The sequence below is a fragment of the Stenella coeruleoalba genome, assembly GCF_951394435.1.
Source record: "Stenella coeruleoalba genome assembly, chromosome: 7".
Classification (NCBI taxonomy): domain Eukaryota; kingdom Metazoa; phylum Chordata; class Mammalia; order Artiodactyla; family Delphinidae; genus Stenella; species Stenella coeruleoalba.
In genome coordinates, this window is record NC_137153.1 from 23,107,312 (window position 1) to 23,179,400 (window position 72,089).

At 42.8% G+C, this 72,089-nt stretch overlaps 1 protein-coding gene and 1 long non-coding RNA gene across 2 annotated transcripts; one reads left to right on the forward strand and one right to left on the reverse strand.

The window, feature by feature from the left end:
* Positions 1–5,035: 5,035 nt before the first annotated feature.
* On the reverse strand, positions 5,036–45,349 carry LOC307188483. Its single transcript, XR_013828953.1, has 3 exons — positions 45,222–45,349; positions 41,064–41,209; positions 5,036–6,286 (listed from the first exon to the last, which is right to left on the reverse strand). It is a non-coding gene; the product is annotated as an uncharacterized lncRNA (long non-coding RNA).
* Positions 45,350–50,089: 4,740 nt separating this feature from the next.
* Positions 50,090–55,657, forward strand: LOC307189586 (NUT family member 2G-like; the record flags this gene model as incomplete). Its single annotated transcript, XM_079927765.1, has 6 exons — positions 50,090–50,775; positions 51,728–51,856; positions 52,899–53,071; positions 53,524–53,819; positions 54,240–54,356; positions 54,866–55,657. 6 exons carry the CDS (start codon positions 50,090–50,092, stop codon positions 55,655–55,657), a joined length of 2,193 nt encoding a protein of 730 aa, XP_079783891.1.
* Positions 55,658–72,089: the final 16,432 nt, after the last annotated feature.

Genomic DNA, 72,089 nt, shown 5'->3' on the forward strand with positions numbered 1-72,089 from the left:
ATGCCAATCTTTCTGAAACTCTTGCTTACTCCATTTGGGATACTCTAACAAAATACCACTGACTGAGTAGCTTATAAATAACAGCTCACCATTCTGGAGGCCGGAAGTCTGACATTATGGCATCATCACACTTGGATGAGACTATTCTTTCTGACCCATAGTTGGTACCTTCTCTCTGTGTTCTCACATCATGAAAGGGGCTAGAGGTATCTTTGGAGCCTTTTATTAAAAAAAAAAATAAGGGCACTAATCCCATTTATGAGTGCTCTGCCCTCATGACCTAAGCAACTCCCAAAGGCCCCACCTACTCTTACTATCACATCAGGCATTAGGTTTTTAACATATGAAATTTGGAAGGACATATTCAAACCATAGCAAGCTCTTGCTAAATACTGAAAAACGGTGAACTCTTCCAAACTAATTTTACAAGTCCAGCATTACCCTGATATCAAAACCAGATAAAGACACTACAAGAAAAGATAAAATATCCCTGATGCACACAGATGTTACAAACCTCATCAAGATACTAGCAAACCAAATTAAACAGCACATTAAATGGATTATACACATGACCAAGTGGATTATACATATGACGCTGGGATTCAAGGATGGTTCAACATCCATAAATCAATCAATGTCATGATACATGACATTACCAGAACGAAAAAAACAAAACAAACCCCCACCATGATCATCTCAACAGATGCAGAAAAAGGATTTGGAAAAAACTCAACATTCTTTCAGATAAAAATCCTCCATAAACTAGGAATAGAAGGAAATGAACATAAAGAAGGCCAAATATGAAAAGGACACAGCTAATATCAAACTCAACAGTGAAAAAGTGACAGCTTTTCCTTTATGACCATGAAGGCAAGGATGTCCAATCTTGCCACTTTTATTCAGCATAGTTCTGGAAATCCTAGACAGATAAATTAAGTAAGGAGAAGAAATAAAAGACATTCACATCAGAAAGGAAGAAGTAACATTATCTTTTAAATGACACAATTTTTTTGGTAGCAAGTCTTACCAACTCCACAGAAAATGAATTCACTAAAGTAGAAATATATAAAAATCAACATACAGAAGTCAATTCCATTTCTACTCACTAACAATGAAAAATTTGAAAAGTAAGTTAAGAAAAGAATCACATTATCAACTTCAATGCAAAGAATAAAATACTTAGAAATAAACATAACCAGAGGTGAAACACCTGTACACTCAAAAGTATAAAAAAATGATGAGGAAAATTAAAGAAGACACTGATAATACAGAAAGACCTCCCATGTTCATGATTACTATTTTCAGAATGTACATACTACCATAGTGGTCCACAGATTCAATGACGTCCCTATTAAAATCCCAATGGTGTTCAATACAGAAATAGAGAAAGCAATCCAAAAATTCATAGGGCACCACAAAAGACCCCAAATAGCCAGAACAATCTTTTGAAGAATAAACCTTAAGGGATCATACTTCCTGCTTTCAAAACATATTACCGGGCTTCCCTGGTGGAACAGTGGTTGAGAGTCCACCTGCCGATGCAGGGGACACGGTTTCATGCCCCAGTCCGGGAAGATCCCACATGCCGCGGAGCGGCTGGGCCCGAGAGCCATGGCTGCTGAGTCTGCGTGTCTGGAGCCTGTGCTCCGCAACAGGAGAGGCCACAACAGTGAGAGGCCTGCGTACCGCAAAAAAAAAAAAAAAAAAAAAAAAAAAAAACATATTACCAAGCTACAGTAATTAAAACAGAATAGTACTGGGTTAAATACAAACATATCGACCAATGGAACAAACTAGAGAGCCCAGAAAGAGACCCATGTATATACAATAAACAAAATATCACCACTGAATACTCTCAATCAAATACTTATGAAAAGTCCTAAATACACTTTTGTCAAATGTTTGAATCTTAAATGTTAGTAGCATGGAACATAAAAATATATCCAATAAACCAACACCATTTTATATTAATTTAAAATAAAGTCACAAAAAATGGTATGGGCTTCTCATATCATAAAGCTTCCTTCCAACCTGTAACAACCATTACATCTTCCCAAATGCAAGCTGGATTTCAACAAACAGGAGCAATACCACCACCAACAACAACACCAGCAACAAACAGCTATAACAGAAAATCCTGATGGGAAGGGAGAATCTGATTTCCAGAATTTCTACTTTATATTATTTAACATATAAATTTTCAACAAAGAGTTATGAGGTATGAAAACAAACAACAAAGTATGATCCATGAATGAGGAAAAAAATGTGTATATATATATATATATATATACACTGTCCACACAATGTGGACATACACATATACACATTGTCCAGGCATTAAAAAGACTTTAAATCACTCTCTTAAATATTCCCATAGAACTAAATGGAATTTTGGACAAAGAACTAAAAGGAAATCAGGAAAATGGTGTCTCACCAAGTGACGAATACTAACAAAGAGAAAGAAATTACAAAAAGGAATCAAATATATATTCTAGAGTTGAAAAGTGCCACAACTGAAATAAGAAAGTCATTAGGGGGATTCATTAGCAGACTTAAGAAGGCAGAATAAAGAATTGGCACATTTGAAGAAGAACTGATTGACACTATCCACTCAGGGGTGGAAAGAGGAAAGAGTGAAGAATAACGAGCAGAATGTAAAAGACCTACGAGACATCATCAAGTATGACAACATATCCATAATAGGAATCCTGCATGGAGAGAAAGGGATAGAAAGTCAGGGAAAATATCTGAAGAGATAATTGTTCCAAACTCCTCAAATATGATAAAATACATGAAAGTACATATCCAAGAAACTCAGTGAACTCCAACAGGAGATCTACACAAAAACACTATATTAAAATTGCAAAAACTAACAACAAAGAGAATTTTCAAAGCGTCAAGGGAGAAGGCTGGTGGATTTCATATTCACGTGTTGAAAGAAAAACACTGTTAACCAAGCATTCTATATCTGGTAAAACCATCTTCCAAAAATGAAGGACAGCAGTGATATAGGTAAGATGGCAGAATAGGAAACTCCAGGTCTGTAACCCCATGAAAACACTGACCTAAACAATAGAATACAAATAGCTTTGTGGGAGCTCTAGAAACCAGTCAGTAATCTGAAGCAACAAAGTGAATGCCCAATCAAGAAAGAGTCACTCTTTAAATGATAGCAAATTTTGTGACATTTTTGCTCACTCTTATCCTAACCCATTCCTGATTCAATATGGTGCAGGAGAGTGAAAGCTGCCCAATTACTGGTCCTCCATTGGGAGAAAAGTAAAAGAGTGCAACTTGATTGCAATGTGTGGCATGCCAGGCAATGTCTGAGAGTCTGATTTCTGTCTCACATGACTCACAGCTGAGATAGGAATAGTGGAATATTTTTTATATAAGATTGGTAGCTGTGAAAGCAATGATGGATTCAATGGCCCATGAAAACTTCATGGCAACTGTAGACCTGCACACACCTGGAGGGCAGAGATTACTAACAGAGGAATACAACAGAACATTTAAGGGCCAAGAAGACAGGGGTGAGGCTCTTGGGGAAATGAAATATTTAAAAGGAGCTCTGTGTGTGGCAGAATTAGGGGACTGTGGCTGGGCTTCATACACAGGCCCAGTGAAGTCACATCCTCAGAAAAGATCTGAGAAGACCTTAAGTCATTACACCAGGCTGAGTAGTGAAGGCCTTCCTCTGCAAGTATCCAGTCTACAAGGCTGGGAGAGGTGGCTGTTTTTTTCAATATGCAATTTTTGACAAAAGCTCACAAAACACAGAAAAAAACAGGGAAATGTGGCCCATTCAAAGGAACATAATAAATCTCTAGAAAGTGACACTAAAGAAAGACAGGCTTCAGAGTTGCTGGATGAACTCTTGAAAACAACTGCCTAGGAAATCAGGAAGATGATATATCAACAAAGTGAGAATATCAACAAAGACAGAATTTATTTCAAAAAAGCAAATGTGCAGTTAAAAGTGTAACTAAATTGAAAATTTCGCAAGAGGGGTTCAAAAGCAGACTGAAACAGGCAGAGGAAGGCATCAGCAAACTTGAAGACAAATCATTTGAAATTATTAGTTCTCAGAGCCAAAAGGAAAATTAATGAAGAAATGTGAACCGACCCTAATGGAATTATGGGAATCCAAAAAAGAAGACATTATGGGAATCCAGGAAGAAAAAAGAGTGAGAAAACAGCAGAAACCTCATCTGAAGGAATAATGGACAAAACCTTCCCAAACTATGAAATACTTGGATAAAAAAATACAAGTTAAATGAACTGTAGAGTAAAATCAAATAGACCCACACTAAACCACATTATAATCAAACTGACAAAAGTAAAAAACAAAGAATCTTGAAAGAATCAATAGACAACTGAGTCATCATGTATTAATGATGCCAAATAAAATTTTTAGCAGATTTTTCAGCAGAAACCTTGCAGTCCAGAATGCACTGGGATGATGTATTTTAAGTACTGAAGGAAAAAAAAAAAGCCTTATAAACTAAAAATCCTATATCAGCAAAACTGTACTTCAAAATAAAGGAGAAATTAAGGCATTCCAAGATAAACAAAACTTGGAGGGAATTACTATCATTAGACCTTCCCTACCAGAAATACTAAAGGGAGTCCTTCAAGTTGAAATGATAAAATGCTAGACAAGTAGCTCAAAGCTAGAAGAAAATATATAGCTCTCTGGTTAAGGTAAATAAATGGCGAAATATAAAAAACATGAGTATTGCAACGTGGTTGGTAATCACACTTTTTATATACTATAGGATTAAAAGTAAGAAAATTAAAAATTAACATAATTTCTATGTTAATGGATACACAATATATAAGGATGTATTTTTTAACGTCAATAACAGACTGGAGGAGTGGTGCGGTGAAGGAGTAGAATTTTTGTATATTATTGAAGTTAAGTTGTTGACAGTTTAAAACAGATTGTTATGATTTTAGGATATTGTATGTAACCCCTGTGATAACCAAAAAGAAAATATTTACAAAGTATACAGAAAAGGAAGTGAGAAGGGAATCAAAATGTGTCACTCCAAAAACAATAAACACAAAAGAAGGCAATAAGGAAGGGACAAAAATTTAATGAAGCATACAGAAAACAAATGTCACAAATGGCAAAAAAAAGTCCTTCTCTATCAGTAATTAAGTATAATGGATTAAACTCACCAATTAAGATGCATAAGCTGGCAGAATGGATAAAAAACAGAATCCAACTATAAGCTGTCTACGCTGTCTACAAGGGATTCTGTTTAAATTTATGGACATCCACAGGTTGAAAGTGAAGAATGGAAAAATATCCCATGCAAATAGTAAGCAAAAGGGAACAAGGTGCCTATACTAATATCAGACAAACTAGATTTTAAGTCAAACCTTTTACAAGGAACAAAAAAGGAATTTATATAATGAGAAAAGGATCAATTCTCTAAGAAAAAATAAAAATTATAAACATTTGTACCAGAGCTCCTTAACACATGAAGCAAACCTTGACGGAAGGGAGAAACAGGAAGAGTTGGAGACTTTGATAGCCTTCATTCAGAAATGGGAGAGAACAACCACACAGAAGATCAGTAAAGAGACAGAAGACTTAAACAACAGTATAAACCGATGGACCTAACAGACACATATATACACAGCTCTCTACCCAAAGATAGTAAATTACAGATTTTTCTCAAGTGTACGTGAAACATTTCCCGAATAGGCCATATGTGAGGCCACAAAACAATTCTTAATAAAATTTAAAACTACTGAAATCACACAACGAATCTTTTTCCATCACAATGGGATAAAAGTGGAAATCAGTAACAGAAGGGAAACGAAAATTCACAAATATGTGGAAATTAAACAGCACGCTTTTAAACAACCAATGGGTCAAGGAAGAAATTACAAGAGAAACTACAAAATAACTTGAGACCAAAGAAAAAAAATACATAATAGCAAACCTTACGGGATGGAGCACAAACAGTGATGAGAGGGAAATTTATAGCTGTAAAGGCTTACACTGAGAAAGAATAAAGATCTCATATCCACAATCTAACATTTTCCTTAAAGAAGTAGAAAAAACTTAACCCAAGGCCAGCAGATGGGAAAAATAATAAATGTTACAGCATACATAAACAAAACAGAAAAACAGTATAGAAAGTCAATGAAACCAGGAGTCGGTTATTAGAAAAGATCAACACATACCTCAAGATGGACACAGAAGAGACTCCTGAATTTCCCTCCTTCCATGGATGCACTGAATATACAGCTACACACAGATCAATTCCCTCTGAAAGATATCAAGAAACTAACTTTAGTGACTCCTACACATTGGGAACTGAGAAAATACCCACTCAGAAATGTGTAGGAAAGGATGAAACACACTCTTACTATAAACCCCACCCAAGAACAGCGCCTTATAATCTTTCTGAAAACACCAACTCCTAGCTCCTTCCCAATTAGCGCGGTGTTTGCACCACATTTCTAATGTCCCAAAATTTAAGGCTGCTGCCTGAGGGATGGACCCCCAAATCATCTAGCTCTGAGAGCCAAAAGGGCTTCCCTTCACAAGTCCCATGATATTATAGCAAACAAATAAGCAGTTTTTACAAGGTGCTTGAGCACTCCCTCTGGCTATCTCCCCAAACGCAGAGCAGAGGGAACACACACAAATGCTTATCTCCCAATTTCTTCCTGGAGGGTGTTGGACTACATACTTTCCCAGCTACTGTCTGAGGGTCCAGCTTCTAATCAGCTTGCATTTCAGCTGACTGGAATCCTGCCCAGAGCCCAAAAGAGCCGGTGGGTACTTACTCTGCCCTCTCCCCCAGCTTCCTTCAACAATAAAGCCAAATCTCCTGCATGAACCTGGAGGGAGCTTGTCTACACATTTAGAACCCTGACTTTTAAAACTGCCACCTGAGGGATGGACCCCCAAATAACCTACCTCTGAAAGTCAATTGGGCTTGCATTCCTGAGCACCACAGTACTATAGCAAACAAAGAAGCAGTTTTTAAATGGATGCATAAGGATTCCCCGTAGCTATACACCCAGACCCAGCATGGAGGGAGATGACAAAAACATGCCCATCTCCCAGCAAGAATGTTTCTCCCTGGAAGGAAGTCGTATATTTTCGTAGCTGCTGCCTGTGGTTATGGCTTCCAGTTAGTCTGCATGTGGAAGCTCACGGGGATCCATTTGGGAGCCTGGTAAAGCTGGTGGGCATGTCCCCTGCTATCTCCACCAGCTCCAAATAAGACCAAATTTTTATCTTCTCTCCTGGAAGGAGCTTGTTCACACATCTAGCACACCAGTTTTCAACTGCCACCTAAGGGACTAGCCCCCAATTCACCTAGCTCTGGGAGCTGAAAGGGCTCAGCCTTCATGAGTCCCTGGGACCACTAAAAACAAAGGCTGTTTTACTTGGACACAGAAGCATTCAGAGCAATTATTTCCCTTGGCTCAGCACAGAGTGAGGAAGAAGAAACTCTTCCAGCTCTGCATTCTTCTTCATAGAGGCAAGACTACATATGTCATGTTCTGACTTTTCCAGCTCCTGCCTGATAATTGGGCTTCCAATTAACCCGCATCAGGGAGTTAAAGCAGCAGGCAAGTGGCAGTTGTCCAGAAGCCTAAACAGGCATATGAGCATTAACCACATGGTTGAGGACACTGATGGGTCTTGGAACACCCTCAACTGCTGCAAGTCACTAAGAACAAAGACAATGATTTCAACAACCAGGCCAGGCTGATTAAGGCCAATCTGTCAAAACTGGGAAAAGGGGCTGTTTTATACAAAAAGCAACACAGAAAGTCAAGGAAAGTAAAGAAACGGGGATGTTTCAAACAAATAAAGAGATCTCTAGGAGCTGACCTTAATGAAGTGGATATAAGTAATTACCCAACAGAGTTCAAAATAATGGTAATAAAGATGCTTACTGAACTCAAGAGAATAAAGCATGAGCAAAGTGTTTCAACAAAAAGACGGAAAATATTAAGAAGTACCAAACAGACATCATAGATTTCAAGAATAAATGAACTGAAAAATTCAATACGGGGCTTCACAAGCAAACTAGACCAAATGGAAGAAAGAATCAGACAAGGCAGTGGAAGTCATCCAATCAAAAGAGCAAAAAGAAAGAAGAATAGAAAAAAGTGAAGATCACATAAGGGACACCAGTAAGTGGATCAATATATGTGTTACAGGTCTTCAAGAAAGAGAAGGAAAGAAAGGGCAGAGAGCATATTCAAAGAAATAATGGCTAAAAAGTTCCCTAATGTGGGGAAAGAAAGAGATATCCAGATCAAGGAAGCCCAAAAATCTCCAAAGAAGATTAATCCAAAGAGATCTACAAATAGACACACTATAATGAAATTATCAGAAATTAAAGACAGAATCGTAAAAGCAAGAATAGCCACTTGTTTATACATGGGAATCCCCATAAGATTAACAGATTTTTCAGCAAAACTATTGCAGCCCATAAAGGATAGGAATGATATATTCAATGTGTGCAAAGAAAAAAAAATGCCAAGAATGCTCTATCCAGCAAACATGTCCTTTACAATTGGAGAGACAGAGTTTTCATAAACAAAGAAAAGCTGAAGGAGTTTATACAAAAGTTGTTCAAAGGAGTTCTTCAATCTGAAATGAAAGCGTGCTAATTAATTAGGAACATGAAAACACATGAAAGTATAAAACTCATAGGCTAAAAGATAGTTCAGAATACTCTAATATTGTGATGGTGATGGGTAAATCTCTTATAACTTTAGTATAAAGGTAAAAGACAAGAACAACTGTAACTGCAATAATTTTTAACAGATTCACAATATAAAATGATGTGAATTGTGACATCAAAGCATAAAATAAGGAGAGTGCAAAATTGTAGTGCTTTTGTATGTATTCAAAATTAAGTTGTTATCACCTTAAAATAGTCTGTCATAACTCTAAAAGGTTGGATGAAAGGCTCACGATAACAAAGAATCAAAACCTTTAGTAGATACCCAAGAAACAGAAACAAGGATCAAAGCATACCACAACAAAATGATCAATTCACAAAGAAAGACAGCAAGAAAAGAAGGAGTAAAAGAATGACAAAAAAATCCAGGAAACAATTAATATGATGGAATTAGTAAGTCCTTCCCTGTCAATGATTCCTCTATATGCAAATGAATTAAATTCTCCCATTAAAAGACACAGAGTGGTTTTATGAATTTAAAAAGAAGACCCAAGTGTCTGCTGATACCAAGAATCTCATTTCAGCTTTAATGACACACTTACACTGAAAGTAAAGGGATGGAAAAAGATATTCTATTCAAATGGAAACCAAAAGAGAGCAGTGGTAGCTATACTTACATGAACTTGAAGTCAAATACTGTAACAAGAGAAAAAGAAGGTCATTATATAAAGATAAGGAGTAAATTTACTTATAAGAGGACATACAATTATACATTTTTATCCCTGAACTATCAGAGCACCCTAAATATATACAGCAAATAGTAACTAACCTGAAGGAGGAAATGGGCAGCAAATCAGTATTTTGGGACTTCAATACCCCATTTTCATCAATGGATAGGTCATCATCCAAAAAGAAAATCAGTAAGGAGACATTGGACTTAAACTACACATAATACCAGATGGACCTAACAGACATATGCAGAACAGAAGAATACACATTCTTCCCAAGCATACATGGAATACTCTCCATGACAGATCATCTGTTAGGTCATAATATAACTGAAATCACTGTATCGTTTCTGACTACAATGGTATGACACTAAAATACATTATAGGAGAAAAACCAGAAATATCACAAACATGTGGAAGTTAAACAACAGGTTCCTGAACAAAAGGGTTGAAGAAGAAATAAAAGGGCAATTGACAAGGTATTTTGAGACAAATGAAAATGAAACACAATGTACTAAAACTTATGAGCTGCAGCAAAAACAGTTCTAAGAGGGAAGTTTATAATGATAAAAGTCTACATTAAGAAAAAAGAAAGGTCTAAAGTAAACAACTAAGAAAACTCAAGGAACTAAACAACATACTAAGCCTAATGTTATCAGAAGGAAATAAAAATTAGGGCAGATATAAATGAAACAGGGACTAGAAATACAAGAGAAAACCACTGAAACTAAGAGCTGGTTTTTTTAAAGGTTAGAAAAAAAAAGATGTGCAAGCCTTTAGCTAGACTAACTAGGCAAAAAGGAGAAGACTCAATATTGTCAGAAGTTAAAGGGGCTATATTACCACACGTAACAACAAAGGTAAAGGATCAGAAGAAATTACTATGAGCAATTTTATGCCAACAAGTTAGATAACCTAGAAGAAATGGGTAAATTCCTAGAAATGTACAACCTAACAAGAATGAATAATAAGGAAATAGAAAATATGAACAAATTACAAGTAAGGAGATTGAATCAGTAAATAATAAACCTCTCAACCAAAAACAGTTCCAAGACCAGATGGCTTCACTGGTAAATTCTACCAACACTTTAAAGAAATTAACCATTCTATCTCAAACTCTTCCAAAGAACTGAAGAGGAGGGAAAACTTCCAAACTCATTTTACAAGGCCAATATTACCCTGTTACCAAAGCCAGGCATGCAAACTACAAGAAAATAAAATTAATGCTCAACATGATTGATGCACAGATGAGCACAGATGCCAAAATCTTCAACAAAATATTACCAAACAAACTTCAACAGCACATTACAAGAATCATACACCATGACCAAGCAGGTTTATTCCTGGGATGCAAATATGGTTCATCACATGTAAATGAATAAATGTGATATAGCACATTAATAAAATGAGGGATAAAATCATATGATCATCTCAATGGATGCAGAAAAAGCTTTTGACAAAAGTGAACATAATTTCATGATAAAAACTCAGCAAACTGAATGGATACAAAATCAAGACCCATATATATGCTGTCTACAAGAGACCCACTTCAGACCTAGGGACACATACAGACCGAAAGTGAGGGGATGGAAAAAGATATTCCTTGCAAATGGAAATCAAAAGAAAGTAGCTATAATCATACCAGATAAAATAGACTTTAAAATACAGAGTGTTACAAGGACAAGGAAGGACACTACATAATGATCAAGGGATCAATCCAAGAAGAAAATATAACAATTGTAATATATATGCACCCAACATAGGAGCACCTCAATACATAAGGCAACTGCTAACAGCTCTAAAAGAGGAAATCGACCGTAACACAATACTAGTGGGGGACTTTAACACCTCACTTACACCAATGGACAGATAACCCAAACAGAAAATTAAGGAAACAGAAGCTTTAAATGACACTATAGACCAGATAGACTTAATTGATATTTATATGGCATGCCATCAAAAACCGCAGATTCAACTTTCTTTTCAAGTATGCATGGAACATTCCCCAGGATAGACCACATCTTGGGTCTCAAATCAAGCCTCAGTAAATTCAAGAAAATTGAAATCATATCAAGCATCTTTCCTGACCACAACGCTATAAGAAAGGGAAAAAACCGTAAAAAGCACAAACACACGGAAGCTAAACAATACATTACCAAATAACCAAGAGATAACTGAAGAAATCAAAGAGGAAATCAAAAAATACCTAGAGACAAATGACAATGAAAACACGACGATCCAAAACCTATGGAATGCAGCAAAAGCAGTTCTAAGAGGGAAGTTTATAGCTATACAAGCCTACCTCAAGAAACAAGAAAAATCTGAAATAAACAATCCAACGTTAAACCTAAAGAAACTAGAGAAAGAAGAGCAAACAAAACCCAAAGTTAGCAGGAAGAAAGAAATCATAAAGAGCAGAGCAGAAATAAATGAAATAGAAACAAAGAAAACAATAACAAAGATCAATAAAACTGAAAGCAGGCTCTTTAAGAAGATACACAAAATTAATGAACCATTAGCCAGACTCATCAAGAAAAAGAGGGAGAGGACTAAAATCAATAAAATGAGAAATGAAAAGAGAAGTTACAACAGATACCGCAGAAATACAGAGGATTATAAGAGATTACTACAAACAACTATATGCCAATAAAATAGACAACCTGGATGAAACGGACAACTTGTTAGAAAGGTATAACCTTCCAAGAGTGAACAAGGAAGAAATAGAAAATATGAAGAGACCAATCACAAGTAATGAAATAGAAACAGTGATTAAAAATTTTGCAGCAAACAAAAGTCCAGGACCAGGTGGTTTCACAGGTGAATTCTATGAAACATTTAGACAAGAGCTAACAGCCATCCTTCTCAAATTCTTCCTAAAAATTGCAGAGGAAGGAAAACTCCCAAACTCATTCTATGAGGCCACCATCACCCTGATACCAAAACCAGACAAAGATACCACAAAAAAAGAAAATTACAGACCAATATCACTGATGAATATAGATGCAAAACTCCTCAACAAAATACTAGCAAAGAGAATCGAACAATACACTAAAGGATCATACACCATGATCAAGTGGGATTTATCCCAGGGATGCAAGAATTCTTCAATATATGCAAATCAATCAATGTGATACACCATATCAACAAATTGAAGAGTAAAAACCATATGATCATCTCAATAGATGCAGAAAAAGCTTTTGACAAAATTCAACACCCATTTATGATAAAAACTCTCCAGAAAGTGGGTATAGAAGGAACCTACCTCAACATAATAAAGGCCATATAAGACAAACCCACAGCAAACATCCTTCTCAATCGTGAAAAACTGAAAGCATTTCTCTAAGATCAGGAATGAGACAAGGATGTCCACACTCACCACTGTTATTCAACATAGTTCTGGAAGACCTAGCCACGGCAATCAGAGAAGAAAAGAAATAAAAGGAATACAAATTGGAAAAGAAGAAGTAAAACTGTCACTGTTTGCAGATCTCTATACATACAGATTCCTAAAAATACCACCAGAAAACTACTAGATCTAATCAATGAAGTTGGTAAAGTTGCATGATACAAAATTAATGCACAGAAATCTCTTTCATTCCTATACACTAATGATGAAAAATCTGAAAGAGAAAATATGGAAACACTCCCATTTACCATTGCAAGAAAAAGAATAAAATACCTAGGAATAAACCTACCTATGGAAACAAAAGACCTGTATGCAGAAAACTATAAGACACTGAAGAAAGAAATTAAAGATGATACCAAAAGATGGAGAGATATACCATGTTCTTGGATTGGAAGAATCAATATTGTGAAAATGACTATACTACCCAAAGCAATCTACAGATTCAATGCAATCCCTATCAAATTACCAATGGCACTTTTTACGGAACTAGAACAAATCATCTTCAAATTTGTATGGAGTCGCAAAAGACCCCAAATAGCCAAAGCACTCTTGAGGGAAAAAAACGGAACTGGAGGAATAAGAGTCCCTGACCTCACACTATACTACAAAGCTACAGTAATCAAGACAATATGGTACTGGCACAAAAACAGAAACATAGATCAATGGAACAAGATAGAAAGCCCAGAGATAAACCCATGCAACTATGGTCAACTAATCTATGACAAAGGAGGCAAAGATATACAATGGAGAAAACACAGTCTCTTCAATAAGTTGTGCTGGGAACACTGGACAGCTACATGTAAAAGAATGAAATTAGAACACTCCCTAACACCATACACAAAAAGAAACTCAAAATGGTTTCGAGACCTAAAGGTAAGACCAGACACTATAAAACTATTAGAAGAAAAGACAGGAAGAACACTCTTTGACATAAATCACAGCAAGATCTTTTTTGATCCACCTCCTAGAGTAATGGAAATAAAAACAAAAATAAGCAAATGGGACCTAATGAAACTTCAAAGCTTTTGCACAGCAAAGGAAACCATAAACAAGACAAAAAGACAACCCTCGGAATGGGAGAAAATATTTGCAAATGAATCAATGGACAAAGGATTAATCTCCAAAATATATAAACAGCTCATGCAGCTCAATATTAAAAAAACAAACAACCCAATCCAAAAATGGGCAGATGACCTAAATAGACATTTCTCCAAACAAGACATACAGATGGGCAAGAAGCACATGAGAAGCTGCACAACATCACTAATTATTAGAGAAATGCAAATCAAAACTACAATGAGGTATCACCTCACACCACTTAGAATGGGCATCATCAGCAAATCTACAAACAAATACTGGAGAGGGTGTGGAGAAAAGGGAAGCTTCTTGCACAGTTGGTGGGAATGTAAATTGATACAGCCACTATGGAGAACAGTATGGAAGTTCCTTACAAAACTAAAAATAGAATTACCATATGACCCAGCAATCCCACTACTGGTCATATACCCAGAGAAAACCATAAGTCAAAAAGACCCATGCAGCCCAATGTTTGTTGCAGCAGTTTACATTAGCCAGGTCATGGAAACAACCTAAATGCCCATCTACAGACGAATGGATAAAGAACATGTGGTACATATATACAATGGAATAGTACTCAGCCACAAAGAGGAACGATATTGGGTCATTTGTTGAGACATGGATGGATCTAGAGACTGTCATACAGGGTAAGTAAGTGAAAAAGAGAAAAATATCGTATATTAACGCATATATGTGGAACCTAGAAAAATGGTACAGATGAACCGGTTTGCAGGGCAGAAATAGAGACACAGATGTAGAGAAGAAACGTATGGACACCAAGGGGGGAAAACCGCGGTGGGCTGGCGATGGTAGGGTGCTGAATTGGGCGATTGGGATTGACATGTATACACTGATGTGTATAAAATTGATGACTAATAAGAACCTGCAGTATAAAAAAACAAACAAACAAACAAAAAAGCAACTAATACTAAACTTTCTTTGGGTTATTTGTATGGAAATATATTAATATAAATGTTTCAGACATTACATGAAATTTCTAAAAATCTTATATGTTCTGGTATAATGTTACAAGTCATAACTGTAGTTATTACTTTAAAATGTATATCTCAGCAATAACTAAATTTCCTTGTCAATTGCATTATTATGAACTTTCATCAAATCTTTAACCGTGGTCATTTTTAAGTCTTTTGTCATTTACAGACAGTTCTGGGTGTACTCTGATGCTTTTGCAAAAATGTTCCTATAAAAGGGTTTCCTATTCAAGGCATTCATGGAAAAGACTGTGACAAGTACAGGTTTCTGGTAACTGACTATACTTCTGAACTGAATGAATAAGCATTTTCAGAACTCTAATGTAAAACTGATGAATTCATAAAAGATGAAAAAAATTAATTACATGGGACTGAGTGACCTGATGAGGATGATTATAATTTTTGTGACTTTCTGTTTGAATAAAAAAAAATCCCACAAGGACTCAGAGGCAAAAAATATACAAATCAATTTTCACTGCAAAGTAAATGAGCTGTTACAGTGGAGGTTTACTGGACTGAATGTCAATATTATGACATAGTATGAGTGTGTTTTGTGTTTGGTAATTGCAATCATTGTTTATTTTGTTGTGGTCATCCATTTACAATGCTCGGTGTCAGTTTATCTCTTGTAAAAATAAAATAGAGAGAGTGTGTGTGTGTGTGTGTGTGTGTGTGTGTGTGTGTGAAAAAACAACTCAGCGAATTATGTATAGATGTAATGTACGCTATCATAATAACGGCCATATATGATAAGGCTACAGCTAACATCACACGGAATAATGAGAAGCTGAAACAAGGAACAGCATCCTCTAAGATCAGGAACAAGACAAGGATGCAACTCTCAGCACCCTCATTCACCATATGACTGTAAGTCCTAGCCAGAGCAATTAAGCAAGAAAAATGAATACAAGGCATCCAAATTGTAAAGTTATAAGTAAATTAAGTCTGTTTGCAGATGACATGATATTATATGTGGAAAACCCTAAACACACTGCCAAAAAAAAAAAACCTGTTAGAATAACTGAATTCTGTAAAGTTTCAGCATCAATATACAAAAATCAGCTGCATTTGTATATCAACGAATATCAACTAACAATGAATTATCAGAAGGAAAATTAAGAAAATAATCTCATTTACAATAGTATGAGAAAAAGTAAAATACTTAGGAACAAATTTATCTAATGGGATGAAAGATCTACACACTAAAAACCATAAAACACTGATGTAAGAAATGGAAGAAGACACAAACAAATGGATAGATATGCTGTGTTCATGGATTGGAAGGGTTAATATTGTGAAAATGCCCATACCATCCAAAGTGACCTACAAATTCAATGCAATCTCTATCAAAATTCCAAAGCATTTTTTAAAGAAATGAAAAAAAAATCCTAAAACTCATATGAAACCACCAAAGACTCCAAAGAGCCAAAGCAATCTTGAGAAAGAAGACCAAAAGTACAGACATCACACTTGCTGATTTCAAACTATAATACAAAGCTATAGTAATCAAAAAAGTACTGTATTGGCATAAAACAGAAACACAGATCAACAAAAACGAATCGAGAGCTCAAAAGTAAACCCATGCATATATAGTCAATTAGTTCTCAGCAAGGAAGTCAAGAATAAACATTGGGAAAAGGAGAGTCCCTCCAATAAGCGGTTTTTGGAGAAACTGCATCGCCACATGGAAAAGTCACATTATGCCAGCTATAAAAATAAAATCAAAATTAATTAAAGACATGAACATAGGACCTGATCCTTAAAATTCTTAGTAGAAAATATAGGGGGTAAGCTCCTTGACACTAATCTCATCCATGTTCTTTTGGATTTGACACCAAAAGCAAAGGCAACAGAAGCAAAAATGTACAAGTGGGACTACATCAAAAGAAAAAGGTTCTGAACAGCAAAGGTAACCATTAACAAAATGAAAAAGCAGCCTATGGAGTGTGAGAAAATATCTGCAAATCACGTATCTAAAAAGAAGTTAATATCCAAAGTATACAAGGAGCTCATACAACTCAGTAGCAAAAACACCATATAACACAATTTAAAAATTGGCAAAGGACCTAAAAAGACATTTTCCCAAAGATGACAAACATTTGGGGAACAGGTATATGAAAAGGTGATTCACATCACCAATCATCAGGGAAATGCAAATCAAAACCACGAGATATCACTTCACACCTGTTAGTATGTATATTATGAAAAAGATGAGATAAATGTTGGCAAAGATGTGGAGAAAAGGGAATCTGTGTGCACTGTTGCTGGGAATGTAAATTGGTTCAAACAGTACTGAAAACAGTATGGAGATTCCTCAAGAAAATAAAATTAGAATACCATGTGATCCAGCAATTTCACTTCTGGTCATATAGCAAGAGAAACAATATTTTTTAGGAATTCCCTGGCTGTCCAGTGGTTAGGACTTTGTGCTCTCACCGATGAGCGGAGGGCCAGGTTCAACCCATGGTTGGGGAGCTAAGATCCCACAAGCCACATGGTACGGGAAAAAAACAAAAACAAAAAAAACTTTGAAACGTTATTCACAGTAATGGTATGGAAAGAACCTGCCTGTCTCTCATAGATGAATGGATAAACAAATTCTGATACACACACACACACATACACACACACACACAAATATACATACATAACATACACAATGGGATATTATTCAGCCTTAAAGTAAATCCTGACACTTGCAAGAACATGAACGAGTCTGGAGAACATTATGCTAAGTGAAATAAGCCTGCTGGAGAAAAGACAAATGCCGCATGGTATCACTTATGTGTGGAATCTAAAAAAAAGTTGGAATCATAGAAACACAGCAGAAATTGTTGCCTGCGGTTGGGCATGGGGGGAAATGGGAACACGCTGGTAAATGGATACAAATTTTCAGTTATAACATGAGGGATAAAATGAAGGAATAAGGTCTGAGGAGCTAATGTATAACATGGTGACTAACTGATGATGCTGTATTCTGTAACTGAAAATTTCTGAGAGAGTAGAATTTGTGTCCTCACACACAAAAAGTAAATATATGACAGGTGATGGGTATGTTAATTAACTTGATTGTGAGAATCCTTTTACAATATATACGTATATCAAAGAATCACGTTATACATTTTAGATATATTACAGTCTTGTCAGTTATGCCTCAAAATAGCTGTAAAAAGAGGAAAACGATCAACAAAATTGACAAAACTAGTTAGACTGACTATTAAAAAAAGAGATAAGAACAAAATATGTAAAATCAGAAATGAAGAAAGGGACATTACTACCAATTTTGTAGAGACAAAAAGGCTTACAATAGAGTACTATTAACAGTTGTATACCAACTAATTTGATAACTTAGATGAAATAAACACATTCCTAGAAACACACATCTTAACAAGAAATACAAAATCTGAACAGATCTAGAAGTTAAGATATGGAATCACTTATCAAACATCTCCCAACAACTGAACGCCCAGCACCAGGTATCTTCATGGTGAATTCTACCAACTATTTAAAGAAGAATTAACACCAATCCTTCTCAAGCTCTTCCAAAGAATTTAAGAGGAGAGAATGTATTTTCACTCATTCTATGAGGTTAACATTATATCAATTACAAACCTAAAGACACTACAAGAAAAGTACACTACAGACCAATATCCCTTATGAATACTGATGCAAAAATCCTTTAAAAAATAATAAGAGACAGAACAGCCCATTATAAGGATTATACATCATGACCAAATGGGATTTATTCTTGCAAGGCAAGGTTGGTTCAACATATGAAAATCCATCAATGCAGCATAGCATGTAAACAGACTGAAGGGACTAAACTCCATGTGATCATCTTCATTGATGCAGAAAACACATTTGACAAAATTCAATGCCATTTTATGATTAAAAAACTCAACAAACCAGCAATACAAGTTGATGACTTCAACATAATAAAGGTCAGAGATAGAAAACCAACAGCTATTATATTCAGTGGTGAAATCTTCCTCCCTAAGATCAGGAACAAAGGAAGGATGCCTGTTGTCACCACTTCTATTCAGCAAAGTACTGGAATTCCTAGCAAATAAATAAGGAAAGATAAAAAATAAAAGGCATCTAAATCAGAAAGGAAGAAATAAAATTATATTTGTTCAGAGACAACAAACATGCACCGAAAAAAAACCTGTTAGAATTATTAAATGAATTTAGAAAAGTTGCCAGATACAAAATCAACACTCAAAAATCAGTTGTGTCTGTATACACTAACAATGAAAAGTGTGAAAAGGAAAGCAAAAAAAAAAATAGCATTTAAATTATCATGAAATATAGTAAAAGACAAGGAATAACTTAACCAGGGGGACAAAAGACATGTACATTGAGAACTAGAAAACATTGCTGAAGGAAATTAATGAAGACACCAATAAATGTAAAGGCATCTTGTGTTCACAGTTTGGAAGACTTAATGTTGTCTTCCAAAAGAAATAAGAAGAGAATCAAAATGGTAAACTAGGAAAAACATCAATCACAAAAGAATGTAATAATGAAGGATGTGAACAACAAAAAGGATATAAGATATCCAGAAAATAAATAGTGTAGCAGTAGAAGTAAGTCCAAAGGGCTCAATATAGGATCAACACAAAGAAGACTACACCCAATCACGTTATAATCAACTTCTTAAATGTGAAGTACAAAGACAGAATATTGAAAGGAACAAGAGAAAAGTGACTTGGCACATATGAGGGAACTCCCAGAAAACAATTTGTGAATATCTCAGCAGAAACCTTACAGGCCAGGAGAGAGTTGGATGATATATTCAAAGTACTGAAAAAAAAAAAAAAAAAAACCTGTGAGCAAAAATGACCATACCTAGCAAAATTATGCTTTAAACATAAAGGAGAGATAAAGTCAACAAAATCTAAGTGACTTCATCACTACTAGACCTGCCTTATAAGAAACACTTAAGGGAGAGCACTTTGAAATGAAAACATGTTAACAGAAATGCAAAAGCAAACAAAAGCATAAATTTCAATGTTAAACTCATACACACACACACAAATATAGCATAATGACACTGTAATGGTGCTGTATAAAGTACTTTAACCCTGATATAAAAGTTAAAATTTGTTAACAATAGAAAAAGAAGGAAACTGAGTATAAGGACACTAAGTTTGGGTGGGAGTAAAAGAACAGATGTTTAGAACTACAAGATTTCTATGTAGCCTTCAGCTAACCACAAAGAAAAGGCCTAGTATAAATAAACAAAAGATAAAGAGAAAAGGATCAAAGTAAATCACTACAAAAAAATAATCAAACAACAATGAAATAAAGCTACAGAGAAAGAGGACAAAACAGCTGCAAAACAGACATAAGACAATTAACAAAATAGCAAGAGTAAGTCCTTACTGATCGATAATTAGTTTAATATAAATGGATTAATCTTCCCAATCAAAAGGCATAGACTGGCTGAATGGATAAAAAAACAACATCCAACCCTATGCTGTCTACAAGAGACTCATTTTAGATGAAAAGACACATATAGGCTCAAAGTGAAGGGATGGAAAAAGACACTCCATGCAAATGGCAACCAAAACAAAGTGAGAGTTCCTATACGCAGACGAAATAGACATTAAGTCAAAAATTGTCTGTATAGACAAAGAAGGTTTCTATATGATAATAAAAGAGTCAACTCAACAGGAGGATATAACAATTATATATGCATCCAGCATCAGAGCACATAAAACTCTAAAGGAAATATCAAAATTAAATGGAGAAATTGATTGCAGGACACGAATAGTAAGGGACTTCAATAACCCAGTTACAATAATGGATAGAACACCCAGACGGAAAATCAATCAACAAACTAACTTGAACAACACTATGGACCATATGGTCCTTACAGACATATACAAAACAGTTCATCCAACAGCAGCACACACACGTTCATTTCAAGAACACACACAACATTCTCCAGAATAGATAATATGTTAGGCCACAATCAAGTCTTAACAAATTTTAGAAGTCTGAAATAATTTCAAGCATCTTATCTGATCACAATGGTATGAAACTAGAAATCCTATAATAGTAACAAAACAGTAATATTAGGATATCCCTGGTGGCACAGTGCTTAAGAATCTGCCTGCCAATACAGGGGACATGGGTTCAATCCCTGACAAGCAAAGATCTCACATGATGCAGAGCAACTAAGCCCGTGCACCACAACTACTGAGGCTGTGCTCTAGGGCCCACGTGCCGCAACTACTGAACCCAAGTGCTGCAACTAATGAAGCCTGCGCGCCTAAAGTCTGTGCTCCGCAACAAGAAAAGCCACTGCAATCAGAAGCCCGTGCACCACAACAAAGAGTAGCCCCCGCTCACTGCAACTAGAGAAAGCCCGCATGCAGCAACGAAGACCCAACGTAGCCAAAAAATTAAATAAAAAAATATTTTTAATAAAGAAAAGAAAACAAGAAAATCTACCAATATGTGGAAACTAAACAATATATTCTTTTCCCCCATTCCACTTTTATTGAGATATAACTGCCACAGAGCCCTGCATAAGTTTTAGGTGTACAGCATAAAGATTTGACTTATGTACATCAAGAAATGATTACCACAGTAAGTTTAGTGAACATCATCTCATATGGCCACAAAATAAAAGGAAAAGAAAAAATTGTTTTCCTTGTGATGAGAACTCTTAGGATGTACTCTCTTAACCTTCATATATAACACACACCTATGTTAATTATATTTATCATGTTGAATAATACAGTCTTGAGCAACCATTGGGTCAAAGAGAAAATCAAAGGGGAATTTAAAAAGAATCTTGACACAAACTAAAATGAAACACAACACACCAAGATTTATGGGATGCAGCAAAAGCAGTACTACAGGAGAAGTTTAGAGTGATAAATGCATACATTAAAGAAGTAAAACCACAAGTAAACAATCTCACTTTATGCTTTAAGGAACTAGAAAAAGAAGAAAAAAGTAATCTCAAATTTAGCAGAAGAAAGGAAATAGGAAAGATTAGAGCAGAAATAAATCAAATAGAGAATAGGAAAACAATAGAAAATAGAAACAAAACTAAGTGGTGTTTTTTGAAAAGATAAATTTGAAAGACTCCTGGCTACACAAATTAAGAAAAAAATACAAAAGACAACTCAATAATATCAGAAATGAAAGAGGAGACAATACAAGTGATGCCTCAGAAATAAAGGAATCATAAGGGTCCATTATCAATTATGCCAACAAATGGGATAATCTAGAAGAAATGGATAAATTCCTACAAACATACAACCTACCAACACTGAATCAAGATGACATAGAAAGTCTGAACAGTCCAATAACAAATAAGGAGATTTAATCAATAATATTTTTTAAAAAAATAGAAAATCCAGGACCAGATGGCTTCCCTGGTGAATTTTGCCAAATATTTGAAGAGGAATTAGTACCAATCCTTTTCAAACTCATCCAAAAAATTGGATAGGAGGGAACACTTCCAAACTAATTTTACAAGGCTAGCATTACCCTGATACCAAAGCCAGACACGGACACTACAAGAAAAGAAAATTACAGCCAATATCTTTGATAGACCTAGATGCAAAAATCCTCGACAAAATATTAGCAAACCAATTTCAACAATAAATTAAAATTATCATACCCCATGCTCAAGTCAGATTTATTCCTGGGATGCAAGGATGGTTCAACATACACAAATCAACCAATGTGATACACCACATTAACAAAATGAACGAAAAATCATATGATCATCTCAATAGAGGGAGAAAAGGATTTGACACAATTCAACATCCTTTCATGATAAAAACTCTAAACAAATTAGGTGTAGAAGGAAGGTACCTCAACACAATAAAGGCATATGACAAAGAAAAGACCACAGCAAACATCTTACTCAACAGTGAAAAAGTAAAAGCTGTCCCTCTAATATCAGGAAGAACGCAAGAATGTCCACACTTACCACTTCTATTCAACACAGCACTGGAAGACGGAGGAATTAGGCACGAAAAAGAAATAAAATGCATCCAAATCAGAAAGGAAGAAGTAAAATTACCTCTGTTTGCAGATGACATGATCATACATGTAGAAAATCCTAAAGATTCAACAAGAACAGCAGTAAAAACTGTTAGAACTCATAAGTGAGTTTAGTAAAGTTGCAGGATGTAAAATCAGCATATAGAAGTCATTATACAAGAGGAATGACCTACCCAAAAAAGGAAATTAAGAAAACAACCCCATTCTGAATTTCATGACAAAGAATAAAATACTTAGGAATAAATTTAGCCAAAGAGGTGAAAGATCTATACATTGAAAAGTATAAAAAATTGATGAGGATAATTAAAGATGACACTGATAATACGGAAAGACATCCCATGTTCATGAACTGGAGGATTTACTATCATGAAAATATCCATACTACCCAAAGTGATCCACAGATTCAATGCAATCCCTATTAAAATCCCAATGGGGGACTTCCCTGGTGGTGCAGTGGTTAAGAATCCACCTGCCAATGCAGGGGACACGGGTTTGAGCCCTGGTCCGGGAAGATCCCACATGCCGTGAAGCAACTAAGCCCACACGCCACGACTACTGAGCCTGCACTCTAGAGCCTGCGAGCCACGACTCCTGAAGCCCGCGCACCTAGAGACCATGCTCTGCAATGAGAGAAGCCACTGCAATGAGAAGCCCGGGCACCACAACAGAGTAGTCCCCACTCACGTCAACTAGAGGAAGCCCACGCTCAGCAACAAAGACCCAATGCAGCCAAAAATAAACAAAATAAATTTATTTTTAAAAATGGGCAAAGGACTTGAATAGACATTTCTCCAAAGGAGGCATATAAATGCCCAACAGATGTATGAAAAGGTGCTCAACATCACTAACTGTCAGAGAAATGCAAGTCAAACCACAATGAGATATCACCTCACACCTGTTACAATGGCGATTATCAAAAACACAAAAGATAACAAGTGTTGATGAGGATGTGGAGAAAAGGGAACCTTCGTGCATTTCTGTTGGGTATGTAACTTGATACAGCCACTAAGGAAAACAGTATTGAAGTTCCTCAAAAAATTAAAAATACAACTATCTTATGACTCAGCAATCCCACTTCTGGGTATACAGCAAAAGGAAATGAAATCGGTATCGTGAAGAGACATACGCACTTCCATGTTTACTTTTCACAGTAGCCAAGATACTGGATCAACCTAAGTGTCTGTAGATTCATGAACGGATAAATAGCGTGTGGTATATAAACAGGCATATCTCGTTTTCTTGTGCTTTGCAGATACTACGTTGTCTACAGATTGAAGGTTTGTGGCAATCCTGCACTGAGTAAGTCTATCGGTGCCATTTTCCCAAGTAGCATTACTTTAAAATTAAGGTATGTACATGGGTTTTTTAGACATAATGCTATCGCACATTAACACACTATAATATAGCATACACATAACTTTTATATGCACTGGTAAACCAAAACTTTCATGTGGCTTGTTTTGTTGCAATATTTGCTTTATTTTGGTGGTTTGGAACCAAACCTGCAATATCTCCAAGGTATGCCTGTATACAATGGAATATTATTCAGCCTTTAAAATGAAGGAAATGCTGCTATTTGTGACAACGTGGATGAACCTGAAAGAGATTATGCTAAGTGAAATAAGCCAGATACAGAAAGACAGCTACAAACACTTCATGATAGTACTTTTATGTGGAATCCAAAATAGTCATAGATGTGGGTGCAGAACAGTGGCTGACAGGAGATGAGCGGATGGGAAAACTGGCAGGTATTGATCACGAGGAACAAAGTTTCAGTTATGCAAGGTGAATAATTTCTGGAAATCTAGTGTACAACAATGTGCGTATAGTTAACAATGCTGTATTGTGTACTTGTAATTTGCTAAGAGGGTAGATCTGAAGTGTTCTCTCCATAAAGAAAGAAAAAAGAAAATGGTAATTATATGAGGTGATGGATATGTTAATTGGCTTGATTGTGGCAATTATGTCAAAAATGGATATGTATATCAAAACATCAAGTTGTATATCCTAAATATATAATTCTATTTCTCTATTATACCTCATTAAAGATGGGTAGAAGAAAGAAATGAGGTAATGATACATACTACAATATGGGTGAACCTTGAAAATTATGCTATGTGAAAGAAGCCAGACATAAATGGTCACATACTGTATAATTTACACTTACATGAAATATCCAAATAGATATATCTATAGAGACAGAAAGCACATTGGTGATTGCCCAGGGCTTAGGTAGAAGAAAGCATGGGTAGGGCTTCCCTTTAAAGCGATAAAAATATTTTTGAACCACATAGAAGTAAGGGTTGCACAACATCGTGAAATGTACTAAATGCTATTGAATTGTGCGTGTTAAAACGGTTAATTTTATCTCAGTAAAAAATAAAACTTCTATGTATAATTGATTCACTTTGTTATAAAGCAGAAACTAACACACCATTGTAAAGCAATTATACTCCAATAAAGATGTAAAAAAATAAATAAAATAAATACAACTTCTCCCCAAGTTACTTTTAGTTAATTTACTGTGTCCTGACAAGTTTTAATGTGAATCATATCGTTAAGAAAAAACAGCCTCAATTCACACCAAATAAACATTCAGTTTAGCAAGGTATCTGTTTTCTAATGGTTTTTCTAACGTCCTAACTTTAGCATACCACCCCATCCTATTGTGGTACAGCAAATGGCATGAACCAGAGGTGGAAACCTAAATCAGACCTTAGAACTCTAACTGAATTTTTGAGACAATGCAACTGGGGGGTTTATCTGTTTTTGCTTCAACATGTTTGTACCTACAATTTCTTACCTTGTTCTACCTGACTTTTTAAAATCTTTAATTCATTTATCTTAAAATATGTAAATGGTTTAAAAAAGCAAGTAAATATCTATGTATTGCTAGAAAAGAGATAATTTAATGATAAGCTTTCTTTATTAGTCATATTTTATACTGTTAGAAGAATGAGGCTATCAACTGAATTCTGTCCCCCCAAAATTCATATATTCAAGATCTAACAAAGTGATGGTATTTGGAGATGGGGCCTTTGGCAGGTAATTAGATTAAATGATGTCATGAGGATTAGGCTCTATTAGTGCCCCTATAAGAAGAAACCAGAGAATTTTTTCTGTCTCTCTCCACCATGTGAGGACACAGTGAAAAGACAGTTGTGTGCAAGCCGGGAAGAGAGCCCTCACCAGGCACTGAATTGGCCAGCACCGTGATCTTAGACTTCCAAGCCTCTAGAACTGTGACTTGTTAAAGTCACCAAGCCTCTAGTATTATGTTATGGCAGCTTGAGCTATAAGAGGACTAAATGGAAGAGACGTGGAGGAACCCTAAACGCATATTGCTAAATGAAAGATGCCAAACTGAAATGGATACATACTGTATGATTTCAGCTATATGACATCCTGGAAAAGGTAGGGCACTTAAACTATTCTGTATGATACTGTAATGGTCAATGCTTGTCATTCATTCCTCAAAACCCATAGGATATACAACAGAGTAAACTGTAATGTAAACTATGGATATTAGTTAATAATAATGTATGAACATTGGCTCATCAATTGTGAAAAATGCCCCACACTAATGCAAGACGTTAATAATAGGGGAAACTTTGGTTTGGGGAATAGATGTGAGGGGGTGTATGGGAACTCTATACTCTGCTCAAATTCTCTTTAAACTTAAAACTACTCTAAATATAGTCTACCAATTTATTTAAACAAAATACATCTAAGTTGCCTCATCATATTGTGAGGTTATTAACCATCTTAGAGCTTTTCTATTTGACCTACTTCTTTAATGTTCATTTCTATCTTCTTTTATCCTTGTAAAAAATATATCAAATGTTTCATATTACTCCACTTCCCAGCCTATTATCTTTTTAGCTATATGTCTTTCACAAACCTTCATTGGAAACTACATTAGATATCCTTGACTTATTACACTCTATGCCCACTACTATTTTCACCACCTCCCTCATAATGCTTGAACCTTGGCTATGACCCATTGTCACCTCTGGACAAATAGTTTCTGCTCTATTTTCTGTCTTCTGTCCTTCTGGGCCACTTCTATCTACCATCATTACCCAAAGAACTGACTTTACAGATTCTATATGCCAGTGTGTAAGACTTGCAGTGTTTTAAGTAGTATCCCAACCTCATGATGATGATTTGGGGTCATTACTAAAGCACTCGGGATCATACATATTATTTTAAGGTAGTTTTACAGGACAACGCACATTGGTATTTTTCTCCTATTAACAGAGTAGGAAATTGTGGGTTGATCTGCAGTTACTTCGATTAAGAAAGCAGGATATGAACACTGCTTCTTTGCTGGGGTACTTGGCACTGCTCTTTCTCGTGCGGGGACATATTTTGCGCCTTTACAGCCTGGCATCTAGGCGTACTGATCAGACTAATGCTTGGCTTTATTGGACTCGTTGACCAGTCTGATTGATATTGTGGTACATACAGGGTACTTGGTCATGGTTGCTCACCTCTGAACCTCAGCTTCATCACCTGCAAAGTGCAACTAATAGCATATCCGCTTTGTGGGGTTTTTATGGACTTGGCAAGCGTCATAGTGGCTGGCACATGCTAGAGACTCAGGTGATGCAGTAATTACTAAAATTTGCATTTTCAGTGGATCCTTCCCACCTGGACAGGGTGACTCACAGCCTTGGGGGAGGAAGAGCAGGACAAACAGCAATGGCCAGGATGTGGGGAGAGACTGGCCGCTCAGTAAGACCAGGCCAAGAAAGGCCGTGTGAGGGGGCTTAGCTTTTACCTTGTGGTAGAGGCCATCCAAAGGAGAAAGTGGAAGATGGGTAGGTATACACTTCTCCCTTAGGAATTGTCCTCGGGGTCTGTTTATCTCCTGGCATGGTCCGTTCAATGAGTTGGCCCCTCCAGCACGTTCTAGAGACGACTGGCCATGTCTGACCTTCTGGAGATACAGCCCTGACCTCCGGGCCACCTCACTGAGGAGAGGGCTCATGGGCGAATCAGCCTCACTCTGCATCTGTCCGCCAGTCCTGCACCCTGGACCACTCACTTGCAAGAGGCACATCCAGCTGCCAGAGGAAGTGACATTTCCTGACTCATCTGACTAGGAAAGAGCAGAGTGTCGCTGACCATTCCAGGGGAGTAGCTGCCACAGAAGACCAGGATGCGTACGAGCCATAGAAGATCAGAAGGAACAAAGGTCAGTCCACGTGGGAGTTCACATGGGCGCCTCACAGTCCCCAACATGCCCTCGAGTTTCCCTTCCAGCCCAACACACACTCCACCTGCCCACAGTCACCTGTGCCACCATCACACAGCCCCACAGAGCTCCAAACATCCTCAAACACACAAACTCCCTACCTATAAGCAGATGCCTGACTGTGTGCCCAGAACCCTCCTGCTCCAATATACATGCACTACAAACCCCAATAAAATCACAGCCACAGTCTTCAATACAAAAACACACCCCCAACGGCCCCTGATAATCAAACACCTAAATCCTCATATCCCACAAAAATCTACCCAACCCCATATAACCCCTCAATGCAAACACACAAACCCTTCAACAATAGCCAAATACATTCAAACCAAACTCACATACTTCTTCATATAAGACACAACCCCCCAAATCCAAATAACACATACAGTCCCCCCACAGCTCTCAACATCCACGTATGTACAATGCCTCAGAAGCTCAGACACACACAAAATGCCATCAGAGAGACACAATGTTTCCAACCTTTCCCTAAATACTCCCCGTAGAACACATGACGACCTCACACCCCCAATACAAACATACACCCATCTCCCTCTTGACATACTATAAACAGCCTCTGTCACATCCCGATTATACACACACAGCTAGCAACCCCAATTTACACTGACAACCCCAATCTGCAAATTCCTCCACACCAAAAATACACTCCCTGAACTCTTACCCTACAGGATGAGCATGTGTATAACCCCTGCACTCTGAATACACACAGATCCAACACACAAAGCATTAAGATGCATACCCCTACCTCTTCTCAAACGCCTGCACACATAGCCTCACAACACCCAGAAGCAGCCCACCACCCAGCCACACCATGCTACACCAACCGTACACCCACAAAGGCACTCATGCCCCTCGTCTCTCCCCAGATCACACATACACAGTCTCTACACAGCTTTACTATTACCCCAAACCATCCTATACCCTAAACATACATCCAAGAGTTCCCCACACAGCCCTAACCCATGACAGAGGCAGCTCTACCAGGGGCATCATGGCACCCCGAACGGGCAAATGCCACTGAGGTAAGTGACTCCTGTGTTGCTGCATTTCTTGCTGCTGTTGCAAATCATCCCTTGACCCCACCGAGGCTGACTGGGACACCCTAAACAGGAAGTGGCAGCATATAAGTCAGGGAAGAGGAAAACTCCATTCCAGGTGTTTCCTGTCACTACCCATTGCACCGAAACATCGGATGACCAGCATGAACAAGAAACAGAGACGTGTAACTATACGATGATCGAAATGCAAATGTTGCTAGAAAAAATTAGTCCAAGGGAAGGGGGAGAAGGGTGTTCCCCCTAATTATAAAGCCATGCTGTTACAATTCAAAGAAACATCAGATACAGTACAACAGGCATGGGACTGCATCCATGTTGTAGCTAGATATGAAAAAGATAATTTTTCTGAAGCCCCAAACCTCGCTGGCCAGTAAAGGCACATGGGCCCCGCTGCCCCATTGGCCAGGAACCCAAGAGAGGACCCTTAAGGGATATAGGGACTTCTGGGACCCTTACTGGTCTCCACCAAGGGGTGTTGCCATCACACAGCTCCATCCTTCATGAGATGACTAACAGATCTCCCTGTATTGGCAGCTCTGGAGATCGGGGGTCCCTGATGACGTAACCTTGGGAAAGCCCAAGCACAAGTTAGAAATTTTTGCTCAGGCGCTACAGACTCTTCAGGAGACCGGAGTGATGGGCAGCTGTCACCTCTCCGAATCCTGTACCCTGACCTCTGCCAAGGCCTCTGCCTTAGGGACCTGGCAGATCCCTGGAGCGTGGCCCTCCTCTGGGACACTTGCCCATATACTTCTCTAATTATCCTTGGGACACACATAAACAACTTTTCTTATGGCTCTCATTGACAACTGGAGCTCAAATTACAGTGCTTCCTGGGAACCCTTCCAATTATAAGCAAGGGTCACACTTTAGATTACAAGGCATAATAGTCAGGGGAGTAGAAAGCATTCAACTTCCATTGAATGTTACTATTGAAACAATCTTTATTAAAAACCTTTTAGTGCTGGTAGCCCCTTTGGCCCTACCCTTTCCCGTTACAGCTATGGATGCCTTGATGTACTCAACGACATTTGGAACAAACCCAAATTCCTGGCCTTCCTGGTGGAAGCTGAATATTGGGAGCCCATAAGACTGCCACCTAAGACAGTAAACATCCCCCAATAACATGTATGACAGGGGGCTGTGGGATTGCAGCCCATAATTCAGAATTTATGAAAAGAAGAAGTCATTAAACACACCATTTCTCCTTTTCAATTCCCCCATTTGGCTGCTATTAAAGCCTGCTAGTAATGAGCGGCCCCTTATAATCAACTACTGAAATATAAATGCTGATCCCCACTATTAAGGCTCCCATTTCCAACACTGTCCAGTTCATTAAGGATATCCAAAGGGCTCCAGGGAATTACTTTGCTGTGACAATCTAGCTATGACTTTCTATTCAGTACCAGTTATTAAGGAGTCCCAGCTGCAGTCTACTTTTACTTCAGAAGGCACCCAGTATGTTTTAACCTGTCTGCCTACTGGCTATCTTAACAGCCCAGCTATTGCCCACAGTCTTTGCTGGCAAGCCCTGGTGTCCCCTTGCACTGTCTGGCACTATACTGATGTTCTAATCCAGAGCCCCTCAGGAGATTGGTGCACGAGGCCCTAACATGGTTGGTGACCCACCTATAACATACAGGTGGGCTACTTATTGCCCCACATAAAATTCAAGGGCTGTCCACAACTATTAAATTTCTGGGCATTAACTGATCCTCTAAAAGCCAGGAAATTCCTCTTGCAGCTAAACCTCAGCCGTTAACTATTCAGCCCCCCAACACACTGTAGCAAGCCCAACACGTCTTACTTAGGTCTCTTCACACTTTGGAGGCAACAGATACCACGCTTGTCCATCATTCTTAGACCCATTTATGCAGCCACGTACAAACCCTCCATAGTTTACGGGCGAAGAGCTAAACAATAAGCTTTATAGCAGGCACAAAGGTCAACTGGCCAAGCCCTCCCACTGGTTTCCCCTGGCTGCTCCTTCTGGGCTGAGAATGGACTATGTGTCCTGGAGCCTTTGGACTAACACAGCTCCTCCTAGCTGCCTGTGGGCTTCTGCACCAGACGGCTGCACTCTACACCACTACACACCCTCAGAACCGATTTGGGAACTGGTTCGTTGGTTTTTGATCTTGCTTTTGTGTGCACTGATGCCAGAATTTGTTTGCGACTTTTGCGTTTTGGTGTACAAAATGGGAAATACTCCATCTACCCTGAAGGAGAGCCCTTTGGGGCCTATTTTAGATAAATGGGTGTAACATAGCCCTGAGCCTATGACTAAGTAAGACATGGTATACTACTGTAATAGGGTGCAGACCCAAAATATAGGATCAGAAGGGCGGTCGCCCCTAAAGGGCTCACTCAGTTTTTATAGGATCTCGCAGTTAGAAGTGTTTTGCAAAACAGCAAGCTGCCCTGGCAGTTGTCTAGCTGCCCACCCTCCCCCACGCCGCCATCATATTCACCACCTCCTGTTTCCCCTACCCACGGGGATCAAATAGAAGTTTCCGCGTTAACCCCCAGAGCACAGGAGCCTGATTTAGTATCACCATCTAAGACTCCACAGGACACCCAATTTGGACCGGGAGCCACTTCCACAGCAGGGCAATTTCCCTCGTGCTGACATCCTATAGAGGCCAGGGGACTCCCTTGCCTTGAGGCGTCCGAATCTCATCTCCCCACAGGAGCCCCAGGGAACTTTGACAGTGGGGAACCAGTTGATTGACTCTCCAATAGATACCACTCCCCAAACCCTCCCTGTTTATCTCAAGAGGCTTGTAAATATTAAACAAAGGGGAAACAAAGTCATCCTAGGAAAAACTTGCCTGTATCTTTGAGATGCAAATGTCCTTTCTGGTCTTCTCAGGAACCCTCATCTCTGCCATCTTTTTAAAATGCATCTTTTTGAAAGAGGGTAAAGGAATTTAGAAATGGACGTATCAAGGATAAATAAAAAACCTAAGTGTCTTTTCTGTAAAAATTCAGCCATCTAGACAAGTGAGTTTGATTTGTTCCATCTGCCAGAAACCTAATTTGAATCCAACCTCTTTTTATAAACTGATGGGCTTCACATGGCTGTACCTGACTCAGTGCTGAAATTCTGAAATGACAACCATGGCGTCTCTGTACGTCTGTGTCCTTGTATGTGCCTCTGTCTTTGGATAACATTGCTGAGCTCTATTTAACTGGCTCAAAGAAAAGTAAGCACTTACAAACCAAACTATTCTAAATACAAGAGAAACTGAGCTAAATGAGCTTCCGGATCACGTGAACTGGGAAATATTCAGTATTAATTAAGACCTGGTATTAACGTTCGTTTGTGGATCTAATTAATATAGACATGCTGTCAGAGTCATCAACATTAAGTATAATACTTTTATTGTGCCTAGGTTTAATATAAGCTAAATAAAATCTTGTTATATCTGTTGCAAATTTGTCAGCAAGGAAATAACTTGATGTGAAGAAACTTTTTTTTTTTTTGCAGTACGCGGGCCTCTCACTGTTGTGGCCTCTCCGGTTGCGGAGCACAGGCTCCAGACGCGCAGACTCAGCGGCCATGGCTCACGGGCCCAGCTGCTCCACGGCATGTGGGATCTTCCTGGACCGGGGCACGAACCCGTGTCCCCTGCATCGGCAGGCGGACTCTCAACCACTGCACCACCAAGGAAGCCCGTGAAGAAACTTTTAAGGAAAGAAAATGCAAATGAGATAAGAGCTTTAGGTGAACTTTTTAAAATACTTATCTTTTAGGAAGGTCTATCTAAAATTAATCTCTCCAGATATCTGATCACTTGAAAGAATTGTGCTAAAATAAGTGACAGAAGGTTTATGGAAAGTGGACCCTGAAAAACGGAGTTCTGTACGTGGTCAGGACTAAGTTTAAAATAAGTTTAATTGGGGCTTCCCTGGTGGCGCAGTGGTTGAGAGCCCGCCTGCCGATGCAGGGGACATGGGTTCGTGCCCCGGTCCGGGAGGATCCCGCATGCCGCGGAGCGGCTGGGCCCGTGGGCCATGGCCGCTGGGCCTGCGCGTCCGGAGCCTGTGCCCCGCAACGGGAGAGGCCACAACAGTGAGAGGCCCGCGTACCGCAAAAAAAAAATAAATAAATAAAAATAAAATAAGTTTAATTGAGTAAATAAATTTTAAAAGTAAGCTGGTGCACAACTTGAATTTCACTTTTCTCTCTGTTAAGAAGACAAGGTTTCTTAAGATTTTGGACTGCCTTTGATACTGGATTTTAAGTTTTCCTACCTTTTAAGAGATCTGTTCTGTACTTGCCTTTGAAATCTTTTATTGTTACTTTGGCTAAGTGAATAACTATTGTTTCACAGTGACATGTGACCCTATCTGACTGTTTTAAACCCTTTTCTTATTTTTTTGACAAAACTTCCCAAATCAAATTATAATGAAGTTCCTTTGACCTCTAGCTAACTTTGGGGTGCTTCAAAGGGCCCCTGAAACACCCCAAAGAGAGATATTAACTAATTAGGTTGACTTGGTATGTTGAATTACACGGGAAGTCTTGTCAAATAAGCAATAAATCTTCTTAGGTTATATTGTATGCCGAATGATACAGGTATTCTACAGATTAGATGGAGTTCCTAAAATTTGGTATGGCCTGGTAAAATGTTACCAGTCAGAATTCTCTTTATTATCTGAAAGTGTGCATGTCACTGCAGTAACCATGTTACTTTGTCAATTGCACTGTAATCAGATTTAAACGTGCCTTCTTAAGTCTTTTGCCATTGTACACAGTTATGGTTTCACTCTGATGCCTTTGCAAAAATGCTTCCTCTTCAAGAAGATTTATAGAAGGGACCTTTGCATAAATACAAGTTTCTGGTTTTCAAACCATAAAGGTGCAGTGGGTAAGAACTTGAAGAATTCTAATGGGAAACCTGATGGCTTCATAAAGCTGTTAACAAAAACGATTAGTTGCACATGACTGGGTAAACTGGTGACTATGGTTAGAAGTTTTATGGTTTCTATCTGAAAAATGACTGTTTTAAATCTGTGTTTTCCACATGTAAGCAAAACCCTCCCCTTAAACTAATTATGACTTACAGTAATTTCTTAAATTATACCCTTGTAAGCAGAACTGAAACATTTATCTTTTTCTCTCTACCTGGTTGATCCTGCCAGTAGTATAGGCTTGTCTCAAAGATTAAGCCCTGCATGTCTAAGTACGCACTGCTGGTACACTGAAACAGCGGATGGCTCACTAAATCAGTTATGGTACCTCTGGTCGCTCGCTATTGCAATTGCATTACAAGTAGTTATACTGATCATTGTTCTTTGTTTCCAGATTGTTTGCTCTTTGTGTCTCCCTGCTGCACTGTGTCTTTGTTAACGTTACTAGCTGCATTACTTATATCCTGTCTACTTTATAAGACTGGTGTCTCTTACAGTACCCAGTATGTAACCAGGCCTCCAACAATACTTCTATGGCTAAACATCTTGAGGAAACAGACCACATTTATAACATGAAATAACTGTAATAGTGTGATTCTAGGTATGGGAGGAAGCAACAAGCGAAAATGTCTCCTGGATCATAATTAGATAGAGGATCCAGAGGATCTTTAATTATCAATAGGGCCTAATCCAAAAACTAGCACCTGGAGTGGCATATCAAGAATTCTCCCCTGACCTGGGATGAGCCTCCCAGCGCCGTGGGACAAAATTTGATCCTGAAATGTCTCCCAAATATTGGTCAAAACCCTGACCAAGAGGAGAGGATCTGAGAAATAGAATATTTCCTGACACATCAGTCATTAGCGACTGCAGCCCTCCAACATGAGCCGGTGAGCCCTGACGAAACTCAGGGTATGAGAATATAGTATACAGGCCCCGGATAGCTGAGGTACATATCAAATGAATGATTTCAGACTCTTGCATCTTCCCATACATAGAAAGGTGCTAAATTCCTTAACTTGAGATGCTGCCTCCCAGGCTTGAAGCCCTCAAAATTCCCATCAAATAGATCATAACTCTCAACTTTTAGGCTGAGAATATTTTTTTAAGGCTACAGGTGTAAAGGAGACACTTTCCAGAGAGGAACAACAACAACAAAAAAACGTTTGGAACACTGGCACCCATGGTGGACACTCCCGGAAAGATCCATCTGACGAAGCAATTAGAAGGGCCGTCACCCCTTTTTCCACAAGACTGTGGAATGGACATTGACAGTAGGGAATTGTAACAGGGAAGAGCCAAATCTGACTACACGTTGGATCTGTTTCTTTTGCTTTAACCTTTGCCTTCAGCTGCTTTCGTTCACTAAAAGGATACTGTGTGTACATAATGGCCTGCCTCGGGGAACCCTGTCCCTCTGTCTGAATGTTAAACCAAAGTGCCTTTGTTCAGGGAAACATATGGACTCTGTCCACCTGTGGATGGCTACAATTAAGAAGAAATTAACACATCTCCTCCCCGAGGCTGGCCATTCCAGAGGCTATTCGCAAAACTTATGGCCTTCTTACTTTACCTCCTCATCTCCTCCCCATCTCTGTGCTATGAAAGAAACTGGCATCCAAACCCCAATAAGATGGTTATTTTGAGACTTTACTCCGCCATCTTCTCCGTCTGCTGGCTTTCCGAATAAAGTCCTATCCCTTGTCTTAACACCTCATCTCCGATTTATGGCCTGTCGTGCGGCAAGCAGAGCAAGCTTGGACTTGGTAACAATTTTACTCAGGACACGGTGTCACAAAATGGGACACTGCTTTCTGTTTGTTTGTTTTGTTTTTGTTTTGGGCCGCGCCATGTGGCTTGTGGGATCTTAGTTCCTCGACCAGAGATCGAACCCGCGCTCCCTGCAGTGGAAGCTCGGAGTCCTAACCAATGGACTACCAGGGAATTCCCATGGGACACTGTTATGGCCCTCAGTCATGGCCCTCACCTTTGTGAGACAGAGGTAGTAGTGTAGCAGGATTGAGAACGTTGTAAAGTTTAAGATAAAGATTAGGTGGTGAAAGCAGGATTTCACAGGAAGTTAATCTAGTGATACTTGCAGTGAAATGTTGTCAATTCAGCGTTAAGAAGACTGTGGACAATGTGTGGAGTTTGCAAATAAATTTCATTTTCTACAGTCAAATCTGCCAAGGCTTCCACTAAATTTGCAGTTGTGGCTATAACCTGAAGACAACTGAGATAGGCAAAAGCAACTGAATCAAGTTGCATGCTATAACAGGCAACAGGCCTATGTTTACTACCATGCTCGCACAGTTCTGCGCGGCCTGATTATGCCTTGCATGCACAAATAAAGTAAAAGGTTTTGAATAACCTAAAGTTAATCTATTAAGTAGAGATCTCTTTTCTAACTTAAAAGGGCTAATATATTTTGCCTCCAGTGGAGATCTCACCTTAAAGTTTCCGGATCAACCTGAACCTGATCATTTGGGCAACCCTAAGGCAGGCAGCTCTTGCAGCGCTTGTTTTAGCCTTATAAAAGCCTGCTTATGTTTATCTTCCCAAGCAAAGGATTCAGGAACTACATCTTTAATAAGTTCATAGAGTGGAAGAGGTAACAGAAAAATTTGGAACCCAGAGCTTGCAATAACCAGCTAAACCTAGAAATCCACAATGCTAGCACTTAGTTGTGAGTCTAGGAAGTTCCTGTATCAGCCTAATTCTCTCTGGAGATAGCTGAATTCCTTCAGTGCTTAGATTACGTCCTAGGTAATGAACAGCGTCTAGAGATCATTGTAATTTTTCCTTTGTGTTCTTTCTCAGCTAACTGTTGCAGCAAATAAATGGAATCTTTTATGAATGCCTTATGGAATCTTTACAGTAGCTGAGTACAGCAGGAGGTTATCTTCATATGGTAAAATGGTTGATTTCTCAGGGAACTAGAGGGTACTTAAATCTTGGTGAAGTACTTGGGAGAAAAAAGAAGGGGTCCCAGTGAACCCTTGAGGCATAAAAGTGCAGGTATATTGTTGACTGTTCCAAGTAAAGGCATATAGATATTGGCTGTTGGGTCTCCGGGATGCTGAAGAAAGGTGAACAAAGGTCTCCAACAGTAAACCATTTCAAGTCAGTTGAAGCTTGTGACAGAAGGGTGGCTAGGTTTGGAACAACAGGAAAACAACAGGGAAAAACTATTTTTATTAACAGCTCCCAAGTCCTGGACAAATCGCCATCCTGCCAGGTTTCCAACCAGGCAAGTTTGGCATGCTGCAGGGACGAGTACAGGAATGATTACCTCCCGGGCAATTAAGCCTTCTACAATAGGTACGAGACCTTGTATGACCGCAGGCTTTAATAGTTGCTGAGGAAACCTAGGGAGAGGTTTAGCTACATCTATCTGAATCTTTATAGGTTTGCATTTTTTGATTCTTCTGATGTTAACACTGTCAGAAGTAGCCCCCAAATTTGCAGGCATCTCCATCCAATTAGGGAACTTTTGTTGAACTTCCTCTTTTATGTCCAGGACAGGTTTTAAGGAACATAAATGATCAGGTTCAGGTTGATCAGGAAATTTTAAGGTGAGATCTCCACTGGAGGCAAAATGTACTGGCCCTTTTAAGTTAGAAAAGAGATCTCTACCGAATAGATTAACTGGGGCTATATTGCATAGCGAAAAGGAATCTTGGTGGAGATAAAAATTCTCTCTGAACTGTATTAGGTACTCCCACTATGGAAACATCCTCTTTACTCAGAGGGACCTGTTGTTCTTTGAGGGCGGGACTTAGAGTAGAAAGCACAGCTCTGGTTAGGGCTAGGGGTAGGGTGTTAAAGGTTAGGTAATTCTGTTTACAGTTAGGGTTAGGGTTTAATGGAGATTTCAAAGTGAAGTATGAGAGTGGGGTCTAACGTAGAAAGCACAGCTCCAGTATCAACTAAAAGTTGGCAGTTTTTCATTATATTTTCCTCTGGGCTGTTCAAGGTAATTGCTGGTAATAGTTTACCAGAGAACCCCTGGAGTTCTGCCAACTATGGGAGAGGGTTATGGGGGGCCCTCCCTTTGAGACAGATATGAGAGCATTCGTGAAGAGTTTGCATAGGACCTTTGAGGACACCTTTTTTTCCAGTGTCCTCACTGATTACAAATGAAACATCAACTTTGGGTCATCGAATTGATCATGGACCCCTAGGAGGTTGTAATGGGGGAGGCCCAGGTGTTATTTTGTGTCTCTTGCCTTAGAGCTGTTGTAACTGTAAGGCTATGAGCTCGGTGGATTTCTGTTTGTGATCTTGCTCCAGGGTCCTTTCAAAATGCTCAGCTATAGTCACCAGTTCAGTCAGGCCTACAGCCTCCCACCCTCTTTTCTGCCCTTTTATCAATCCACTAATCTCAGAAGATAATCCATTTACAAAAAGGGCAGTTAAAGCAGGCTGAGTGGCCTTTTTATTCCTTGGAACACCAACTGCTGTAAAAAGAGAGCTTCCAAACTGGCTCTAAAGTCTTCCACCCCTCTTTTGTTTGTGTGAGTGAATAATAGACCAATCACTATTAGGCCAATTACTAACAGACCAAGTGTGAGCAGGGAAGATTTTAGGAATAGCTTATAAAAGGTCAGTTGTTATTCTGCAAGCCTTTTCAGGTTGAGGATCTTGAATATCATCCTAGGGATTATGTCATTTTGCTTCCCGCATCCATTCTGGGGCTTCCCCCAGTCCTACCAACACGGGTACAAGCGGATAAAGATCTAGCAGTTTGGGGACATGCGCCCTGACAGTGACTCTAAATTCTTCAGTAACTGTTGGGGGTTCCTCCCTAGGTTTAGAGAATTCTTGGACTATAGCTCTCAGCTCAGTCTTTGACCAAGGGGTAAAGGACACCTGAGGGGGCTCACCTGCAACCTCAGGTAGTTTTACTTTAAATGGCAATTGTTAAATATTCTCTTTGGAATAGAAAAGTATTTCAGACAGAAAATGAGTAAAACAAGAGTACTCAGGTGAAAAAGGAAAGGGGGAGTTAAACCTGCAGTCACATCCATCCTATGGTCTTTTGTTTCAGGTACCTTTTGTCTCTTTAATTTTTCATTAGCTTTTTGTTCTAAGTCTCTAAACGAAGCTATTTTGGAATCTTGAAACCTTCTGTAAACTTTTACATATCAATTAAAGCAGGCATCTCATTCTCCCTGTCCAATTTGTGAACCCTTGCTCTCTAGTGTTTTCCTTAAATGAACAATCTTGTCTAACTGGAACATGCCCCACAATGACCACTGTAATTCTAGATCAATATTAATATAATTTTGCCATCTTTCTAAATATCTACAACCTCCAGGACCATAGTTCTTAAATATAAAATAAGAAGGTGTGCCAGAAGCTGGCATTCTCAACTCTTTGGCGATAAAGGATCTCATTTCCTTAGCTAGCCTTTGTCAACCCAAAAGAACACACAAAAAAACTGCGCCTTAATATATCAGCAGTAACAAAGAGATGTTACTATGTCCTGGACAAAAGAAGGCCTGGTATGCACCACCACCAATTACCAGGGATTCTTGGACTGAGGAAAAAGATCCAACCAGCAAATCCCAAGGAATGGGGACTGCAAACTGATTCCAAACAAAATGGAGAACTATAGCCGCCACCAACAGTTCCAAGCATGGAAACTGGGGGCTGATTCCAAACAGATGGGCAAGTGCAGACTACACTGTCAGCAGTGCCCAATGTGGAATCCAGGGAACAAAATTAGGGGCTAGGGTTTACCACTCAAAAATATACTGGCAATAACCAAGAGATGTTACTGTGTCCTGGGAATTTCCATCTGAAAGGCTAGGCCTTTGGCCTCAGGGAGAATCCTCTACCAGCCCAAACTGTCCTGCCCTGTAAAGGAAAGCCAATTAGATTGGGAGCACAAACGCAAAGAGAATGGAGCTCAAACCAAGAGGAGCTTACCAACAACCTTCAGGAAGGGCAAGAAACACAGGGAACTCAAAGGAGTTGTGGGCACCACACCTGTTCCTCCTTGTCCCAAATGTTATCAGAAATTTGCTTCAGATCCCATCACTGCCACCAATATATTTATCTTTTTCTTTTTAAAAAGATAAGCATTTCATCATAAAATCATCCTGTTAGCAGTAGCAATCATAAGAGTGGATTTTAGAAAAGTGCACGTACATAGTTTTATACAGAACATTTCTGGAGGGATACATATTAAACTGTTAGTGGCCACCTCTGCATGCTACCAATGTATTAAAAAACAAAATTTAACTGAGTAAATTTGAAGATTTACTTTGAATTTTGAATAAATTGGCTTTATTAAACGATTCATGAATCAGGCAGCATCTCATCTGATAGAAAGGGACATACTCCAACGGGTTACACAACATGGAAGGCTTTTTTTTTTTTGGCCATGCCACATGGCATGTGGAAATCTTAGTTCCCCGACCAGGGATCGAACCCATGCCCCGTGCATTGGAAGCGTGGCGTCTTAGCTGCTGGACCACCAGGGAAGTCCCAGAAGGCTTTTATAGTAAGGAGGGTGGGACAAGGAAAGAAAGTCATCATCAAGGGGAAAAATGAAAGTTCACTGGAGGAAAGGAAAACTTCAGGTGACAATGGCGTCTCATTGGCTAAACTGCGGAATTTTCTATTAGCTATTTCTATTTTCTATTTCTTGTTGCTGGCCAGGAAGGAAGTCTTCCCTCCTCCAGCTGGGGTAGTAAGGTGGTTGCACTTCCTCTTTGGGGTCAGTAAATGACCTCTTCCTGTTGGGGTAATTGATGATGAGAAGGCATGAGAGCTCCCTCTACGGGGGGGGCCTTCCAGACTCCAATTCTAGTTGAGGTTTCCTTTTGTTAACATTCACAGCATGTTTTATTGGCAGGAGGATTCACAATGAGGGAGAAAAGGCCACAAGACTCACCAGAAAGAAGGCTCAGAAATTCTTGGGTGGGTCCAAGGGAGGCACAAGGTGGCTGTGGGGTCAGCTGGTGGCTACAATGATCACATGGTTCCCTCTGATGGGTTTGCAGCTCGATGTGGAATAGTGAATAAAAGGGTCAGTTCATCCTATCAGAGAAACATGAAACTGAGATAAGCTTCCCACTGCTAGAAGCATCTTGAGCCTTCAGAAAAGAACAGAGAACATGTCTAAAGGGTTTGGCAACATCAGAGCCATATCTCCTCAGAGTGGGACTCCCCAGGCTCTGAAGGTCTCAGTCCCCCACTCTCCCTCAGTGACAAAGCCTCCCCACCTCTGTCCTCGTCAGTTCAGTGATCCCTAGAGGTCCTGCCTATCCGTGAGGACTTAGGTTTCCATGGAGACAGGTTGGTTGAGACCTAGTGATACAGTTAACCAGCCTGATACGCAACAGTTCCCACCACCCTGGGGCAGTTGGGCTCAGGGACACATGGCTCTGGACCCCATGTGGAGGGTGTCCTTGCACGTCAGCTGTGCCACAGAAGACCCAGTAATGCCTGTAGCTGTCCAACAGATTCTCAGGGGGTTTTCCTGGGAAAGCCCTTGGTCATCTGACCTCCTATCCAGGAAGCCCCACGACTTTCTGACTGCTGCCTGTCACACCAACAACACACCTGTGAAGGTTCTGCTCTGCATGGCCATCTGTCCACCAGGCCCCCACTTCTAGGGACCCAGATGCTAGGACCACACAAATGCTGCAGGACTGTCCACCTGCCTAAGGTACAGACACCCCTGTATCCATCTGCATGATTTCTACTGGGAATCAACAACATTTATGGGGATTCTCTGGCCCTAAAGAACAGGATAGGAGCAATGCAATGATTCACAATTACCAGGGTCAATGCACATATACAAGGGCCCAGAGCCCCAGATGCCCCACTCACAATTCACATGAGTGTCCCATACGTACCCACCGATGCCCAAATATTCTTGCTCCATACATACATACATCCAAACACGCACATCAGTAGTACGCTGGTAAGTGCTTGATAAAAAGCTCTCTGAGAAAGGTGCGAAAGACTTCACTTATGGTATCTACTGGTATAAATATTCCCAGCATGACCTATTTCAAGCTACCCACCTGACATCACTAAACACAGAGCTGGGAAGAGATATGCACCATTGACTATCCCAAGATAGTATGAACCAGTTCCAGCACATCCCACACCTTTTCCTATGAATATGTGCACAGAATCCACTTACACCCCAAGTAGAACCCTCAACTCCCACCACACATATATAACCAAAAGGATACCACATATACATATGTGTTTGTACACACACACACACACACACACACACACATATATATATCCTGCACACACACGTACATTTCTACCCACACCCTGAATAAATACACAAACAGACCACCTCTTACTACCTACATTTTTACAGACAAAACCTTACTCACCCTGAATATTCACATTCCACTCTCACAACTATATATACACACACAACATGGGCCTGAAAACAAACATGTGCAACCGATATGCCATCCAGATGTACACACTGAGTACCTAAACACACAGGCTCACCAAGTCCACAACTGTCTCATGTGCAATCCCAAAAAAGACCCATATGCAATCCCACAGCCCTAGAATACATACACTCCAGGATTCCTGCACACACACGTAACCTACACGGTCTACTGGTTTCCAAACACACAAACTAAACTCTCACATCCCGCAGAATACATACCCCACAAGCCCCAGGAACTCAAAAACACACACAGACACAAATAACCTATACTTATCAAATACAGCTGACCCTTGAACAGCTTGGGCGTTAGGGCCAACCCTCCATGCAGTGGCTCTGTGTCCATGGATCCTGTAGTAGTCCTGTAGTATTTACTGAAAAAGAAATCCACTATAAGTAGACCCGTGGGGTTCAAACCCGTGTTGTTCAAGGGTCAACTGTACATATAAGTCCACCTCACTAATACTGACAACACACATACAAGCAACACCACTAAATTCTTCAGGCATTACATTTCAAAATAGACACATAGAGGACTCTAAGCCTCCTGATATACTCACAAATCACAAATACACACACCCACAAACTCCTCATGAGTATACACCCCAAATGCTCAGACACATTCAAAACAGAAAAACATCGACAACTTCTGCAGTCTTACTAATATACATACACAATTCTCACACACCTATGGATACACACATGCAAATATTCCTAACCCCTGAACATATGGATCCCCTCCCAAACACTATACATTATGCTACCTCTCCAGAAGACAAGCTCCCCACCACTACCCCAACATATAAACTGTATATGTGTGTGTATATATATATATTTCTACCCTCATCCTGAATATATAGACAGACCAGCTCTTACGCCTACCAAACACATGTATAAACACCCTAGCATTCTGCAAAGAAATACACTTTGAATACTCCTAACAACTCCATACCTTATGAACAAGCTTTGATAATGCACGCACCTGATGATGGACACACACACGGATTAGAATACACAAGTAAGATACATGGAAATATCTCCAGCAAACCATTTATGAAACAACTTCCATATATCAAATTATCCCTAGCTATCAGCCAGCTCACACATATACAAGTACTAACAAATACCGGTACCACATATTTCTAATACATATAAATGCAATTGTCCATCTTCCCTGTAGAAACATAGAACCCCACCTCTCTATCAGATACACATATACTCACTTCCCAAAATACATAAGCCTAAGAGGCTCCTACTGAAAATTACAACTGCACAGCATCAGCAAATATTCCTCCAAGTGGCCGTGAGCCTTGAATACTCACACAAACTCATTTAACACACAACTCTCCACAAGTCCCAAATACAACCACAATTACCCAGTACACTACAAATATGCAATAACTTCACCCTGTACGCCCTTTCTTCCAAATACACATACAGTACCACACTACTGGCGTATACACAACACCACATTCCCAACCTCTCACACAGAATTAACTCTGCCATCTTGCAGAATACAGAATCATACAAACACAACATACCTACATATACAACATCCACCAGTCCCATAAAATAGTCACAGACTTGCCCTCTACACATCCAAATATACATAGACAGCTCCTGAAAATGCACACACACAAACACCCCATAACAATACAACATGCCCTGAATACACAAATGATCAGCCTACATTCCCCAAATACACAAAATAAACAGACTGGACACCCAAAGTAATATACACCACTATTTCTCCTGACATTGCCCTTATGCATACGCAGATAATCCTTCCCAATCCACCATTCGACACACACAAATCCCCAAATTCATGGGAGAAAAGAACACATGTAAACATATTCCCCAAACACCAAATTACAAACACCTAACCACCAACTCCTTGAGTATGCCTGCGTCACATCCCAACACCCTCTAAATACAACACTCACTCTTACACACTCACAAAAACACAGGCATGACCTCCCTTCAAAGACAAATAACCACAGACAAAACCAACCCGCACATGTGACTACACATCAGATTCCCACCAACCAATTAAATATGTACAGACCCCATCTATGCTTGCAAATCAGTCAGGATTTGACATCAGGTAATAAACATGTAAAAATACATGTTTATTACCACATTCAGCAAAGCTGCTCCCATCGCTGACAAAAGAATGCAGTTTGAACATAAGTGTTGATTGATGTTTTTATGATAAGAAGGAAGGCACTAGTGAAACTATGAGTGTGTTCCCTCGATCTTCACGCATTTTCCAATCACCTGAGCTACACCTCTGGAAGCAGATGAGGGTTTTCAACTCGCAAGAACGTCCCTCTAGCTTTTGTACTCTTCACAACGCGCAGACTAGCACGGCACCTGTTGAAGAGCTCGCACACACTATTTACCCCCCACTGGAGGCCCCGCAGTCACGGAACCCTTCATGCAGCCGGCTCCCCAGCCGTGCCAATAACCCTGGGGCAAACACCTCAAGGGAATCGAGCTCTATGGGGGCGTGAATCCACATTGTGGCGAGTCTCCTTACACGGACAAGGGCACAAATAACGCACAGGGTGAACAACAGCGCAGAGCGGTGACACCTGAGGGGTGAAAAGTGCCCGTACCCCTTACCTCAGGATTCCTATAACTGACCCTAGAGGCCGCCATGACAGGCCCCTCCGCCGCCTGACGGCCGTTGAGGCCCCACCGTCCGCGCTCGCGCATGCGCTCCTGTCTTCCGGAGCAAACTGCCCCAACAGACGCTGGGAGCCGTTGGAGGACGGCGGTCCGCGTGCCCGAGAGCCCCGCCCCAGTGGGCGTGCGCAGGCGTGCGCAGGCGTCTAGGCGCGGGGAGCGCGGGCATCTGCTCCAGGCGGTCTCTGCAGGAGAGGAGAGAAATGGAGGGTCGGGCACGCTGCGCAACTTGACTGGCGACGCTCCTCGCCGGGAACTTTCGTGACGGTCTCTTCTTAAAACCAGCTCTTGTGAGATGTGCACTCGTGATTTTTATATTGCACACGTGAAACCCATGCACTCAGCTACAAAGCGTTGTGGAGAGCTCCGCTGTAAGCACAGTAGCCTCAAATTGGGGCAAGTGCTTTCATGCCCTTTGGACTGCAGTTCCTTGGTTCTTGCTTATGCCTTTCAAAAAGCAGTAGGTCCTTTTGCCTAGCAAGCCTGAAGTTTCCGTTAAAGAACAATTCTAGCAAAGAATTTCAGACCTGGGAGACACTCTTAAGATACTGTCTCCTGACTCCGTTCCTAGAGTCTCTGCAACGCATTTTACTCTACTAGAATATTTTTTCTCAGTGTATTTAAGACATGGAGGTTGTTCAATAAATGTTGATTTACAGCTGTTTCCTTTGTACGGGCTTGGGTTTTTTTAAATAATTTTGAGAAAGAGTTGACAATCTGGGCCAATTTCAACACAGCAGGTAGTGTGGGAATAATTTTACTTTCCCTCCCTCCTTTTTTAATAATATCTTGCAGAATTTCGGTTGACAACAACAACAACAAAAATAGTAGCGGGATCAACTTACTGACCTGACTTTGTAATACTTCCCAAAGAAACTTCAATCATCAGATCCGCTTTCTGGTCAGTCGCAAGATTAGAGCATTTCTCACTCAACAGGATGCCCCTGAAGACCCCTCACATCTAACAGCACTAAGCACTTCCAAGTGCACAGACTTGAAAACTCCACAAGACACAAACATGTTATCTCTTCGTTTCTTTAATGTTTCGTGATTGCGTGGAAGATGAACTGTCTTCTGAGGCTTGTGATGCATGTCCAGAGATGTTTTTTCTCAGTAGTCAATGCCTGCCCCCAGCCTCTGTGCAGGAATAGTCAGAGATCATGATCCAAAGGACTTTTAGATATTCCCTTCTGTGACTGGTCTTCCCAAATTACATTTGGGCTAATTTGATTATCTCTGTCTCTGGGGTGTAGGATTTTGAAGTATTACCAAAGAGACTGCAGAATTGGGACTGGCTAATTTTTGCACAGTGCAATTTTTGTATCAGTGGCCTTGAGAAGAGTCCTTCAAATACTGTATCAGAGTTATGAGTGCGAATCTTGTAAATAATTGGTTGAATGACTGAACAAAGGGAGGAAGCAACAAGGAAGCCTGCCTTTCTCGAGTGCCTGGGTACAATATTTTGCCTCACCATCCCTCTAATATGAAGTTATTGGTTGAAAATCATTTAAGTTTTCCTTCATTATAAAAGTTCCAGTACTGAGCGATATTCACAAATCGTTTATTTTTTTCAGTCCCCAACAGGAGTTTCCTTAGATATAAAGTTCACCATGATGTTGCTTGAAATATTCTCACCTTATCTTCTCATCTTCTTCTGAGTCAATTTCTCCTGACAAGGGGCAAGGAACTTCTTAAGCACCAACAGGAGTCTTTTTCACACTGTGGAACAGTCCTTCTAAACCTCTGTTTCCCTCCCCAACACCCCACAATCAGTAGGAGTTCTACTGCTGCTACAGCAGTCAGTGAATCTCGTCTCCCAAGAGACTTGGTTGCCATCTTCTGAGGTTTTCAGCTTTCATCTCCCTTGACAAGTTTCCTAACAGTCCGCTCCTCTATGAAAATAGATCGCCTTCATTTTTAGTTGCATGAATATCTCTGGGAAGATTTTAATGAAAGAGAGAACACTGGTTTCCTCCGGGAAAGAGGATTGGGTTGACAGGGGAAAGAGGTGGGAGGAGGACTCGCCACTGCATATTCCATTTTGCACAATTTAATTTTGAACCATGAGAAGGTGTTACTCGCTTAAAATATTATACTAAAATCATTTACAAGGTAAAAAACTAAATCTTTAACAACCATGGAATACTATGAGAAAGACATTTAGTGAATTCTGGTCTTGGACATGGGGGCTGCATGACAGCTTTTTGATGGACGGGGGCTTTCCAGCACAAAGGATCATTAGTAAGGCTGGTCCTGCTGGATGTTGGTTGGAGCACAAGGACCACTTCCTTAGGAGTGATGTACATACAGCAGTCAAAGACACTGGATCTGCTGAGACAATCCTAATTTCAAATGCTCACTTCCATGTGGCCATAAGTCCCCAAGTGTTTATCAGACTAACACTTGGGTATTTTGTTCAGAAAGTCTAGTCTCTGTTGAAGTAAGTCAAGAGCCAGGTAGGAAGCAGAGTGTGTTGAGGGACACAAAACTAGGTTGATGGATAAAGACGTGAAAGGAAGGGACCGTCATGTCCAACGTCGGTGCCGTGAATCAAAAAGTTTATAAACTGCCTAAAGAGGCACACGCCAATTGTGTTGCCACTGTGTGAGGTGGAAGGAACTTCCGGTTCTTGCCTACCTCCCAGAGCCCTCGTGGAATGTCCCCCCACCCCACCTCACCGGGACCCACGTGCCGTCTGCCCCTCCCCCACTGCAGAACGTTTCAGCCCACATGCTACTGTTTAAATGTAAACGTGGCTCTCCTTGGATCCTGAGCAACTGCTGAAGCAGGTCGCTCTCTGGGTCCTGGTCTTGACGTTTCTCATTGAGGCTACCAGGCAGCAGTAGTCCGTGCCCAAGCCTGCAGGATGGCTTCAGAAGGAGGTAAGCCTATAGGCTGGGGGGGTGTTCCCAGAGACCCTGCCATCTCTCATATCCTTCGGGTTCATACATGACACTTCACTGTGGGCACATAGTTGGACTGAAGTAGAGGGAGAAGAGAGCACTGGACCCACAACGACATTTCACCTGGGGAGACTGGGGAGCCTGAAGAAACCTGAGACTGCACTGGGGAGGAGGGGTCATTGGAGGTGGATCAAGAGGAATTGCCCTGGCTATGGAGAAAGGATGGCAGCAGACGGTTGATTGTTTCTAGAAGGGAGACAAGCCACTCTGAAATGTGTGTGTAAGGATGTGTGTGATGTCCTGGTGGTGACACAGGGAGGGTCATGAGGAAAGCCTAGACCTGTACTATGTTCCTGAGGTACCTGAAGCTTGCCTCACCATATCTTTCAAAGGGATTTGAACAGGAGCATACTGTATCTCAGGGGGCCCTGGGGAGAGATGGTCTCGGTGAGAAAACTATTCAATGGGGCTGTGTGTGGCCACACCTGCAGTGAAGTGTCCTCTCCGAGAGCTAGGAAGGAGGTTACTCTAACTGCCGCAGCCCACACCTCATCCACTCCTCCCAGCCCAGAGCTCACTTCTCAGTTCAGGTAACTGTTGCCTTGGATTCAACAGGGGATGGGCAACCGTGTAACTTCAGCCAAGAGAGGGCTCAGGTTCCTGAGTTGCTCTGAATTGTTCTTCCTTTTGTGGTCCAGTATCTCATGGTGGACCCTCAGGCTGCCTTGAGAGGAAGAGTTTGTTCATATTTCATGTCACTCCTTCATGGACAGGGAACAGATGTGGAGAGGGCTTGTTTCGGGTGGAATGTCTAGGAAGGCTGCTTCCTCTTTTAAAGGGGGAAGGAGTGTAGCCCAGGGTCAGGAAGACGATCTTCTGTGTTACTATTAAACGTCCTATGACACCTATTCTGGTTAATTAGGTGCACCGTGGTGTGTACCTTGTTCTCCTGAACGGGAATGTGTTTCAGACAAGTTGGTCGCCATGGCACCTGGCTTATGCTTGCTTATCAGATTGTCTCTCCGTTATTGGGAGCTGGAAGGGGAAGGACCACCGGCGGTCTATACTCCCACGACCAATGTAACATGACAATTCCCTGGCCCTTGTTTAATCCTCTGCAGCCATCACTGGCTGTGAAATGACAGGATCCAAGGGACATGCGCCTACTTCTCAGACCCCCCCCACCTCCTAGGAAGAGAACTCCTGAGCGATGACAGTGACTCTGGGCACTGGGAAGGGGGTGGCAGGACCTGGCCCATGTTACGTACCTGCTGTGGGTTGTTCTGAGATGCAGGTGCATTCTGGGCCAGTGTTATGGGTTTGTATCAGGATTCCATTAGAGGGATATTTTCCAGCATTGTGTTTTGTTTTGCGAGGCTGGGAAAGAAAGAGGGGATTTATACTGAGCGTGGGAAAAGGAGGACTGAGCAGGAGGTGGGGCCCTAATATTTTACACAGTGCCTTTGGGTGCCTAGAACCTACCTTGCAGAAGGTCCCTACCTGCTGGTACGCCGGCTGAGGGGCATTTCTCACAGAGCGGATGTCCACACAGTTCCAGGTCTTGGGAGACAGCCTGTGAGGCTTAGCTGCCAGGGGGCGCCTTAGGGAGGCTCTCCAAGTGAGTGCTTGTTGAGGCAATTTCTTCTCGGCAGGCAGGGGTCAGGGACCTTGGTGGATGGGCGCGGGGTCCCCAGTGGAATAATTCTCAACTGGAGGTCAGGGCATGGAAAGCACTTGAAGACATTTGCACGCTGCAGTTTCCCTTGTCCAGGTGTCTCTCACCTGTGGAGACTTACACTCTGATGCCGCAGAAAGCCTCTGTCCCACTGGCCCCTTCTCCTGCTCCATTCACTCCTTTCCTTTGCCTCAACAGCAGCTCCAGTGCTGGGAACGGATGTCATCATGAACCCTGGTGCCTCCTTGTCTGATTTCATGGCAGTGCTCTATCCTCCACCCATTCCTGGCCCCCAGGACCGGCCACCCTGGGGGCAGCACCTGCCACCTCCCATCACCCCAGTATTCCCTCCTGGCAGCAGCCTGCTGCTGCCAGCTTTCCCCACGACGCCTTTGGTGGCTAATGGTGGCCGTGGACCCAGTGCCCCTGGGGCTTGCAACCTCACTGTCCAAGTCAGGTCACAAGGGAGGCCAGTGGAGGCCCCCCAGACTCAGACCTTTATCGTTACTCAAGGCCCCCTCACCTGGAGTACTCCAGGGGCCCTCAGCGGGAGTGCTGCATGTCCTGCACCCGTATTCTTAGCACCCCCTGCGATGGAGACCATTGTGACTGCTCCAGCTGTTGGAGTTACTCAGGCTGGCAAGGGAGGCTGGACCCCAGGCTTTCCTCCTCAAGCTCCACCACTAGCTGCCCAGCTGGCCCCTATCATTCGCCCAGTGAACTATGGGCCTTGGCCACATGGCACTTCCAGGGAGGGCAGCCTGGCCACCAACCAGTCCTACGCCTCGCACGGTGACTGCTCTAACCCCCAGAGCGTGTACAGTAACTTCCGACGTTGGCAGCGCCTCAAACCACTGGCCTGGAGACACCTTCCCCAGAGTCCTGATGCAGAAGCTCTTTCCTGCTTTCTCATGTGAGTGAACGCTCAGGGGGTCGTGAGCTTATCGGAGCTTTTAGATAAAGAGGACCTGGGGATGGACTCGCAGGTTAGGTTTCTAGGGATACTGGAAGCAAGGTCTGAGGGTGATGTCCATGCTATGAGAAGGTACATTGTCGGTCATATGGGTGAGCCGCCCAGTCCATGACATCATGACTGAAATGTGCCTCATCTCAACTGACCCCACCACCCTGAGAGTCTAGCCAACTTGCTCTTCCATGATTCTCATGGTAATATGGACTGAAGACTTGCAGTCAGAGAGGGTCGTGCTGTAAGGTGAGGAGCCAAGGAGTGGATGCCGCACTCTCCTGTGGTGCGGTCTCCTTTCATACAGGACTTGATGTACATGGCCAGGGGAGGTCACTTCGCAGGAGGGGGAGGAGTGCGGGGCCCAGGAGAGCGCTTAATGCACGCCTCGACTTCATTGTTGTGGAGAATTCCACTAGGAACAGGGTGATGGTAGAGCTCTCCTAAGGGCGTGGGCTCTCTCCCACTAGAGTTGTGAGCCTGGCAGGCATTTCCATCCTAAACCTCCGGTCCCTCGTAAAAAGGGGACAGTCACACTTCACTCAGAGGACTGGGCAGAAGACTCCTTGGGCTAATCTATGAAGTGTTAGCAGATGGCTTGGCACATGCCACGTCTCATTGATGATAGTGATTTTTCTTATGAAAAGGCAGCCTTGAAGAGGAAAAGAGCTCCCCAAGGCACAGTGTCCCAGCTGTAGCCTGGGAGTGGATGGTCATCCCTGAGTGTGAGGCGGTGACAGCAGTAGCCGGGAAGGCTTGTCTTTGCCCTCCCAGACACCTGCCTCTCACCCTCCTGTTGCTCAGTCATGCTGCGTTGAGTGATGTGTGGTCCACATTGGCGGGTGGGGTCAGGCAGGTGGGGGCTGGGCTGGGCACGGAGACTGACGCCAAGGTCTTACAGCCCAGTGCTTCGATCCCTGGCCCGCCTGAAGCCCACCATGACGCTGGAGTGGGGACTGTGCAGGGCCGTGCAGGAATGGCAGCGCATAAGCAACGTTGACCGGATGATCTACTACAAGATAGCGGAAAAGTGAGTCAGCGCCCTGGGCCCAGGGGCTGCGTGGAGGCTGAGGCGAGTGGGTGAGGGCAGGGTCTGGCCGTGGGGGTGCTCATCAGAGAGGACAAAGGAGAAGGGCTGTCACTCAGAACAGGGGCCCCGCAGCCCAGAGGCCCTACTGTCCTCCAGAAACCCCTCCCTCACCTTGAGAGTTTGGGTCTTCTGTCCTTCCTCCACCAGGAGCTCTGCCCTCCCCTGATTTTGACCTACCCTTGCCTTGACATGAAGGTCTCAGGATGGGGCAGGGTGACGCTGTGAGTCCAGTTGGGGTCCAACTCCTGCCATATGGGCTGAGCCGGGGAAAGAGCTCCACCCGCCAGCCTGCTGCTTCCTTAGTGGTGGGTGGTTGGCGGCCACTGACATAGATTTGGGACCCCCTCTCCTCATGAAAAGTGGCCTGAGTGGGTACACTGGCATCCCTGAAGAGGCTGGGGAAGCCAGCTGTCGTCAGCCCGAGGGTCTCTGGCCCTTCCGTTGTTTGCTCCATGGTAATCCCCTTGGTTTAAGAAAGAAAAGCAAACCAACGAGCGCCTCTCAGAGGAAAGGAAGGCCTCTCCTCTGAGCTCAGCATCCACGTCGCCCTGCCTCTCCTAGGCCCTGTCTCCAGGTCTATGTTCCAGGACTCTCAGTCCCAGCCCAGGGTCCTGGATTTGGGCAAGGACCCCTGTGGGGAACACACACCTGTTCCAGCCTCTGGCTGTCAGCCCTTCATGTGGTTCTGGATGGGGATGGGGTGAGGAGGGTGCCCCCTGGGTCAGCCAAGTGTCCCGTTGACCTGGTTCGATTCAGCGACCTGGGTCTATGCTGTTGAATGGCCTCCAGTGCTGGTGAGGCAGGAAGGGTCCCAGATCTTGTATCAGTTCCAGGAGCAGCTCTCTGCTGTGGACAGCACCTCACAGGGCCTTGACAGCCCCAAGGCACATCCTCTCCCAATCCCTCATCCTTGGCTGCCTTTGTTGGGCTCCAGAACCCAGGCCTTTTTCTCAGGGTGGCCTGTGCCTCCGTCATCCCCCAGGTTCGTGGAATTTGAGGCCGAGGAGGAGATGCAGATTCAGAAGGGGCAGTGGATGCAGTGCGCGCAGGACCTGCCTCCTCCAGCCCCACCGAAGCTGGATCCTCGGGGGCCCCCAGCCCCGAAAGTGGGCCTTCAGCCAGGCACCCAGGTTCCCACTGGAGTTGAAGGCACAGGTAACAGGGGCCTAGGGTTGGCCACTGTCCCCACGTGGATCCTTTTCCTTCAAGACAGGGGCATTGGTCTTTCAACCGAAACAGCCACCGAGGCAGGGGGTGGGGGCGTGGGGTCTCAGCTGCCCTTTGTCACTGCGGGGTATTGACTTGGTCAGTTTTGTAACTCCTCTCACACCTCCCTGTCAAAGGACCCCACACAAAGTCTGCCTAGGAAGTGGGCTTGATGGGGAAACCCCTAGAAAATTGGAGGTTCCCCACTTCCTTACTTGTGACTCTCTTAGATGCCCCCCTTACCTCCCCTCTCCAACAGCACATGAGGCTTCAGGTGGTCCTGACCCCCCCACACCCACATCAATGTCCCCCAAACAATGCCCTCACCAACGTGTGCTCGGTGGTTAGGAGGTGGACCGGGAGTCCCTCACCTTCCTTCCCTTCCTCCCGCTCTGCCTCAGCCTGTGCTCCCAGGATGTCCGGCCCCAGGGCCCAGCCCTCCTGCCCAGAGCCACACAGGTCCCAGCAGCCCCCGGAGCCCAAGGCACCCAAGGAGATTCCCCCTGAGGCTGTGAGGGAGTATATGGACATCATGGATGCGCTGGTGGGGCCCGTCCACTCAGCCACAGGCGAGTCAGATGCAGAAGGTGGAGAGGACGGAAATGAGCTGAAGCAGGAAGAGGACGGCATCTACTCCGACCCGGGCCTCTTGAGCTACATTGACAAGCTGTGTTCCCAGGAGGACTTTGTCACCAAGGTAGGCTAGGCCTGGAGCCTGGGATCTACAAGATGCCAGGGCATGGAACACTCAGCACCCAAGATCTGGGTTCTGCTCAGGCCGTTGGGACTTAAGCTCAGCTCCTTGTTCCTGAGCCTGGTGTTAGGGGAGGTTTACGCAGATGTATGTGTGTACGTGTTTGTGTCTCTCTGTGTGTATGCCTTTGTGTGTCTGTGTATGTGCCTCTGTATATGTGCTCTTTTGTGTGTGACTGTGTATGTGCGTGTGTGTGTGTGCGTGTGTGTGCGTGCGTGTGTGTGTGTGTGTGTGTGTGCTGACCATCCCCGCCTTGTGGAGGAGAGTGGGGTGGGTCTCTGCTTTTCACTTTCCCTCCGGGTCTTCTTGTCTCACAGGCCACTCCTGGCCAAGGATGCTCACAGCCTCTTCTTTCTGTCCGAGGTGGAGGCAGTCATTCACCCTCGATTCCTGGCAGAATTGCTTTCCCCAGACCCACAGCTGGATCTCTTGGCCCTAGTGGAAGAGCTGGAGCAGGAGGAAGGGCTCACGCCAGAAGAAGTGAGCCAGGGGAGAGAGAGGGACACTCAAGGAGCCAGGGGACCCCACGGGAGGGGAACCCCAGCGGATCCAGGGGACAGGGGAACCCATATGACAGAGGAGGGAGGGATCCCCGGTAGAACACGGGAGACAAGGGACACCCAGGAAGACCAGGGCACGGAGGGACCCCAGTGAACAGGGGAGAGGTAGGGCCCCAGAACTGTAGGGCCACCTGGCGCTGTCCATCCCTCCCCTGCCTGGGAGGCCTGGCATGGGGAAGGGCCCGTTTTGGGGTGGGTGCAGTGCAGGGTGAAAGGAAGGAGAGGATGGGGAGCCGGGAGGGGAGGGAAGGGCACAAAGCTGGGAATAAGGTGCAGGAGGATGGCAGGAATGCCACAGTGTCTGTATCTGGATTCGAGTCCTGGGGTCCCCCGTCCCCTCCTTCCCCCAAGGGCCATTGTCCCACTGCCCAGGGCTCCTCCTCTCACATGTGTGTGTGGAGCCAACACTGTCCTCCTCCCTCCTACCAGCTGGTGCAGAAACGACTCCTGGCCTTGAAAGAGGACGAGGGTGTGCGGGCAGCCCCGAGTCACAGTGCACCCGGAACGCGCTCAAGTCCTTCTGAGTCCGACGCCGGCCAACGTGCCCAGAGGCATGACCAAGACCCCCATCTAGGGGTCAGTGATGAAGCCTGCCCACCAGAGATCGATTCTGAGGCTCCTCATAGGCTCATCCAAACAGACGCTGGCCTGTGCAGGCCCAAAGCCTTTGTTCCCTCTCGAGGACCTCAGGAGGTCTCTCCATTCTGGGCCGGACCGCCCTCCCCTCCCCAGGGTCAAAGGCGCGCTGGCCCTCTACGGGGACCCAGGGATGCGTCTGTTCTCAGAGAGGCCTCTCCTGTTCGGGAGGCCCGAGGGCCCAGGGACGGCTCCAGTGACGATGATGAGGAGCTCCCCAGCCTGGCCTTCCTGTTCGGCTCTCTGCAGAGCCTACTGCCTGGCTGGGTGTCCCAGAGTCCTGCCCATGCCTCAGGCCTGGCCTCCCCTGGAGGTTGGGGGGCCCAGAGTGCTCCCCACGCCCCCTCCCATCAGAGAAGAGGCCTCAGCCCAGCTCCACCAGCCGCTCCCAAGTCGAGGAAGCGGGCTCTGTGTGGACGCCCAGCCGCTGCTGAGAAGCTGCCCATCCCCGGGGCTGGCCTCGGGGTGTCTGGGAGGCCAGGCTTGGCTCTGGGGCCTGCTCGCCCCTCACAGCCGAGAAAAAGAAAGTGTGACCCGTGTGTCACTGAGAAGAGTAGGAAGTGGAAGAAGCACTGCAGCCAGTAGGGAACAGCTGGGCCGGCCCTCCAGGGCGAGGCCCCAGGGCGGCCCCCAGGGGAGCCTAGGGGCTCCTCCTCATCCCAGTGCTGACCCTGGATGATGTGGGGGGAAGGGAGGGAGGGCAGGACCACCAGGGCGGGGAGGGGGAGCGGGATTGTGGGAGGTTAGGGAGGTGGGGGAGGTGGGTGTGGCCAGGTGTGTGTGGAGCAGGACCTTTGGAGTGACGTATATCAATTGTGAATAAAGATCGTCTTGGTGGGAAATGCTCTCAGGCCACTGTCATCTTGTTCGTGTTGCGCTGCTCCACAGAGAGCGATCCAGAGAGGAAGGAAGGATGAGGGAGGTCACAGGAGCTCTGGATCTACAGGTGGCCGAACCTTTCCTCCACATAGACAAGGACTCCTCAGGCTGCCCCTGGGAACGCACAGCTCTCACTTTCCCCAGGGACCCCCTCATCATCCCCTTCTCTAAAGCCTGCCTGGCTAGGGGCCTTCTGGGGCCTCTGTACCATCTTCTGCATCCCTGAACCTTCTGGGGAGGCAGAGCTGCTTTTGTGCCTTTCAGCCCTCTGGACACTCACCAGTTTCTAGGATGGAGCCTGGAGACAGCCCTTGTCATTATGGAGCTTCTCTCTGCTTCCCTGAAGTGGCCAGGCGATGGCGCTGGGATGACCCTCCGCTCATCCAGGGTTTCCTGTGTGGGTGGCGTGAACAGAGAGGAAAAGTCCTGGCCATGGGGACAGGACTGTCTGCCTCATCGTAGCGGGAACAACCTCTAGTCCCGCTGGGATTATTGCAATGTGCAGAGTGGTGGAGGCAGCTACCTCTTAATCCCAATGAGGATGCAACAAGGGGAATGAGTGCGGGGAAATTCATGGAGCACCCGTGAAAGGTGTGGATAAGGGTAATGACAGTTGGGCCCCTTTGTGGAACTTGTGGGATTTCTCTGCAGCAGCATCTCGTTCAACTGAAGGAGGAGGACCCATCTGGCTGTGGCTGTGGAGATGGCCTCAGGGGCCTATGGGTGTGCAAAGACACCCCAGAACTACTGTCCCGTCCCTTTCCACCCACGGCTGGACATGTGTGTGTATTGGTATCAACACTGATTTGTATTCCCATATAAAACAGTTCCTCCTAACAAACTATGACCGCATTTCACAAGAACAGCTTGCTCACAGGGGCAGCAGGGTTGGGGGAGAGGTGTCTGTGGCCCCAGATCTGGGTGGGAGCTGGGATCCGTGCAGAGGAGTGTGAAGGCCTCAGTCACTGTCCTGTGGGTGCTGGCAGAGACTTCGAATCATCAGAGCAGGGGAAATGACCCGCTCATAAGGGTGAGATGAGCAAACAATGAGGGGCAGGGCGCAGACCCCTACTGTCTCCCCGAACTGCCCCCCCTTACAGCCTGCTTAGCCCCCATCATGGCCTGTGCTGGCCCACCTCTGAAGCCCCTTCCTCCTAACGCACTCAGATGCTCTGGTCCTTTGTGAACCCACCCTGGGGCTCACCCGCCCTTCCCTGCTGGCCAAAGCCTCTTCCCCTGCTTCTGAGTTCTGATTCCTTCCCCAGGACCCAGGCGGGGGTTGGGACAGCAGAGACTCCCTAATTCTCCCTCCTCCTCCCTGAGATCTTGACAATCACCTTTGTATGTTTCTATGATTTTAACTACTCTAGATACTTCATGTGAGTGGCTAGGACATGTCCTTTTATGAGTGGATTAGTTCACTTAGCATAATGTCTTAGAGGTTTATCCATGTTGTAGCATGAGACATGGTTTCCTTTTATTTCAAGGAAGGACATATTTCACTGTATTTATAGACCCCATTATCCGTTCATCTGTTGATGGACATTTGGGTTTCTTCACATCTTGGGTATTTTGGATAATGTTACGATGAATGTGGGTGTGCAAGTATCTGTTTGAGAGACTGCTTTGAATTCTTTTGGATACAAACCCAGAAGTGGGACTGCTGGATCACATGGTAGTTATATTTTTAATTTTTTAAAAATTTATTATTTATTTATTTTTGGCTGTGTTGGGTCTTCGTTTCTGTGCGAGGGCTTTCTCTAGTTGCGGCGAGCGGAGGCCACTCTCTTCATCGCGGTGCGCGGGCCTCTCACTGTCGCGGCCTCCCGTTGCGGAGCACAGGCTCCAGGCGCGCAGGCTCAGTAGTTGTGCCTCACGCACCTAGTTGCTCCGCGGCATGTGGGATCTTCCCAGACCGTGACTCGAACCCGTGTCCCCTGCATTGGCAGGCAGATTCTCAACCACTGCACCACCAGGGAAGCCCCTAGTTTTAATTTTTTGAGGAAACCTCACATTGTTTTCCGTAAGGGTTGTCCCATTTTGCAGTCTCACCAACAATGAGAAAGATAGTCACCGTCAAGAACTTGGTAAATATCCATCTTATAAAACTGTTCATGCTTTTCGCACAGCTGTAGATAATCACAATTATGTATAATAATAATATTTTGGGTTATATATGGTGTCATGTAAATCATATTGCCTTTGGCTTCTTCTTTCAACATTCTTACTTTAAGAAAAATGGGGGACTTCCGGGAAGATGGCGGAAGAGTAAAACGCGGAGATCACCTTCCTCCCCACAGATACACCAGAAATACATCTACGCGTGGAACAACTCCTACGGAGCACCTACTGAAGGCTGGCAGAAGACCTCAGACCTCCCAAAAGGCAAGGAACCCCCCACGTACCTGGTTAGGGCAAAAGAAAAAACAGAGACAACAGGATAGGGACGGGTCCTGCACCAGTGGGAGAGAGCCGTGAAGGAGGAAAAGTGTCCACACACTAGGAAGCCCCTTCACGGGCGAAGAGTTCGGGTGGCGGAGTGGGGGAGCTTGGGAGCCGCGGAGGAGAGCACAGCAACGGGTGTGGAGGGCTAAGCGGAGAGATTCCAGCGCAGAGGATCAGGGCCTACCGGCACTCACCAGCCGAGAGGCTTGTCTCCTCGCCCGCCGGGGCGGGCGGGGCCTGGAGTTGAGGCTCCGGCTTTTGTCGGAGCGCCGGGAGAGGACTGAGGTTGGCGGTGTGAACACAGCCTGCGGGGCGTTAGTGCACTGCGGCTAGCCGGGAGGGAGTTCGGGCAAAAGTCTGGACCTGCCGAAGAGGCAAGAGACTTTTTCTTCCCTCTTTGTTTCCTGGTGCGCGAAGAGAGGGGATTAAGAACGCTGCTTAAAGGAGCTCCAGAGACGGGCGCGAGCCGCGGCTAAAAGTGCGGAGCCCAGAGACAGACATGAGACGCTAAGGCCGCTGCTGCCGCCACCAAGAAGCCTGTGTGCGAACACAGGTTACTATCCACACCCCTTTCCGGGGAGCCTGTGCAGCCCGCCACTGCCAGGGTCCCGGGATCCAGGGACAACTCCCCCGGGAGAACGCAGGGCGCGCCTCAGGCTAGCAACATCACGCCGGCCTCTGCCGCCACCGGCCCGCCCCACTCCGTGACCCTCCCTACCCCCCGGCCTGAGTGAGCCAGAGCCTCCGAATCAGCGGCTCCTTTAACCCCGTCCTGTCTGAGCAAAGAACAGACGCCCTCCGGCGACCTACACGCACAGGCAGGGCCAAATCCAAAGCTGAGCCCCTGGGAGCTGTGAGAACAAAGAAGAGAAAGAGAAATCTCTCCCAGCAGCCTCAGAAGCAGCGGATTAAAGCTCCACAATCAACTTGATGTACCCTGCATCTGTGGAATACATGAATAGACAACGGATCATCCCAAATTAAGGAGCCCTGTGGATGAAAGGCTCTTGGTGCTGCAGCCAGGAGTCAGTGCTGTGCCTCTGAGGTGGGAGAGCCAACTTCAGGACACTGGTCAACAAGAGGCCTCCCAGCTGCACATAATATCAAACAGCGAAAATCTCCCAGAGATCTCCATCTCAACGCCAGCACCCAGCTTCACTCAACGACCAGCAAGCTACAGTGCTGGACATCCTAGGCCAAACAACTAGCAAGACAGGAACACAACCCCACCCATTAGCAGAGAGGCTGCCCAAAATCATAATAAGTCTACAGACACCCCAAAACACACCACCAGACGTGGACCTGCCCACCAGAAAGACAAGATCCAGCCTCATCCACCAGAACACAGGCACTAGTACCCTCCACCAGGAAGCCTACACAACCCACTGAACCAACCTTAGCCACTGGCGACAGACACAAAAAACAACAGGAACTACGAACCTTCAGCCTGCAAAAAGGAGACCCCAAACACAGTAAGATAAGCAAAATGAAAAGACAGAAAAACACACAGCAGATGAAGGAGCAAGATAAAAACCCACCAGACCTAACAAATGAAGAGGAAATAGGCAGTCTACCTGCAAAAGAATTCAGAATAATGATAGTAAAGGTGATCCAAAATCTTGGAAATAGAATAGACAAAATGCAAGAATCAGTTAACAAGGACCTAGAAGAACTAAAGATGAAACAAACAATGATGAACAACACAATAAATGAAATGAAAAATACTCTCGATGAGATCAATAGCAGAATAACTGAGGCAGAAGAACGGATAAGTGACCTGGAAGATAAAATAGTGGAAATAACTACTGCAGAGCAGAATAAAGAAAAAAGAATGAAAAGAACTGAGGACAGTCTCAGAGACCTCTGGGACAATATTAAACACACCAACATTCGAATTATAGGGGTTCCAGAAGAAGAAGAGAAAAAGACAGGGACTGAGAAAATATTTGAAGAGATTATAGTTGAAAACTTCCCTAATACGGGAAAGGAAATAGTTAATCAAGTCCAGGAAGCACAGAGAGTCCCATACAGGATAAATCCAAGGAGAAATACACCAAGACACATATTAATCAAACTGTCAAAAATTAAATACAAAGAAAACATATTAAAAGCAGCAAGGGAAAAACAACAAATAACACACAAGGGAATCCCCATAAGGTTAACAGCTGATCTTTCAGCAGAAACTGCAAGCCAGAGGGAGTGGCAGGACATATTGAAAGTGTTGAAGGAGAAAAACCCGCAACCAAGATTACTCTACCCAGCAAGGATCTCATTCAGATTTGATGGAGAAATTAAAACCTTTACAGACAAGCAAAAGCTGAGAGAGTTCAGCACCAGCAAACCAGCTCTACAACAACTGCTAAAGGAACTTCTCTAGGCAAGAAACACAAAAGAAGGAAAAGACCTACAATAACGAACCCAAAACAATTAAGAAAATGGGAATGGGAACACACATATCGATAATTACCTTAAATGTAAATGGACTAAATGCTCCCACCAAAAGACACAGATTGGCTGAATGGATACAAAAACAAGACGCATATATTTGCTGTCTACAAGAGACCCACTTCAGACCTAGAGACACATACAGACTGAAAGTAAGGGGATGGAAAAAGATATTTCATGCAAATGGAAACCAAAAGAAAGCTGGAGTAGCAATTCTCATATCAGACAAAATAGACTTTAAAACAAAGACTATTAGAAGAGACAAAGAAGGACACTACATAATGATCAAGGGATCGATCCAAGAAGAAGATATAACAATTGTAAATATTTATGCACCCAACATAGGAGCACCTCAATACATAAGGCAAATACTGACAGCCATAAAAGGGGAAATCGACAGTAACACATTCATAGTAGGGGACTTTAACACCCCACTTTCACCCATGGACAGATCATCCAAAATGAAAATAAATAAGGAAACACAAGCTTTAAATGATACATTAAACGAGATGGAGTTAATTGATATTTATAGGACATTCCATCCAAAAACAACAGAATACACATTTTTCTCAAGTGCTCATGGAACATTCTCCAGGATAGATCATATCTTGGGTCACCAATCAAGCCTTGGTAAATTTAAGAAAATTGAAATTGTATCAAGTATCTTTTCCGACCACAACACTATGAGACTAGATATCAGTTACAGGAAAAGATCTGTAAAAAATACAAACACATGGAGGCTAAACAATACACTACTTAATAACGAAGTGATCACTGAAGAAATCAAAGAGGAAATCAAAAAATACCTAGAAACAAATGACAATGGAGACACGACGACTCAAAATCTATGGGATGCAGCAAAAGCAGTTCTAAGAGGGAAGTTTATAGCAATACAATCCTACCTTAAGAAACAGGAAACATCTCGAATAAACAACCTAACCTTGCACCTAAAGCAATTAGAGAAAGAAGAACAAAAAACCCCCAAAGTTAGCAGAAGGAAAGAAATCATAAAAATCAGATCAGAAATAAATGAAAAAGAAATGAAGGAAACGATAGCAAAGATCAATAAAACTAAAAGCTGGTTCTTTGAAAGGATAAACAAAATTGATAAACCATTAGCCAGACTCATCAAGAAAAAAAGGGAGAAGACTCAAATCAATAGAATTAGAAATGAAAAAGGAGAAGTAACAACTGACACTGCAGAAATACAAAAGATCATGAGAGATTACTACAAGCAACTCTATGCCAATAAAATGGACAACCTGGAAGAAATGAACAAATTCTTAGAAAGGCACAACCTGCCAAGACTGAATCAGGAAGAAATAGAAAATATGAACAGACCAATCACAAGCACTGAAATTGAAACTGTGATTAAAAATCTTCCAACAAGCAAAAGCCTAGGACCAGATGGCTTCACAGGCGAATTCTATCAAACATTTAGAGAAGAGCTATCACCTATCCTTCTCAAACTCTTCCAAAATATAGCAGAGGGAGGAACACTCCCCAACTCATTCTACGAGGCCACCATCACCCTGATACCAAAACCAGACAAGGATGTCACAAAGAAAGAAAACTACAGGCCAATATCACTAATGAACATAGATGCAAAAATCCTCAACAAAATACTAGCAAACAGAATCCAACAGCACATTAAACGGATCATACACCATGATGAAGTGGGGTTTATTCCAGGAATGCAAGGATTCTTCAATATATGCAAATCAATCAATGTGATACACCATATTAACAAATTGAAGGAGAAAAACCATATGATCATCTCAATAGATGCAGAGAAAGCTTTTGACAAAATTCAACACCCATTCATGATAAAAACCCTGCAGAAAGTAGGCATAGAGGGAACTTTCCTCAACATAATAAAGGCCATATATGACAAACCCACAGCCAACATCGTCCTCAATGGTGAAAAACTGAAAGCATTTCCACTAAGATCAGGAACAAGACAAGGTTGCCCACTCTCACCACTCTTATTCAACATAGTTTTGGAAGTTTTAGCCACAGCAATCAGAGAAGAAAAGGAAATAAAAGAAATCCAAATCGGAAAAGAAGAAGTAAAGCTGTCACTCTTTGCAGACGACATGATACTATACATAGAGAATCCTAAAGATGCTACCAGAAAACTACTAGAGCTAATCAATGAATTTGGTAAAGTAGCAGGATACAAAATTAATGCACAGAAATCTCTGGCATTCCTATACACTAAGGATGAAAAATCTGAAAGTGAAATCAAGAAAACACTCCCATTTACCATTGCAACAAAAAGAATAAAATATCTAGGAATAAACCTACCTAAGGAGACAAAAGACCTGTATGCAGAAAATTATAAGACACTGATGAAAGAAATTAAAGATGATACAAATAGATGGAGAGATATACCATGTTCTTGGATTGGAAGAATCAACATTGTGAAAATGACTCTACTACCCAAAGCAATCTACAGATTCAATGCAATCCCTATCAAACTACCACTGGCATTTTTCACAGAACTAGAACAAAAAATTTCACAATTTGTATGGAAACACAAAAGACCCCGAATAGCCAAAGCAATCTTGAGAACGAAAAACAGAGCTGGAGGAATCAGGCTTCCTGACTTCAGACTATACTACAAAGCTACAGTAATCAAGACAGTATGGTACTGGCACAAAAACAGAAATATAGATCAATGGAACAGGATAGAAAGCCCAGAGATAAACCCACGCACATATGGTCACTTTATCTTTGACAAAGGAGGCAGGAATGTACAGTGGAGAAAGGACAGCCTGTTCAGTAAGTGGTGCTGGGAAAACTGGACAGCTACATGTAAAAGTATGAGATTAGATCACTCCCTAACACCATACACAAAAATAAGCTCAAAATGGATTACAAACCTAAATGTAAGGCCAGAAACTATCAAACTCTTAGAGGAAAACATAGGCAGGACACTCTATGACATAAATCACAGCAAGGTCCTTTTTGACCCACCTCCTAGAGAAATGGAAATAAAAACAAAAGTAAACAAATGGGACCTAATGAAACTTAAAAGCTTTTGCGCAGCAAAGGAAACCATAAAGAAGACCAAAAGGCAACCCTCAGAATGGGAGAAAATATTTGCAAATGAAGCAACTGACAAAGGATTAATCTCCAAAATTTATAAGCAGCTCATGCAGCTTAATAACAAAAAAACAAACAACCCAATCCAAAACTGGGCAGAAGACCTAAATAGACATTTCTCCAAAGAAGATATACAGAGTGCCAACATACACATGAAAGAATGCTCAACATCACTAATCATTAGAGAAATGCAAATCAAAACTACAATGAGATATCATCTCACACCAGTCAGAATGGCCATCATCAAAAAATCTAGAAACAATAAATGCTGGAGAGGGTGTGGAGAAAAGGGAACCCTCTTACACTGTTGGTGGGAATGTAAATTGATACAGTCACTGTGGAGAACAGTATGGAGGTTCCTTAAAAAACTACAAATAGAAATACCATATGACCCAGCAATCCCACTACTGGGCATATACCCTGAGAAAACCATAATTCAAAAAGAGTCATGTACCAAAATGTTCATTGCAGCTCTATTTACAATAGCCCAGAGATGGAAACAACCTGTGTCCATCATCGGATGAATGGATAAAGAAGATGTGGCACATATATACAATGGAATATTACTCAGCCATAAAAAGAAATGAAATTGAGCTATTTGTAATGAGGTGGATAGACCTAGAGTCTGTCATACAGAGTGAAGTAAGTCAGAAAGAGAGAGACAAATACCGTATGCTAACACATATATATGGAATTTAAGAAAAAAAATGTCATGAAAAACCTAGGGGTGAAACAGGAATAAAGACACAGACCTACTAGAGAATGAACTTGAGGCTATGGGGAGGGGTAAGGGTAAACGGTGACAAAGCGAGAGAGAGGCATGGACGTATATACACTACCAAACGTAAGGTAGGTAGCTAGTGGGAAGCAGCCGCATAGCACAGGGAGATCAGCTTGGTGCTTTGTGACCGCCTGGAGGGGTGGGATAGGGAGGGTGGGAGGGAGGGAGACGCAAGCGGGAAGAGATATGGGAACATATGTATATATATAACTGATTCATTTTGTTGTGAAGCTGAAACTAACATACCATTGTAAAGCAATTATACTCCAATAAAGATGTTAAAATGAAAAAAAAATGGATATATTAGATGTTCTTTAATTTTTTAAGTCTTTATAATTTTGCATTGTATGCATACATTAAAAATAATTTATCAGTTCCCTTGTTAGTGAACTTTTATAAATTATAATGTGACAGGGTAATCAGTTCCAGAGGAAAAGTTTTTCCTTTTAGAACTTTGAATATTTATTCCATCGAATATGGCTTTTGTTACTGTTTTTTCAAATTATGCCATCAGTACACCCTTTCATGATGGGTGATCAGTTTCCTTGCTAATTGTTTTTTTTTTAAGATTGTCTTTTGTGTTCTCCAGTTTCTTGATGTGTGATTAGTTTCAGGTTAAAAAAATTTATCCTCCATGTGATCTATTTTGCTTCATTAACTGATAACACATTCTTCATCTCATCTAGAACATAATATTATCTTTTTCAAATGTTACTTCTACTCATCCTCTCCTGCGTCTACTTCTAGAACCCTGGATATATGTATATTAGACCATCTTATATATTCTCTGTGTCTTCATCAGCTTGGACGGCTATAACAAAATGCCATAGACCTGGTGGCTTGAAAAACAGACGGTAATTTCTTAACAGTCCTGCAGGCTGGAAGGCCAAGATCAAGGTGCCATATTCAGCTCCTGGTGAGAGCTCTCTTCCTACTTTTCAGATGGTTGTCTTACTGTGTCCTCCCGTGGCAGAGAGAAAGACAGATCTCTCTTGTGTCTTTTCTTCTAAGGGCACTAAACCCATTATGAAAGCTCCATTCCCATGACTTAATTACCTCCCAAAGGCCCTATCCCCAAATACACTGAAGGTTAGGGCTTCAACATAAGAATTGGTGGGGGGGATACACGTCCACAGCATTCTGCCCCTGGTACCCAAAATTCGTGTCTTTATTGTATGCAAAACACATTCATTCTATCCAAACAGCCTCAAAAGCCTTAACTCATCCCAACATCAACTGTAAAATTTAAAGTCCAAAGTCTGATCTAAACACCATCTAAATCACATATGGGGGAGACTGGAGGTACTATTCATCTTGAGGCAAAATTTCTCTGTAGTTGTAAATCTGTGACCCAAACAAGTTAAGTGTTTCCAAATACAATGATGGGACTGGCATATAAAAGACATCCCTACTCCGAAAGGAAGAACTAGGAAAGAGGGAAGTGGTGACAGTTTCCAAGCAAGTCCAAAGCCTAGCAAGGCCAATCCCATTAGATCTTAAGGCACGAGAATAATCCTCTTTGGTTTGAGGCTTTGCCCTCCAGGCCCACTGGGGTGGCAACATCATCCCCACAGCTCGGTGGGGCAGCCCCACTCCTTCAGCTTGGTGGGGTGCCACTCACTCTGCAGCTCTCTGTAGGGCCTCCGCCTACACCATGACTCTCTGTGAGGGCGACAATCTCACACTTTGAAACTGAGGCCCCCTGGGCCTGTGGTGGGATTGACAGACCCGATGACCTCGGAATCACCTTTGGGGTCCTTCTTCCCTTTTCTTCAAGAGGAGTACACAGGGCTTCCCTGGTGGTGCAGTGGTTGAGAGTCTGCCTGCCGATGCAGGGGACACGGGTTCGTGCCCTGGTCCGGGAAGATCCCACATGCCGCGGAGTGGCTGGGCCCGTGAGCCATGGCCACTGAGCCTGCGCGTCCAGAGCCTGTGCTCCGCAACGGGAGAGGCCACAACAGTGCGAGGCCCACGTACCGCCAAAGAAATAAAATGAGGAGTACACATTCACAGCCGAATTGCTCTAGTCTCCCATTCTGTAGAATCCAAGAATTCTGACAGCCTTCCCTCATTCTGCCTGGCTGTCTCTGTCCCCTTTAGTTCAAACTGGCAGTGTCCCTGCTGGTTTAATCCTTCTCTATTCCTGGCCTCTGCTGAGAGTACAAATTAAATTAATAGCACACCTGCTACACCCTTCGAGTTTTCTTCAGAACAAGCTTTCTCACTTTCAAATATGGATAGGCTGAGAAGTTTCCAAATCTCTAAGTTCTGATCTCAACATACGTTAGTACGTTGAATTTCATCATACATTATAAAATATTCAATTTCAATGGTCAAGATTTACTAACATAAATCATTTTTACTGTTGAAGACAGAACATTCTTAACTGGAACTGGCACTGGTAATACAAGTGAATAGAAGCCCAACTAGTACAGTTTGGTGCCACTCCTTGATTTGGGTTAAGGTGCCAGCACTTCTGCCACCTTTGCTTTTGCACCATCAGTACCTATGTCAACACAATTGTTCCAGAGTAAATCATGAGATTAAAAAATTTCACCAACAGTTTGAACATTACAGCATCGTGTTGTTCGTGATCAAGCATGAAGATCATCAATATTATCTAGTGCTAGTACTAGACAAATTCAAGGAAAACAGCAAACCCAGTCATTTTTTGTTTCCTTTCCCATTTGAAAAGCTGCAAGCAACTTTTTTTGGCCCTTTAAAGGACTCATATGTCTCTGTTTAAAATATTCCATTCCTGTCTTTTTTAAAATTCATTAATTTATTTATTTGTTTTTAGGTGCGTTGGGTCTTCGTTGCTGTGCGCAGGCTTTCTCTAGTTGCAGTGAGCAGGCTTCTCATTGCCGTGGCTTCTCTTGTTGCAAAGCACGGGCTCTAGGCATGCGGGCGTCAGTAGTCGTGGCACACGGGCTCAGTAGTCGTAGTTCGTGGGCTCTAGAGTGCAGGCTCAGTAATTGTGGAGCACGGGCTTTGTTGCTCAGTGGCATGTGGGATCTTCCCAGACCAGAGATGAAACCCATGTCCCCTGCATTGGCAGGCGGATTCCCAACCACTGCACCACTGGGTAGTCCCAATTCCTCTCTCTTTAAACGTAAAGTGATTGGACTTAAAGCAGTGCTTAAAGTTTACTGGTACTATAATCCTTGTTCAAAATTGCTCTGTGGCATAAGCCACAATGCAGTGAATTGTTGACACCTCCAAATCCCAGGGAGGCCCCTGAGTGCTCTCTCAGGAGGAAATTGAGGTCAGGTGTATCTGATGGCCTGCGTGCTCTCTGTGCTCCTGGTGATGTGTGGGGGCTTTCAGGTGAGTGCAGTGGGTAGACTCATGGACTCAGTCTTGGCTGGGGGAGACAGCACTGTCGGGTTTATCTTTCCACATTTGCCTCCTTTTATGTTGCCTTTCTCCCAGTTGCGTTTAGCCTGATTAGAGGGAAGGAGGAGATGTCGGTAGCTGGGCAGGTGGTTCTCCAGGAGCAAATGTCAGGGACGGTTGTGTGGGCAAGATCCCTAGGCCCTATCCTGGCAATCTTGCTGTGCACTGAGCAGTCCAGATGAATCGGGTCCTTGATCAGAAGTCCATGGAACTTTTGGCAATCTGTGCAAAATTGGGATCTGAGGATGGGCTCAGAAATTTCAGCAAGGATTTGGCGGTATCTTACCCTCGGGCTGTTTAAGAGCCCCTGGTTTTGAATGGCATGAAGCAACAGAGAGCCTTTGATCACATTCTATACAGCTGTCCTGTGTATGGCCCTCCAGCAGCAAACCTTCTCTGCTGTGACCTCAGGGCAGGCCCCATCCCCCCAGCCAGGCTCCTGCCCTGTGAAACATGAGGGTGTAACGCAGGCTGATTGTCAGGGCTTGGCTCCTGGCTTGCCTGACTCAAAGTATGGAGCATCTGTTCACCTTGTGCTGGTCCCCTTCCCAGAATCAATGGGCTCACAGCCCAGACATTTATGCTGAGTCTGGGGGCAGCTGTGCCCTGAGAAGCCATGTCTTGTCACTTGGCCCAGGGAGCACCTCCTCAACGGACCACACTTTTCATATGGGCCTCCTGCTCTCGTGCCCTCTTGTTTTGTTCTGAGGCAGGTGGTTGTGATGGCCAGTATTGTGGGGTCTTGCGATCTCAGAGCAGACACTGGAGCTGACTGACCCCACAGAGGTGCACAAGGATGTGGCCTCGGGCGATGGGTCCCTTCTTGGGGTTCTGCCTCTCCTCCCTGACACCTGACCCTTGCTCTCAAAAGCTCACCTTTCTGTTGTAGTTGCCTCACCAGGGGGAGTGACGGGCTTTGCCCTGCTGACCTATACCCTCGGAGTAGGTGGCCACAGCCTGGCTTGTCACACACTGGCGAAATCCTACACTGGGGAAGTCAGGATTGTGCCTTGCTGGGCTTGGAACCCAGGTAGAAAGGTAGATGGTGTGGGTCTGAGGGACTGATGCCCCAGCCCCAGGACAGGTGACTTCTCCTGGGAGAGGTTGCCCATGGCCCCCTTTGGCCCCTCACCCCTGCAAAGGTGCTGATAGACGCCCCCTGCAGGCCACAGCCTCTGTGCATAGGATCTGCCCAGTATCACATGAGAAGCCAGGCCCAGGAGCCTCGCTCTCTCTGAGAGCAGCTGGTCATCCCACACTGAGGGGCGTCTTCTCGGACAGAGGGCACATAGCTGACCTGCAACTGACATATAGACTCTTCCCTGGGCTTTACCCCTGAATTTACCTCCATTCTTGTCTCCTGTCTCACAGCCCCTGCCTTTTCCCCCAGACACCAGAGATCTCCAGGCTTGGGTGGAGTACGGCATGTTGTCAAGCTCAGTGGTGTCCACCTCACCAGCCCACTGGAATCAAGCCCCAGGAAGCCTCCGAGAGAGCAAGACCAAGGACTTTAAGAAGACTAGGGTTAATGTTAAGGAGCATAGATTGTAAGTTGAGGAATTTCACTAGTGTTTTTCAATCCGTAAGAAGAATGAAATAGAAATTGCAGAATTGAAACTTGCACAGACATCAAGAAATAATAGTTTACAGGCCTCAAGAAATAATAGTTTAACAAGTGACACATTCACAGCATCAGAGAAAGGACCATGATCCACAGGGTGTGCAAAGGAGGTGCCTAATCCCAGGAGCAGCAGCGAGGCAGGTGCTGGGCAACCTTTGGTACGTAATATTCACCAAAGGGAACCTCGGCCAGTGATACAGGGAAAGGCTATCATGGTGAAGGTGCACTCATCTCCAACACCCTCACTTGAAATCAAAGTATTGGCTGAAGAAACAGACTTGACAGAGAGTTTGGCCACCTGGCCTGGGTTCTCCCTACAAAATGCCATGTTTCTCCAAGAACAGGGCACAATTTTCCGAAGCACAGACTGCATATCTTAACGGTACAGCTATTACAAATTTGCACCTTTCTTTGAAGGGAATTGTTAAGTGGGGGGTAGGGAGTGATGTGTTCCAGGGCCCTCTGGCTTGCAGGTGACCCTCTTATCAGACAGGGCAATTCTGCCAGTAATTCATCACTGCCTTCATTCCTCAGGTGGTAGGGATACAAAGGGATTAAAAGGGGTGTGGGCAGAGGACAGCCCTCACTGACAGCACAGAGCCATCACCTACTGTCTCCTCAACTCCTCTGTCCATATAGCCACCGAGGGTGCCAGCTTCTTTCTTTCACAGCAGCTGCTGATAGCACACCGTCATCCAAGGAGTTCTTGAGCACCAACTTTGCACTACTCAGCAGCATAATGGAGAAATCAAGGATGGTCCATGGAAATACCTAAGGGTCTTGTTTTAGGGCAAACGCGCTTATTCTGCAATATGTGCTTCTTAGTTAATAGGGGTTCGAATGTCCTTCCTTTTATGAAATGATGTTGATAATGTTTGAAAAATAAAAGGTTGGCAACCCCATGAGAAACTATGCTTTTGTCTGAGTGGGGTTGGAGACCAAGAGGGAGTAATGAAAATTATGGCTGTTGAAGTAGTGAGAGGACAGGGCTAACTTGTTCAAGACCGACTCCCTGCAGGAGGAAGGCCAGCCTTCCTCAAGACTTCATGGACACATAAAGCACCAGAGCCCAAAGTTTGGGTCCCTCTCCTGGACCCTGGATCCCTACTGGATCCCTGTGTGCTAGCCCAGAAAAGAGTGTGCAGTGGGGACCCACAAACGCCCCACTATTCCTGTGTCTGTGAACTTCCCCTGATAAACACGGCTCCAGCAGCCAGGGTTACATAGTTTTTGGGAATTCACTTATGGTTACAAGTGCAAAAGACTGAGAACTACTATGTAAAATTAATATTTCAAAACTTCACGTCAGTGATATTTGAAGAACCTCTATAAAGTAACTAAACAAACATAATGGCATTTTATTCCACTGTGTCCAAAGTCGAAGCTTTAAATTGTATAAAAATGAGAGTGAGAAGTAGAGAGCTTCCAAACGTCTGGAAATTAAGATGCACACTTCTAAATAATCCCTGTTTTTACAAACAACAAATGCTGGAGAGGGTGTGGAGAAAAGGGAACCCTCTTGCACAGTTTGTGGGAATGTACATTGATACAGCCACTATGGAGAACAGTATGGAGGTTCCTTAAAAAACTAAACATAGAACTACCATACGACCCAGAAATCCCACTCCTGGGCACCAATATGTCTGCCATAATTGAGTGTGCTTCTGATGCTTGCTCTGTCCTTCAAACTGTTTTTTTATGTGTGTGTCTTTTTTTATGGCTTGCAGCTTTACGTCGAAAGCTGGACGTGGTGGACTGAGTGAAAGAAACTGAAGTAGATAGGCCTTGAGTGTGAGATTTTATATTTATCTGGCTGGTAGTTACTCTTCTTAATATTTGGCATAGCTATAGGTGTCAGAGGATAAAAGTTTTTCTCATACCCTTGTTTTGGTCCCCCCTGTTGTCTTTGGACTTCCCTAGAGACTTCTTAAATAAGGTCTAAGGTATGCGTTTCCTTTAGTTGTAATCCCCTCTTATATAGGAGCTCTATTAGAGGTGGTGGTGAGGTTTGTGGTGGGTAGGATATATTCTGTAGTCTATAATTAGGTCTCTGTGTCCATGGCCCCGAGACCTTCACAAATGATTCTCTGTACCACTCCCTCCATGAGTTGAGACAGGAACGGTTGAGGGCGACGGAGTTGGGGATTACCCTTTTTCCACAGTCACTTAGGCTATTAAAAACAACCCTATAGATTACGTTCTGTTTAAATCGTTTCTCTTGAGGGCAGGCTTTTGTTAAGTAGAATAGAATGCTCAGAGCATATTTCAAAATGGTTACATTCTCCCTCCCCCCCCTTCCCCCCCCCCCACCCCGACTAGAAGCAGGAAGAGATTTTCTCTGA